At 35.0% G+C, this 57,256-nt stretch overlaps 5 protein-coding genes across 7 annotated transcripts; 3 read left to right on the top strand and 2 right to left on the bottom strand.

Moving 5' to 3' along the window:
* Positions 1 to 1,762: 1,762 nt before the first annotated feature.
* On the top strand, positions 1,763 to 4,193 carry LOC132276533 (pentatricopeptide repeat-containing protein At2g45350, chloroplastic). The gene has a single exon (XM_059777993.1). The coding sequence runs from the start codon at positions 1,876 to 1,878 to the stop codon at positions 3,775 to 3,777; it is 1,902 nt and encodes a 633-aa protein (XP_059633976.1). The 5' UTR covers positions 1,763 to 1,875; the 3' UTR covers positions 3,778 to 4,193.
* A 1,343-nt stretch (positions 4,194 to 5,536) lies between these two features.
* On the bottom strand, positions 5,537 to 9,145 carry LOC132276532 (leucine-rich repeat receptor-like serine/threonine-protein kinase At1g17230). Its single transcript, XM_059777992.1, has 4 exons — positions 8,567 to 9,145; positions 7,656 to 7,916; positions 6,659 to 7,531; positions 5,537 to 6,360 (listed from the first exon to the last, which is right to left on the bottom strand). Exons 1-4 carry the CDS (start codon positions 9,078 to 9,080, stop codon positions 5,879 to 5,881), a joined length of 2,130 nt encoding a protein of 709 aa, XP_059633975.1. The 5' UTR covers positions 9,081 to 9,145; the 3' UTR covers positions 5,537 to 5,878.
* Positions 9,146 to 19,449: 10,304 nt separating this feature from the next.
* LOC132276531 (uncharacterized) lies at positions 19,450 to 25,064 on the bottom strand. 2 transcript variants are annotated; one of them, XM_059777991.1, is made up of 9 exons: positions 24,927 to 25,064; positions 23,986 to 24,410; positions 23,560 to 23,629; positions 23,038 to 23,424; positions 22,642 to 22,742; positions 22,431 to 22,495; positions 22,176 to 22,237; positions 21,538 to 21,842; positions 19,450 to 19,633 (listed from the first exon to the last, which is right to left on the bottom strand). In XM_059777991.1, exons 1-5 carry the CDS (start codon positions 24,972 to 24,974, stop codon positions 22,680 to 22,682), a joined length of 993 nt encoding a protein of 330 aa, XP_059633974.1. In that variant the 5' UTR covers positions 24,975 to 25,064; the 3' UTR covers positions 19,450 to 19,633; positions 21,538 to 21,842; positions 22,176 to 22,237; positions 22,431 to 22,495; positions 22,642 to 22,679. The 2 variants fall into 2 exon arrangements, with proteins under 2 accessions (XP_059633974.1, XP_059633973.1); XM_059777990.1 differs by having other exon boundaries at positions 22,431 to 22,742.
* A 6,044-nt stretch (positions 25,065 to 31,108) lies between these two features.
* Positions 31,109 to 36,852, top strand: LOC132276530 (small ribosomal subunit protein uS15-like). Its single transcript, XM_059777989.1, has 5 exons — positions 31,109 to 31,258; positions 31,391 to 31,463; positions 33,852 to 33,990; positions 34,086 to 34,272; positions 36,527 to 36,852. The coding sequence occupies exons 1-5, from the start codon at positions 31,236 to 31,238 to the stop codon at positions 36,558 to 36,560; spliced, it is 456 nt and encodes a 151-aa protein (XP_059633972.1). The 5' UTR covers positions 31,109 to 31,235; the 3' UTR covers positions 36,561 to 36,852.
* A 1,766-nt stretch (positions 36,853 to 38,618) lies between these two features.
* Positions 38,619 to 48,811, top strand: LOC132276529 (uncharacterized). Of its 2 annotated transcripts, none has more exons than XM_059777987.1 (8): positions 38,619 to 38,811; positions 42,664 to 42,761; positions 42,896 to 43,018; positions 45,593 to 45,810; positions 46,669 to 46,812; positions 47,190 to 47,407; positions 47,989 to 48,227; positions 48,403 to 48,811. In XM_059777987.1, exons 2-8 carry the CDS (start codon positions 42,686 to 42,688, stop codon positions 48,441 to 48,443), a joined length of 1,059 nt encoding a protein of 352 aa, XP_059633970.1. In that variant the 5' UTR covers positions 38,619 to 38,811; positions 42,664 to 42,685; the 3' UTR covers positions 48,444 to 48,811. The 2 variants fall into 2 exon arrangements, with proteins under 2 accessions (XP_059633970.1, XP_059633969.1); XM_059777986.1 differs by having other exon boundaries at positions 38,620 to 38,811; positions 47,989 to 48,247.
* Positions 48,812 to 57,256: the final 8,445 nt, after the last annotated feature.

Genomic DNA, 57,256 nt, shown 5'->3' with positions numbered 1-57,256 from the left:
TCGCCGGCACAAAAATCGGCACCTTTGGGGTACTCTGCAATTTCTATCCCCTCGGGAATCTCAAATTCTTCCATTACGGATTCAATGGAGAACGAGATGCGATGAATAGATAGAATTGCACTCCTCTCTTCCTTAGTGAGGATATTGTCTTACCCAGAAGTGGATGTTTCAGCCTGGATTGGAGAAGCACTTGGCTTATTAGCCGAGTCACTTATGGGTTTAGGAAAGTTCGAAACCTTAGGTGGGGGAACCCTAATGAGATTAGGGGAAGACGAGGGAGTGGACTCAGAATCTATGATATCTATACGTTCAGGAGTAGTCGAAGTACTCATAATGCAAGATCGAAGAGAAAAAGATGGAGAACTAACCTGATAAGACGACGGAACGAAGAATGCAAGAAACGTAGTGAGAGCAAAAGTAACCCTTATAGAATCTCTTAAGGCAGAATGACAATGGGCAATCTTCGAAACGTCTTTTGGTAAAAAAGACAACCGTGCAACTTCAATTCCCTTTTTAATAGGAGCCGCAATCCAATTAAAGAAGGAATTGGGGGCAAAGTGTGGAGGGAAAAATCTGCCTCCAATAAGAGCAATCCACGTCATCATAAATATAACTTTATCTTCAATAAAGGTCAAAGCCCATTTCTTCAGAAGCCCAAGTTGAGTTGGTCATTAGCCCAAAACTACCGCTATCTAACTACGGGCTTTACTAAAGCTCGAATCAAGACGCCAGCAGTCATGTGTACCAAGTTAGATGCGGCCCAAATCCATTTAAAAAAGGAACCGGTCCTGCAAGGAAAATGATTCATTAAAGGAAGTAAGTTCTGTGTAAGGAAAATCCGGAAAGGGAAGAATTATAAAGAGGAAAGAATTTTATTTGTAAAGAAATTGATATATGGAAAGAATTAGAGGGCAAGTAACGCGAATCCTACTATAATTCTTCTAACTTTTGTATATAAATAGAGGTCCAGACCTCCAATAAAGGGATTCAAGCAATTCTATGCTTCTCTAGATACTGTTCTTATTGATTCTTACTGTTCTTGAGTGTGTTGTATTATTTTTCTCAATTGTTCTTGGCTGAGTAGAATTTTGCACTTACACTAACAATCCCGCCCGGCGAGATCAATTGCTTCGGCTTTTTCAAATCGCTGGTTCTCGACTTCGTCTTCTTCGCTAAATTACCACCTTTTTTGTTTTGTTCTTGATGATAATTATCAAAAGCTTTAATACATATATATTTATACATATATATAATGAAAAAGGACTTTACAAAAAGAAAGGAGGAGGAGAGAGAGAGGTGTCAGAGAGATAAGACTTGTGCGGAAATTTGGGTTTTTTCTGGGATAATTGTGTCCTTTTAATATGTTTGATGTTCTATAATAAATCTGATTTTAATATTAAGGATAATTTCATCTTTTCAGATGATTTAAGGCCTTGTTTGATTGGAGTTTTGTACGAGGGGGTGTCTTTGTTCAAAAAACAGATAAGTTTCATCCATGTGTCTTTTAGCAAATCTTAGGTGTGTCTTTGTTTCTATTGCATTCTATCTCATCGTATCACATTCTGTTTTGTGATATTTGAGAATCGCGGATGTATACTTTACCCAAAATATATATATATATATATATATATATATATATATATAATGATAATTAAAAATAATAATAATAATACAAAAATAATTAAAAAAATAATTAATTCAGTTCAGAGTCAGAATAGCCACTTCCTCAATTCTGGAAACATTTGGAAATTGTGATTTAAATCCACGTGTCACATTGATTCCTTTTCTTAACCGTGAAAAAATGAATTTCCTATGCTCATTTTCAGTTTCAGAAGTTGAACTCTTGGAGTGTAAACCTCAAAATCATTCAAGTTAATGCTTTTCTGTGCAAATTCGAACCAACCATGGAACTCCACACACCCCACACTTGTTCTCCTCCCAAAATGCAGGACTCCAATGGACGTGAGCCAAATTCACGCGCGAATTATAACGACTGGTTTCATCAAAAACACTTCTTTAACCACCAAGCTCATACTCAGCTTCTGCTCTTCACCGTGTCGACCCCTCGTTCGATTTGCTCGATTCCTTTTCTTGTCGGAACACGCTCGCCGAAATCGAAAAACCCAAGTAGGCCCTTTCCTTTGGAATGCGATTATCAAGACTTTCTCTCATGGGGATGACCCAAAACAAGCTGTTGTAATCTTTTCTTTGATGCTTGAAAATGGGGTTCGTGTTGATGAGTTCTCGTTTTCTTTGGCTTTGAAAGCATGTTCTAGAATGGGTTTGATCAAGGAAGGAATGCAGATTCATGGGCTGATGAGGAAGCTCGAGGTTGAGGTTGGTGTGTATTTGCAAAATTGTTTGCTTTGTTTTTATTTGCGATGTGGCCATCTTGAATGTGCTCGTCAACTGTTTGATAGAATGCCGGAGAGGGATTCAGTTTCGTTCAACTCGATGATAGATGGGTATATGAAGTGTGGGATGGTAAATTTTGCACGTGAGTTGTTTGATTGTATGCCGGAAGAGATGAAGAATTTGATTTCTTGGAATTCGATGATTAATGGGTATGCGCAATCGGAAGATCATTTTGCAGTTGCTTGGGAGATATTTATGCGAATGCCTGAAAGAGACTTGGTTTCTTGGAATTTGATGATTGATGGCTGTGTAAAGTGTGGGAAGATGGAGGTTGCTCATGCTTTGTTCAACCAGATGCCAGAAAGGGATGTGGTCAGTTGGGCCATTGTGATTGATGGTTATGCAAAATTGGGCAGTGTTGACATTGCTACGGTTTTGTTTAATGAGATGCCTGAAAAGGATGTAATTTCTTGCAACACAATGATGGCTGGATACGTTGAAAACGGGCATTTCATGGAAGCATTGAAAATCTTCCAGGATATGTTAAGCCAAAGCAAGCTGTATCCTGATACTACCACTTTGTTGATTGCTCTCTCTGCAATTGCCCAATTAGGAAACTTTGATGAAGGGGTCACATTACACCGCTTTATAGAGGAAAATGGGTTTATTTTGAGTGGAAAACTGGGCGTTGCCCTCATAGACATGTATTCAAAGTGTGGCAGCATAGAAAATGCTCTGTTGGTATTTGAGAATATAGAGGAGAAAAGTGTTGGTCATTGGAATGCTATGATTGGGGGGTTGGGCATTCATGGCTTGGGCGAATTGGCATTTGAATTGTTCATCGAGATGGAGAGGCTTTCTCTAAAACCAGATGATATCACATTTATTGGCGTCTTAAATGCTTGTGGCCATGCCGGCTTGGTGAAGGAAGGCCTGATGTGTTTCGATCGTATGAGAAGTGTTCACAAGGTGGAGCCCAAAATCCAACATTATGGATGCGTGGTTGACATTCTTGGTCGGGCAGGACATATTAAAACAGCCAGGAATTTTATAAAGGAAATGCCCATTGAGCCAAATGATGCCATTTGGAGGAGTTTGCTTAGTGCTTGTAATAATTATGAAAATTTTGATATTGGAGAGCCGGTAGCTAAGCATCTAATTGGGCTGGATTCTGGTAGTTCAAGTTCCTATGTGCTTCTGTCTAACATGTATGCTGGTTTCCATATGTGGGAGGACGTAAGGAGGGTTAGGACAATGATGAAAGAAAGGAATCTAACGAAAAGTCCAGGTTGCAGTTGGATTGAACTTGAGGGAATTGTTCATGAATTTTTTGTGGGGGATGAAACCAATCCTCAAGTAAGAGAGATTTATTCAACGCTAGACAGAAGGCGTGCACTCAATTCAGATGTCACGTCTTGTTGACCCTGAGGTTGAGTTGAGACATTCTGAATTTGAAGCTGGCAAGCGACTGTTAATCGACAAGTAAATGATTAGATGTGGCCTTCGACAAAAGCGCACCCATGATCTTTTAACGTTGCAAGCTGCCATTTATATTGATATACAATGATATAACTGTGGCGTTAAGATTTATCTTAGCTGTCTTCTCTTTAGTGATATGACTAATGATTTCCATGCTTATCACCCTGTACACTATGTGAACTTTGTACCACAACTTGTAAATTTAGCATGGAAGCAAATTTAGTAAGCAATTCAATATGATTTCATTGAACAGTCACTATTTCATCTATTACAATTCTTCCTAAATTTATTGAAGTAAAACAGTTAGTGTGCATTTGGAAACAGAATTACTTCAATATAACATGTCATATTATGTGCATAAAAACTTTAAGAGACAACTTTAAAAAACTTTGGAGACAGAAAAAAGTAGAGGGATAAACTTGTAAGAACGGGAAATAAAGAGGTTGAAGGAAGGAGAGGAGTTTTAGCTTGCTACTCTCTCTTCTGTGATCAGAACCCAGATACCACTTAAAATCAAAAGCCTTTAGAACTTATTTGTTTTGTAGGTAGATTTACACACATGTGCCACCACAACTGTGACTTGAACCCTCAACCTCTCATTCGAGGATGCGGAGGATATGCCATTCAAGCCCAGACTCGGGCATTGAAGCGGTAATAATTGTTTTTACAGGAAAGTGAAAATGGTGCGAACTTGCAACTTGAAAGGAAATTAAAAATGAAATCATGGTACAACAGCTAAACAGGGATTATTAATCATTGTTGGACCCATTAACTAGTGTACTATCATGTAAAAGGCTATGACTCACTTTCAATACAGGAGTTATTGTCAAACTATATACAGGAGAGAAAAAGATGCATACAAGTTAAGTAGGCACGTAGTTGTATCCCACAATGTAAAAGCAAGGTAGGACTATCACCAGCTATGTTGCAATATCACTCTGAAAGTAGTCAAGAAAATGGAATGAAACAAAAACAAGTGCCAGGAGTACTGGACTGAAAGACGAAAAGGACAAGAAATGTTCACAAGCACCAAAGAGCAAGGTCATGATTCATGAAGCTTTGGTTTCTTCATGTGTGAGTCCTGTTTGCTTCCATGAAAAGTATGGCAAGTCCATTTCTATTGTCTGCATGCATTTTTATAAGGAAAGATTCCCTATCCAGACACTAAGAGTCGATTGCATACAGCTTTACACTATTGATTTTATAGGGCCTATGTCTCAAGGCACCTTTTTTCTATATAAACTGTTTGGCCACTATTGATTTTTGAATAGTATACTTTTTTATCATCACATGTTGGGGTTGAAACATTAGGGTTGTGGACTTGTTTCCTAGAACTAATTTCTCAATTCTCTCTCTACCAATTCTTGAACTCCTAACCTAAGGGTTGACCACACAAGCAAACTCCTAAGCCATTCCTGGAACCAATTTCTGTATCACCAATCTACCTTTGTATTCATTAATAGGATTTTCAAATGCAATGAAATAGATGCAATTAGCCAATTAAGATGGAAAGAGGAAAAATAAAATAAAAAATATATCCAATTCTCAGAAGATGTGCAAATAAACCCTTGTAGCTAAAAAGTGAATATATATGAAAGCTCAAGACACCTTACCTGCACTAGTAGGATGTTAATCACTCTAAAACTTTAAGGTACTAGATAGTGTTTACCTAAAGTATTTTATATTCCCAAAAAGTGACATTGCATTTTTATTTCTTTTCTAGCCATGTTCTCAACAAGAATAGAGTCTAGAGAGAGGAATTTTTTTAACTTTGGATCTACTACAAATAGAAATTACAAACTACAACTTCGTCCAGTGAGTTGGAGTTAAAACTATCTTGCTACATTGCCATATTTCGCTAATACAAATAATCAAAGGCAAAGTTTCCCCCAAGGGGGCATTAACATTAAGAACTTCAGTCCTTGAGAAAGGACAAGGCATATAACGACGTTAGTAACCTAGAGAAAGCTTTAACATCAGTAGGAAGTTAGTAACGGCAGCTTATCATTAGAAAATTTGAGGCAAGAACTCCTCCGAATAGAAATCAAGAATTGCTACGTAAATCACTTAGTTCTTGCATCAGCATTTCAATGGCCGGCCTCTGGTTAGGAGATTCATGAGTGCAAAGTAGAGCAATTTTCCCCAGCTTGGCTGCCTCGGATTCTGAAAAGTTTGCCTCAAGTTTTGGATCAATAAAATCTTCAAATCTGCCTGACTCGGCTCCTTGGCGAGTCAACGGTGAGATTCTGCGTTTTCCACAGAGGATTTGAAATATGATCATACCGAATGCAAATATATCGCTCTTTTCAGTGAACCGGCCAGTGGTGGTGTACTCAGGTGCCAGGTATCCCATTGCGGCACTAGTTTTTACCGTGGAGAAGACAATGTCATTCACAAGAAGTTTTTGAAGTCCTGAATCGGAGAGCAATGGGTTGTACCGTTGGTCAATGAGCACTTTCTCTGCTGATATATTTTGGTGAACTAGAGCAGGTTTGTTTCCTTTGTTTCCATGCAGATACTCAATACCTGGTTAGAAAGCAACATCAAGTTTCAGTATGCACAAAATAATTATGAAAGGATTGAGGTTATTCCTGCTCAAAGTTAAAGAACAAATTATTATTATTATTATTATTTTTCCTGAATGCTCCACAAAATTCTACCATCCCTTCAAATTCAAGTACTCGGGAACACATAAAACATTATTAGTTTGCAATTACAAAGATTTAACAGGTTTGTTACTAGCCCATATCAACCCAACAATGGAAAAGAAGAAAAAAAATTACATCAAAAAGACTAATGAGCTAAAAGAATTAGAAATACTAACCTTTGGCAATGCCTTTGATTATAGAAGTTCTCGTAGACCACTCAAGACCTTTCCCTTTGCCATCTTTAACATCAAGATATTGCAACAAGTTTCCATTTGGGACAAAATCATAGATGAGAAAACACTCTCCCCTGCCTTTTGAACAACAAAAGCCTCTCAACCTAACAAGATTTTCATGTTTCAATGAGATCAACACCTTCAATCCCTTCAAGAAGTCGGCCTCATCAGACTTACAGCTAGTCTTGGCAATGCATTTAACAGCAACAACAGACCCGTCCCTCAATATCCCTTTGTAGATAGCTGAGAAACTACTCTTGCCCAACAAGTTCACTTCCGAGAAGTATTGAGTTGCAGACTCTACATCTTCCACATTGAACATAAAGCTCTCGAAAACTTCCTGAGAAAACCCATCTCCGCTCCGACCTTTAGCCATCGGATCCCAACCATTGGAATACTCCAGATTGATGAGGGGAGAGGCACTCTTTTTGTAAACCTCCTTGAGTTGGTCAGTACTCAGTCGACCATTAGAAGTATCAAAAGCACTCCCAATTTTCTGCTTCCGGCGACGGTACCATGAAAATGTGAGAAGTCCAGTTACTGTCAACGCAACAATTACCCCAACTGCTACACAAATTAAAGCAATTTGTGGGGGTTTTGACCGATTTGAACAGTTTGTTTGGGTGCAATTTGGTTGGAAATTTGCCGACTCTGGAATATTTTTTGTAGTCCGACCATTCAAGCCAGGCCCAAATGGTTCTGGTTTGTCTGGGTTTGTATTATCATCATCAGTGCAAACTTCCAAGGAAGAAAAATCAACTCCACATAAACCCTTGTTGTTTGCATATTGGAATCTTTCATTCAATCTCTTCAGAGCTTCATTTTTTGTCAATAACAAAACCAAAATCAGACCGAGTTTTACACCATAATAATAAATTGATTAAAATATGTCAAATTGGAAGACATAAAAATGCATGTGAAAGTGGAAAAATCATATTACCTGGAGGGACATTGCCGGAAAGTGTATTGTTTCTGATGTCTAGAATTTCTAGCATCGGTGGGTCAGCTAACTTTACTGGAATCGAACCAAAAAGACGATTAAAGCTCAAATCCAACCTTTTTAACATCTCCAAATCCCCCAAACTTGCAGGAATTGCACCAGTTAATTGATTATATTGCAAAGCAAGAACACCAAGTTTTTTCAAAGACCCCAGCTGTGTAGGTATGCTTCCAGTAAACTTGTTGTAACATAGCTGTAGAACTGCAAGCAAAGGAACTCAGACTTGAGGTTTCATCATTCAGTTCTACTTATAACCTCAAAATAAGAAAATGTAGTTTAAGCTAAATCAACTAAGTTGATGAAACCCAAAGATCTGTGAACAAAACTGAAACTTTCTAAATTCCATTGAGCTCTACATTTAACCAGGGACACTACTAAAGTTGCAGAAGCAAAGAAACCCAATCTACCCAGTTGAAGAAAAGGTCTTTGATCGAGCTCGATCTCTGAGTGTGTTGAGATTCTAAAACTCTTGCCTCATTTTCCAAATTGAAGTACAAGCCCTACATCCTCTGATACACTTGCAGGGAATTAAATTGGCAGCCAATATGATTTGGCTTCAATTCCCTGCAAGTGTATAAGAGGATGTACAAGCCTTTCAAATCCAGAACAACCCAAAACCTGCAAGTAGCTCCCAAAATCTTCCCTTCGTCATTTAGCTATCTGAGTAACCCTGAAGGTACCCATTTACAAAATGAACAGAAACCTAGATGCATATTTATGTGTCTATTTATATATGTGTGTGTGTGTGTGTGTGTGTGTGTGTGTGTGTGTGTGTATTCAAGATAGAAACATAGAATAGATTCAACAAGCAAAGATTACAACTTTCCTACAAAAAAGCCCCAAAAACTGACCTTGAAGATTAGACATATTTGCAATCTCAGGAGGAACCTCCCCAGACAGATTATTCACATTAAGATACAAATCAGACAGTTCACGCAGATTCGCTATCTCTTTAGGTACCACTCCGTAGAGCAGATTGAAATGCAGGTACAACCCCGACAAGCTCTCTAGCCGACCGATTTCCTGCGGTATTTTCCCGGAGAGACCCTTGCCCTGAAGTGAAATGTTGACCACGTGGCCGAGCTCGTTGCAGGCAACGCCTTCGAACGAGCCGTCGCATGGGTCGACGGAGGCGTTGGGTGACCAAGAGGAGAGGTAGAGGTTGTGTGGGTCGAGAGAGGCTTTGATGGTCATGAGGAGTGAGTGCTCTGAGGCTGTGGGTTCAGAGAGAGCTGGTGATGGGTGTGTGAGTACGAAGAAGAAGAGAGAGAGCAGGTAGAGAGAGAAAATACCCATGTTTGGTTTGAGGGAAAATGTTGGGGGAATTTTCCTGGTTCTATCTTCCGGGTTGTGCTGAAAGTTCATCCGTCTCTTGTTCAAATAGAGAGAGAGTGGGGTGTGTGTGTGTGTGTGTGTGTGTGTGTGTGTTGGGGCTCTGCAACAACGTGTGTGTGAACGCGCAGAGTGAAGGGTAACTTGGGGGAGTGAGAACATGTAGTTTCGAGAAACTCCAGAATTCGAATCTCAGCAACTGGTAGTGCCGGTAACCGGTGACACGTCAAAAGGATGTACCTCTAGTACATTTCCTTATTCAGTATTCTGAATGTGACACACAAATTCTTCTGAGAAAGACATGACTACTCCGTAGTAAATAAGATTAACCAGTTAATCTCTATTATCTTATCATAAATCACACTAATATCACAATTTTTTTATAATACAAAAAAAAAATTTAGTTGGGTAATTAATTTCAGATGTGATGGTTCACTTTCATTTCCAAAATAATGAAGCAATTTTCATTTTTGATGATGTAAGGGGCTTTGGAAAAACTTGCCCCACAATAATGGGATTTCAAAAGTTTACACAGCTACATAATTCTTATGTTTTGACAATCCAAATAAAAATAAATAAATAAAACCCGTTTATATAATCCTCTGCATTTTAAAGCATATTGAGAAATTTAAATAATGAAAATGTATTTATGTTTGAATTTTTTTTATTCTTTTGTTTTATTCTTTGGGAAAATGAATTACAAATATTTTTGCATGACAATGTAAATTTTAGAATTACTGAACTACAATTGACAATGTAATGAAATTGTCATAATTAAAAGGGCAAATTACACAAATCACCCACAAGGTTTCTATATTGTGCATATAGATAAAAGTTATAGCAATATTACAGAAAAGTCCATGTTTGCCGTTTGACCACAAATAATCAATAAAAATTTACACTTTCGACCTTAAAATTAAAGTATTTATTTTTAATATACACTTTTGACCTTAAAATCAAAGTATTTATTTTTTATAAAATAAAAAACAAAAGATATTATATAGTAAGAAGTTTCATTTTTGTCCCTGGGTACACCCCATCCCTTCCCTACCACATCACTATTTTCTCTCTCTAAACATGCACCGAAAAATCATCCATCAGCGCCGAACCCCCTCTTGCTCACCCGCCGGAATCCTATTTGGTCCGAGGATCAGACCTTACTCGCCGTCCCTTAATGCTGCCAGAATCGCGACTGCGAACCGCCATCACCAACGCTTCAACCATGTTGTGCCTCGCCATTCCGTGTACTTACCGATTCGAAGTACATCTCCCTCGAACAGTCCCAAACTCCCAACGGCATCCACCATCATCGTTGTGCACTGCCACCTCTTCCATCGTCGCAGTGCCGTCTGAGCCCTTTCTGGCCAATTCAATCTCGCCGGAGGTGTCCGTGAATGACTCGTGGCGGTGCTCGGAAAGATCGATGGCAGAGGGCTTGGATGGTGAAGAGATAAGGACGGCAAGGACGACAGATAACTTTGTGACCATAGCCTTATAGTTAAGGTCCATTGTGAGGACTTCACAGAAGTAGCATTTGTAATTCGTTTTTCGCTCTAATCCTGAATGTTATACCGGAAGGGTCTGTGCAGAAAGAGAGATTGGAGAGAGAGAAGATGGAGTCGAACTCGGCTTTGATGGGCTCGGCCGATGTCGGCTGTAATGGAAGCGGCGGCAAGCTCGGATGGGAAGAGCTTAGCTGTGGCGGATGTCAGCTGTGATGGAGGAGGCGGCGAGCTCGGACAGTGGAGAGTTATGTGGTGATGGCGGTGACGGACTGACGAGCATGGAACAGAGGACTCAGGCCACTCGACTATGATGAGGTCGGAATAATTTGTGGCTCTGTGGTTGGATTTGGGTCTGTGATTGGTTTTGTGGCTCTGTGGTTGGATTTGGGTCTGTAATTGGTTTTATGACTTTGTGGTTGGATTTGGGTCTGTAATTGGTTTTGTTGCAGATAATTTTATAGTTTTTGTAATTTGGTCTGTGTTGGCTCAGGCTACTCGACTATGATGAGGTCGGAATGATTTGAGGCTTCGTGGTTGGATTTAGGTCTGTGATTGTTTTTGTGGCTCTGTGGTTGAATTTGGGTCTGTAATTGGTTTTGTTGCAAATAATTTTATGGTTTTTGTAATTTGGTTTGTGTTGGCTGTGATAAAGTCTTGGGGGCAAAATCATAACTTTAACAATGCACAAAAAAAAAATAATAATAAATAGATTTTTTCATTAAACAAATAGTTTAACTTTAAGGACAAAAATGTAAATTCATATCAATCTACTAACCACAAACAATTAATTTAGGTCTTTCTGTTATATTGTGGCCATTTTCTATTTACATGTACAAGTTGAAAACCTGAGGGGTCCTTTGTGTAATTTGCCCTAATTAAAATGTATACGGGTTTGAAGTTTTTTTATTTTTTTATTTTTATTTTTTGAAAAATGAATTACTAATGTTTTAGCATGAGAAATGTAATTATATTGTGAAAAGTAATTTTAGAATTACTGAACTAGGATTGAGTCATGCTCATGTAGGACAGAATTTTGAACAATTCAACAATTAGTTCGGCAAATTCATTTTCGATAAATCAATAGTATTTTTTTTTTTTTTTTTTTTTTGTGGAAATGACGCATTGAGAAAAACTCACTAACTTTAGCTCATAGGTCATGTTGGTTTTTGGCTGAAAACTTTTATTTAGGGCCCCAAAATCGCGTTTTATTGTGTTATAAGAGGTCTACAGATTATTTCGGAATTTTAGATCTAGTATTTTTTATTTATTAGGTTTTTTATTCTATTTTTTCTGAGTTTTTAAAGAAACTTTAATTTTAGGCTTATTTTCCTTTTGCTATTAGATTTCTTTATGTTTTAGTTTTCTTATAGAGTTAAGTTTTCTATTATATAAATACATGTACTGTATAATTAATTTTTATTTATTCAATTATCAAATAATATATCATATTTCAAATTTATCATTTTCAGTTACATTATATGCACGGATGTGAAAAAAATAAATAAATAAAATAAAATAAATCAGTATTATTATGGTGCATGCTATAAAAGTAGAAACAGTACTCAACATCCAAATATTCTTGTCTTGAGGAGAATCAAGCATTAATTTCAAAATGGTAGCTCAATATATATAAATGAACATGACAATAACTAAACTATAGTCAGTGGTTGGATGATACCATCATTATTTGAAAATTTTGGAATAAAACAAAGTTAGGAGATAGTCCTTCTCATCGGATGGAACATGACGATCTTTCTTGAAACGAGATGATTTTCCTTTCCATACCAAACTTTTTAATGAAAAAGCATGAGAGAAAAGGTAAGACTGGCCCATGGTTAGGACTTAGACGAAACTGCATTCACAAGTGTCTCAATCAACTGAAAAATTTAATCTATCGTGTATGAAAACTGAAAAAGTTCAGCTCGTGTGTGATAGTATGTTGAATATTGCTCTTGGACCATGTTACCATTGGAGTGAGGATTTGGTCCAGTATGTTGGGGAACAATTAATTCGCCGTTGTTGAGAGTTACATTATTCATTTGTCACATACAATCATCACAAGGGATAGCAGTTCGTTGATTTTGAAAAACTATTTAGCTTATTTGAATTGGAATAATTTTTACTAATAAAAATTTACGTGGACTCAGAGCGGGGGCAAGGAAGGTTGCCCCGTCCTGTTTAAGTAAACAAATTATTATATTATTCTTATTTTATTAATATATATATATATATATATATATATATATAATATTAAATATTGCTATATATATATATATATAGCAATATTGAATTTTATATTAAAGTACTGATGGCCCTTTTTTTTTATGAATTTTTAATAGTTATATAATTGCATTTGAGGGGCTTAAAAAGGAGGAAAAATTTTTGGACTAACCGGGCAGGGCGAGTGCCCATGGGATAAAAAAGTAAAACAGGGACGGGATGAGGTTTTCTAAACAGGGCAGGGAAGGGTACACTCGCCTAAAACTACTTCTATTGCCATTCCTAATCACATCACATCAACAGAAGCATATATAGAGATAACAATAATATACATCCACACATAACACAATATTTTATATGGTTCACCCAATTCTATGGTTACAACCATGAAGAGAGAGATTTCACTATTATAAATCAAGAAAGAGAATATACAATCACATGTCAAAACCCTACTTACTCATTCATCATCTTTTTTAAGGCTACATGTATACACTCGAAAATTACATATTTTTTCCTCGCTCCACACAACAGTCACCCTTAAACCCCTTACATCTTTTCTCCCTTTTCTCTCTCATAAATCTCTCACACCCATCTATATTTATAGAATCTTTAAAGCCCAATTCCTTATTGAACAAGTATTTAACTTGTCTTCAATTCTAAAATAGCAGGTACAACTTCTTTTCAAAAATTTTAGTCTTTTCCCCAATCTTCTATCTTTCAAAACTGATTAGGGAACTAATTCTCACACATATCAGGCAAACGCAACTGGTCCCATTTCTTCAAACAACCATTATGCCCAAGTGTAATCAGTTGCGTTTTTTCATAATAAAATTCTCTGCCGTGAATTTTGAACCACAACTCTAACAATATCCACTTTGACTCAAAAATATATCTTCATGTGCTATTTCATAGCTCCACCTTGAACAATGATCTCTTTATAGCTTCACCTCAAACTCTTCATAACTCCACTTCAATTAAAAAAAATTTCACATCAAATAAAATATTATGATAAAATTGAGAAACACTGTAATACTATATATAAAGCGCGAAGATTATTTCAGGTAGGATGTGGTCTTCACATACCGTGATGTCCATTATCCCTTTGGAATGTGCCTTGCACATAAGAGGATCTGAGATATTGTGTCATCAAAAATGAGTATTTTACAAGGATAAAAGTTTGGACAAATAATGTAATAATTTTGAAAGTAATAACAGTGTAAATTACATGTTAGTTTTCAAAACGAACGATAAATTTTCTTACTAAAAGTAAAATTGTGTACATCTTACTCCCAATCCCTTAACAACGCAAACTTGTACCCGGCTGACCATTTATTACTTGAAGGTACAGAGTGGCCTTTATGTCTGAGACTCTTTAGTGTAACTCACTGGCAGTGAGTAATGGGAGACACCTTCATTTAAGATAGTGGGTGGTCGGTCAGGTCAGTTTGCAATTCAAATTTGAAGTTATAAATGGGAAAAGTATTCACACACTGTATTGAAGGATGGTACGGACAGAGATGTGATTGCATGAAATCATAAATGGTACGTAGTAGTATTTAAGTTAGCTAATAATGTATAGGGGCTTGATCTCCTGGACTCAAACTCATGATAATAAACCAGGTTATAAGTTACAGTATAACACTGAATTCTTATAAATCTATTATTTAGAATTCTTGTGAGGCAGAGTATGTGGGATTATTATTACTCTTGATAAATAAATAAAAATTAATAAGGCCATTTTTTGTTGGGACTGGTTTAGCATTAGATTTCAATTGGTAAACTCTAGAGTCTAAAGATAGAGAGAGATTTTTAACTTATTTTCATCTTGTTATTTTCAATCCATTCACTCTTCTTCTTTTTTTCTTTTTTTTTTTAACTTAAATTCCTAAATCTGTATAACGTTCACAATAAAGTTTACTTACAAGTTAATAAATTATCATATGTAATTGGAGTTGCACTTCTGAAATAATTGAATTTCTGTTTGTTTCAATTGTTCAAATCCTAAGGCAACCAGTTTTTTCATATGAAATTCCAAAAGCTAGTCATTAAATATGAGTACAGTAAATAGGCATCAACTTTACGACATAAATTTGACTTTTAGTCCATTATTAACTTTGAATTATATGCAACTTACATGTAAAACAAAATATGAACACATTTGGATCTCAAGTTTGTTCGTGAATCCCAAATGTGAATGAACTTTGAAGTTAACCACACAATCTGTGCGCGCGCATGTCTATATAATATATATACTATATTATACACACAAACAGACACAATTGGATCTAAAGTTTGTATGTAAAATTTAAATTTTTTTATCTGAAACTTCTCGATAAAATCTAAAAATGAATTAATTTTGTAGTTAATTTCAAATTCAGTGTGTGTGTGCATGTGTATTTTTTTCGATTAAGTAAATACTCACACACATTAATAATTTTTGTTATAGTTTTCAAAAACTCTCCCTTTAAAAAAAAAAGAAATTTGTACCATAGGACTAATTACCATACATGTTTGGCTATATTTCAAATGACTTCATTCAAACTTTAAAATAGAAGAAATAATAATAATAATACTTAAATGGGTACGTAGTTAGGTACTTCAATCACCAACCACAAGAAAACAACTTGTGATTGTCAATAATGATTGAACTATTGAATAAAATGGGTGGAAATCATATTTTGTTATACTTAGGGTTTATGATTACTCATCTTTGTCATCTCTCAATAACCATGCACGCTGATAATGACAGGAGTATCTATTTAGTCTTTTGTTTGAAGGAACTGATCAGCTACAGTCTCACATCCTTGCTGGCCTGCTCATAAAAAGCTAGGGTTTCTCTCTCCACCCTTTTCACTCCTCTTTATATATCCTCCCTTTCACCTACAGTACTATCATGTGACATTACTATATATTATATATATGTGTGTGTGTATATATAAAAATATTATAAAATGTGAGGGGTTTGATAATTTGATTCTCTACCAAAAAGAAGCCATTTGAGTGAGACAGAGTGTTTTTTAGGATGTACTTACCTAATTAGAGTAAGTGTTTGTTTAGTATATGTTTGTTGGGGACTTTACACCCACCTAGATAATAGGTAATAATATTTGGTAAGACCGATGATGCATACATACACATTTAAACCTTATTTTTTCATGAGCCAACGACCTTCCTCTAGGCACCACTGCCTACCACATCTAGGAAAAGATGCTCCAACAATAGCCTCCAACATGTGAGATACACTTTTCACACTAGAAATGGAACTAAAAGATATATTTCCATATTGCAGAATATATCGGTGATTTTTTTTTTGGCTTGGTGATTTGGGAAAGAAATTTTCGATAAGACCATAGTTGTTCCATACAAAATTAAGACCTGTATGATTTAGCTCTGTATTGAAATTAATATAGATATTTTTTTTTTATATTGATGCAAATAATATGATTTAGCTCTGTATTGAAATTAAAATTGGTAATGAAAGAAATTTTGATATTTAAGCATTAGGGGAAAATAAAAGGAATAAAGTTCGTGACAAAAATGAATGTAAGAAGTATGAACAAACTGCTTTTTTTTTTTTATCTACTTTTTCAATGATCTATTTTGAATGTTAATTTATTTGGATAAGGTTAAAAGGAATATAGAGAAAATGAACATAAGAACAGGTGATTCTTTATAAACCTTTTTTTCTCTTATGGAGGTTCTTAACTTATCATACTAATGTGCATTATGTGTAATTAACAGCCAAGACGATGAGTTTGACAAGATTTGATACTTATGGATTAGTTCAAAGACCCATATAAACCCATTATGATTAAAACACATCCATTTGATATATTCTAAGATGCTTCAATATTTCAGCAAGAATGTAGAAAGCCAAAAATATATACATATAAACCGTGAGTGAAATCCATTTTATCTATGGAAATAATCTGTGTATAGTGTTTGCAATTAACAGTTTCGTTCACCATGCGATTTATCTTCAATTTTAAATTCAGATTTTTTTTTTTTTTTTTTTTCCTGCCTATCAAATTAACATTCTCTTTTTATAAGTTTTTGGACTTAGCAAAAGAAACAAAATTCATAGTTGGACCTTTTCGTTTTGCAGCAGACGATAAACCATAGGAAAAATGGCCCATTTCACTTTGGGCTAATGAGCTTAAAATTTGGGCCTGTTTCAGATACAATGGGCCTGTTATACCTAGGATACGACCTCTCTCTCATAAAACTCTCTAGTCTTTTAACTCAAACACATTCAAGAGAAACACAAAATTTACGACTCGCTAATTTTATCAACAGTTAATGCTCTACTTTTGTTTTCACATCTTTAATAATTTGTTTTTTCTGCTCTAGGATTTTGCTCCAAGGGACAATATAGGAATTTGATTGTCTTTAATAGTGAGATTATTGTTGCTCTTGATAATAAATAAGGCCATTTTTTTTATGACTAGTTTAGTATTTGATTTCAATTGGTAAACTCTAAAGCTAGAGATATATTTTTAACTACTTATTAATTTCAATCCATCCATCCTCGTAAAATCTAAATCTTGGAGTTGCACTTCTGAAATAATTGAATTTTGTTTGTTTCAATTGTTCAAATCATTTATAAAAGCTAGTCATTACATAGTGCTACACTAAATAGCCTTCAACTTTATTGAGATAATTTCGACTTTCTTTAATATTGAGTTATATGTAACTCGCATGTAAAAGAACACACTTGGATCTGAAGTTTGTTGATAAAACCCAATTTTTTTTATTGTTTGTTGGCAAATTCCAAATATGAATGAACTGTGTGGGTGTGTTTTTTTTCATTTTCCTTTTTGCGAAGAAGTTATAGTTACTGGACTAATGACCAATATGACTTTCTTCAAATTCAAAAATTGAAATAAAAAATAAAAGAACAAAACATTTAAATGGGTAGTTGGGTACTTCTATCACTACCACAGAAAAACAACTTATGATTCGCCAATAATGATCCAACCATTGACTCTGTTAGATTATATTGTCTATTGTGTATATTAGGGTTAGGATCTATTTAATCCTAACCATAATATATAGCTAAACCTAACCTTAATATATAATAGACAATATAATCTAGTATTTAACCCTAACCCTAATATACAATAAACAATATAATTTAGGGTGAATTACATTAAATCCTCTTTTTCTATCTGTGTTTTTCATTAAACCCCCTTTTTCTATTTTTTTTTCTCCAAAAAACCCCCTCAACTATTCAAAAGGGGTGATTTAACTAACAGAAGTTAGTTGAAAGAGAACTGAAATATAAATTGACTTAAATACACATTAAGCTTATTTGAAAATCTACTTTGCTTTCAATTTTTTTATTTATTAAATAACCTAAACGACATCATTCACAGAAATTAACACTTCTATTGTTTTTTTTTTTTTTTTTAACATTTTACTACACTGACAAGTTCACATTAGTCACATGGAAGGAATTTTTTTATTTTTTTATAGAAAAAAATGATATTGAATATAAAAAATAAAAAGAATAAGAATAAGAAAACATGTAGGCATAAATATTAATACAAAAAAAAAAAAAAAATTAGGCATTATTTCTCGTAGTGTGACTAGTGTCCCTTTAATAAATCTATATAAAATGAAAATCAATAAAAACCAAATAAATGAATGCACAATATAATTCTCAAATATATATATATATAGAAGATAAATTTCAAGAAAAAAACTTAAAATTATATTGGTCTGAAGGCTGGATGGAAACAAAAATATAGTATAAATAATATTTAATAGTACATATTATATATATACCATTATATTATGATACAAATTATATATAATATTATAATAATGGAAGAGTACATATTATTGCAATGGTAAAAGATATACGGCTAAGAGTGATAATGGAGTAGATATATATATGAGGGTATATTAAAATAGGTACAAGGACATTTTTGTCTAAAAAAATATATGAGAAACTAAATGTTCAAATAACTCCCTTTCGGCTAACTTTCATTAGTTAAATCACCCTTCTCGAATAGTTGAGAAAGATTTATTGACAAAAAAAAAAGAAAATGAAGGTTTAGTAAAAAATATAAATAGAAAAAGGGAATTTATACATTAGACAACATAATCTAACACAGTGAAAGAACTACATTCCCCCGCGCACATTTTGGAAATCCATCCTTTCTTGAAGGTGAAACATCACGTCTTGTCTTTTGAATTTGACTTTATATTATGTTTGGAAGCTCCAAAAGCATCCATTCAGTGTTCCAATGCATTGATTCAGTATTCCAATGCATTACTTAATACGGAGTATATAATTTTCCCAATTCTCTTTAACAATGGTAATCCCAGAGGAGTTTATATATACACAAATTGGACCAAATTTGTATATCCTCTTAATCCCACTTTAGTTGGGGAATCCCAACCTCAGCCACAAAAAGTGTACGCGACCTTGGTAGTGATGTTAGGGATCATTCCAATCTAGTGACCTCTGGGTACATAAGATTGTAAAGTAAATCCAAATATGTAATCATTTGCTAACCATTCCCAAATCCATTGTTGATAATCAATTATGTACAACTACAAAAATACAACCATCTCAATAACAAAAAAAAAAAAAAAAAGTATCCATTTCAATTCCAAAATTACATAGCTTTCAATCTCGATATTGAACAACCACCAAACTGTTTAGAGACTTCGTTTTTTTTTTTTTCCCCATAATTAAACTGTTTAGAGACTTTCACATAGCTATCAAACTCAGCCTCAAGATCACTACTTTAGGGCTAAATAAAATTGAGCTCGGCCAGCTTGTTCGACCAACTCGAGCTTGGATTTTCATATGGTTCCTATTATTCTTGAGGAAGCTTGCAAGTCAAGTACCTGAAATTATTGAATTGAGGAATTTAGTTAAAAAAAAAAAAAAATACACATGGGAAAAGAGAGGAACAAAAGAAGAAAAAAATATAGAAATTCTTTTTAAAATGTCATAAATTAATGAAACAAAAATTGATAAAAAATTTCCTCAGTCACTTCATATTTTGTTCTCCTTATTTCTTACAGTAACAAACGAGAATGATTTCCTTATTATTGTCTTTGTGTTTTTCTCTATATAATATGCAAAACAATTATTTACCCAATAAAAAGAATAACTAGAAGAGAGAGAGAAGCAAACAAACCTAATCAATGCATTAAAAAGTGATCATGTATAATTTATTTAAGATCCACGTCATCTAATCATTTTTTGTTGTTCATCTTCCAATTTGCATTTTTTATTTTAACCTTGGAAAGAAACTCATGTGTTTGGCCCTAAATGGGACTTAAACCCTCGACCTCCCACTTTAGGACTTTAGGAGGTAGAGCCTTTGGTAATTGGCATTGTTAATTGGCCTACTTTCTTCATTTTGAAAATAATGCGTAGACCATATAATCTAGAATCACTAATAACCTAAACCATAGATATTATTGTTCACAATTATGGATGGTAACGGGTCAGGAGACCCGCCCCCGTTTAGCAACCCTCATCCCCACCTCCCACACCCAAAACAGTTTATTAAATGAAGCAGGGCCGGGTTAGGAGATCCTTTTGTAATTGTAATAGTAGTAATGCAAAAGGATATCTAGTCATTGGAATAGGACACAACCTAAGATTTGCCTCATATTATTTAAGTGTGTAAATATCAAATTTCTGTCTATGTATTCACATGTTATACTATACACACACACAAACACACTAATTTATCTGAATGAAACAGTATCATTTGAACAATAGAACATAAAGGTAGTAGCCCTTCTGTTTGCACACATAAACTTGCACTCTTACAAATTCAAACTTGTCCAGATTACCATGAAGTTGCTGGTTTTGAACCCCTGCTTTTCTGGCTTTATAATATCCCTCCAAGCAATAAAATTTCCCTCACATGGTTACACTACTTCAGGAGATTGAGATAAGGATTCAAAATGTTTCTTAAATAAATTTTGCATTCTACCTTAATCAAAAAGTGGAAAGGCTTCAATACAACACTTATCTTGAAGAATCGTAGAAAACCATTATCACTTGAACCAGATGACTCCTCACTATCCTATCAAGGGAAGTGGAGAAAGCAACAACCATAGAGAATAATCACACAAGAACATATCGCATTTCATCGATTCAACTTCATAAAACAAGCTTGAAAAGTTTAAAACTCAAAAGGAATCCCAGGCGTCAATATCTTGCTAATGGTTGTAAGTTCATAATATGTGACCGGTACAAAACTATGAGCATCATAGTAACATCAGAAGTGGTATTTTTCTCTAGCACATGAAGCAACAATCAGGTCATAATTACTTGGAAAAAAAACAATCAGGTCATAATTTTCCAAATTAGAAAAATGAGCATGAAGGACAAAGTTTAAGAAATTATAAATAATTTTTCGCAAATCTCTACAATCACCATCCACCCAATACACGACATGTCCCTAATTATCACTAATTTGGTATTACTGATACAACTTGTCCATGTCCACACACTCCTACAAATCCCATCTCTAGTACTACACAAGTATGGACAACTATCAACTAGATATCCAACAACTACATCACCACAGAGCAGATGAAACTTTGCTCGTAAGCAACAAAATTAACAGTTAATCTAACAGAACTGCCAAAAACAAACGAAAAAGAGATGGTACAAAAAGCTTGAAGTTAAGAAATCACCGTCCTTTACCAAACAGAAATAACAGAACTTCTCACATAAAATCAATTCATTGCAGAATATTAAGACAAGAATGAAGTCAGAATCATACCTTAGAAAGGCAAGAATGATCATTTATACCCGCAAAAATCTCATTTGAGAGTGTCACACACATCTTAGGCCTCTCTTGACTGCTAATACAAACTTGTTTGGAGAAAATTTCTGCACACATTGGCCTTCTCCTTTAAATCTTTCCTTCATTTGACTTCCCACAGTTCTAGGAAACCCTGAACAGAAGTTGGGTTTCCCATTCCACAATACATGCAATGGTCGGATAGAAGAAGATAAAGCTAAGGGCCCATTCGAGAAGCGTGCAAGAAGTAACCTCCAATTGTCATTTGGCAGACCACATGTTGGCTAGAAATAGAGGAAAGTAGTTACTCTGGTTGAACATGACAAGAATTTTAAAAAAAAAAAAAAAAAAGGGAAGAGGTGACAACTAATTGCTTAGTCACCACTGAAGGTGTGTGTTGCTATTGTTCTTTTTTTAGAAAAAAAAAAGAGAAAAAAAGCCAAAGTATGTATTTCCATATAATATGGTGATATTAGTCTAGAAAAAACCACAAGAATCGTCAACATATATATTGCAAGGAGACAACTGTAACAATACTCCAAAGGATAAATCAAGAAAAGGACAACATATAGGGGAACTAAAAGAAACAAACACAGATGATTTATTTAAATTCTTACATTTGGTCGTGAAAACATTGCACGGACATCGCTCTGATTAGATCCACATTGTACAGGCTCTTCTGTGGAAGGAAACATTATAACCAAGACAATATTAATTTGGTATTTTCTATTCTAATTTTCTTTTCTTCTTTTTTTTCTAGAAAAACAATGAAATTGAGGTAAGATTAACAGTATTTATCTTCTTCTTCTTCTTTTTTTCTTTTTTTGCCGTGTAACATTAAGAGTTTGAAGAAGAAAAAATCAACTAATGACCTGATTGTCCTTTTTCTTCCTTAGAGGTGTCACTCGAGTGTTCCAAGACCAGCTTGGCCGGGCAACTGTTGCAATCAAAGTAGCATCATTAGTATGCTTAAGTTTTGAGGGTTTACCTTTTGTCTTCATTTTTTTTTTTCTTTTTTCTTTGAAGTGATCAGCAGGTCAGAAAAACAAAAACAAAAATAAATAGAATGCAAAAGTAAAAAACCAGTCAACTATCTTGCTCAAATTATAGAATCGGGGGGTTCAAATTGAGCCCAATTTTTTAAGCAGCCCACTAACTTCCAGGACAATCTGTTCTTTTGGCGCCTGCAAGGAAACAAACATCCACTATAATAAAGTTCTAACTTCTATCAAATGAATGCACAAAAATCATAGAAGAGAAGAAATTATCATATTACTAGTAACTTCTTTTGCTGCAAAACGAATGTGCAATGAAAATTAAAGGACCAGAAAGGAAGAAAAAAACATGGTCCCATCTACTCGTAAATCTGCAAGGGATCAAAGCACTGTATAGGATTATATGCATCACCAAACATATCGTAGATCTTCCCCCACATGAACCAACACAAAAGTATGAGAAACAATCACCATGACAACTTACATTAGTTCGCTCTGACTGAAGATATGTCTCTATAGCATCACCAGCCGTCTCAAAAATTTCAAGTAACTGTATTATGGATATCATTGCCGCCTTAAATTTCTTACATATTTGAAACAACATTTTTTCTTCATTTCTGCCCATTAATTTGTACTCATAACAAATAAGTATCGCGAGTTCATGTTTGACGCATTCACGTAATGTCATGTGTCCGGTTGAAGTGAAAAGATGAATGCCCTGAAATGTAATTTGATCCATAACCTTTTCCCGAGCTACCATTAGTAAAACAGTCAGCTCAATGAGTTTGCCGTCTTTGGCATAACACCGAACTACATCCTTGATCTTTTTTGTATTCAACGCAAGCAACCTACTAGTCTCCAATGCTTCTTTCTGGCAAACGTGCAAGTAAACCATACAGGAATGAGTAATCTTTGAAGTACTGATTTATGATTCAACTCACACATTTAAAAAATAAAATAATGCACACAATACGACCCACATATGATATTTTCGTCAAAGATGAACCATTTTAGGAAGGCAAAGTATGATGATCAGCTTGAAGATGGAATTCACAGGAGTCCATTCAGTGAAAGAGCTACATAGGGATTGAAAAGAAAAGATGAGAAGTGAAACATAATGAAACAATGAAAGAATATATATTGGGCTTGCTTGGTTTGTCACTCAAAAAACAATTCTCAAAATTTTCGAAAATTAAAAACTATTTTTAGAGAACTATAAAAGAGAACAAGCCTTTATTTTTAACTGAGTTCTCAAAAATAAAAATAAAAATCAGAAACCACAACCAAGCAGATTTTTGTACAATTTTCTATTTTCAATTCTCATAAAACATAAAACTATTTGCAGAACACTAAACCAATCAGACGATTTTATCAATTCACTACACAAAAGAACCAAGAAAATACAATACAATGTACAATAATTAAGTCATACCTAACTCTTTCAAGTGCTATATGAAGAGGGAGCAGCCCATTGTGCTCCGAGTCGCCAGCATTACATCGGACATCAGCCAGAGCTCCGTGGTGAAGGAATAACTCAATCAAGGCGGGAGATAATGTAGAAGCTGCTACATGCAGCGGGAAAGCTCCACCGTTGATAGGAATGTTAAGATCCACTTCCAGGCCCATCTTTCCCGCCTTCACCAATTCAGTGGCACATAGTATTGCACGGTGATGGCATATCCATGCCAAAAGCTTGTAAGGAGATGATTCAAATTTACCAAACTTAAGTATAACCGAGTCACCTGAATTTATCACCACAGACTCATTCAAAAAGCTAAAGAATTCGTCCCTATCATCTCTGGCAATAATTTTTTTGATATGATCTTCATCTTTGGAGATACGAGAAGAATTCCAATCCTATCATTGTTAGAACAATATCACCATCAAGAAACAGCACAAAATGACAGGAACAAACATTTTCAAAAATAAAAGTAATCAATTAACGAAAACACAACCAATTAGAAAAGAGGATAAAAACATGAGCATGGAAATATATATATATATATATATATATATATATATAGGTTACAACAAGATACCTATGAAATAAAATTCATTACACATACACAGTTTTGAATAACTCGTAAAACAAAAAACCTCTTCCATAGTTCTATGAAAAGGGGCTTTTTTAAAAACGATTTTGGGTAATCAAACAGACTTTTTGTTTATTTGTTTTTTTTTTTTTTTAATTCTTTAAAGACAAAAAAATTATTTTCAGAGTGAAAAACCAAGCAAATCCTAAATTTTGTCTCTGTCATTTTCTCTATATTGTTATTTAAACAACTTTATTACCTTTAGAAAAAGAATAATAATAATAATAATAATAATAATAACAATAACAACAACTAGAATAAGTGAAGTTTAAATGCAAACCTCAACTTTCTTGAACAAACTTCCTACGGCACTGAGAGCAGACGCCATTTTTATCCGAAATCAGCAAGAATAAAAAAGCGCGAATATTTATATAATTGACCACTGTGGAAAAGAGTCGCACGCATAAATGAGAGAGAGAGAGAGGACTGTGTACGTGAGTTGCAGGGCGATTAAGGGCATTGTAGCCGCCAGCGTGATGCGTCACTGGGCTTGCAGTTTTTGTGGCCTATATGACAGTTGGGCTTGTAAACGGGCTTGGGCTGCTTTCATTTAAAAGGAATGTAATGGATCGATTGTTTTAGGCTTTATATTTAGGATTAATTACAATGACACCTCCTGAGATTTATCATAATGACAGTCATATACAAGTTGGGTTTTTTTTGAACAATGACATCCACTGTTAGAAATTGAATCCAAACAAGCCCTTAAAAGATGTGAAAAATTAAGATTGCCTTTCAATATTTTATTAATTTAAATTAAAAAATAATCAAAACTCACAAATGACGTTTTTGCCCTTGGTTTGTCATCAGTATACGTCACTACTCCCTCTAACCTCTCACCTTCTCCATCAGAAACCCTAAATCCTAACCTAACAAACCCACCACCACAGCAGAAAAAACAGAGCAATGATCTCTCAAATCCTAACCTTAACAAACCCACCACCACCACAAAAAAAATAGAGAAACGAAGAACATGGCCTCTTAAATCTTAACCCTAACAAACCCACCACTACCACAACAGAAACAAACAGAGCAACAAATAACCAAAATCTCTCAAACCCTAACAAACCCAACCCACGCTCCCTTCCGTCATCGTTGAACCCTCGGATCCTGCCGCCGCCACCACCAAAAAATTCGTCATCGTTGAACCTTCGGATCCCCCCGCCGCCGCCGCCAAAAAATCCGTCGTTGTTGAACCCTCGGATCCCGCCACCGCCAAAAAATCTGCGTCGTTTAACACTTCCTCTCCCTGATACTTGACCAGAAACTGGTGCAGCTGATACACCAACATGTGGGACCCCTTATCGGTGTACTTCATGAACGCCGCTTTCACGTCCGGGGTGGCTCCACCTCGGTTATCTAAAATTTCCGGTTGAACCCAAACACCTTGAACCCCTCCATTTTCACCAATTCTTAAACTATTTCACCAATTATATATATATATATATATATATATATATATATATATATATATATATATATATATACACAGGGGTTCAACTAACTGTGTATACAAGGGTTTAACTAACTAGGATTCAAGGAAATGGGTGGGTTGATTGCTGAAATCATTGTGAAAATAGTTTGATTTAGGGTTTGAATTTAGACGCATCAAATTGGGCGTCGGCCACCGTCAAAGTCTAGGACCTTATATATATATATTGAAGATTTGGTGTTTGAAATTGATGGTATGTGTGTGTATATATGTATAAATATATGTGAGTGTATGTTGAAAATTTGGGTTTTGAATAGTGAAGTGGTGGTGATGGTGAGTGCGACATTCACTGCAACAGATATTGATTAGATGATAGAGGTGGTGTGGTAATGGATTGTATTGAAATTTTTGAGTTTGGTTTTTATTTTTTTATACAAGGTTAGAAGGGTAATTTTATTATTTAAATTGATAATTCAAAAGGGCAACAATGTAAATTCCTTAAGTGGCAGAGGTGGCAGGTGATAGTTGGAAGGCCTTTGTTAACTTTATTAGACTTTAGGGGGTGTCATTGTTCAAAAAAAGCCCAATTTATATATAACTGTCATTAAAACAAACCTCAAGGGTGTCATTGTAATTAACCCTTATATTTAAAGCGCAAACTTATTTACATCAATTAGTATAAAATATCAGTTCAAAATGAGTAGATTATCTAGCTTTGTTTAGTACCGAATTTGTGAATTAAAAAGCACTACTATAGGTTGATTGAGCTCGGTTAGTTTAATACTAAAGTTTGAAAATTATGTTCTATCATCTCGGTTATTAAATAAATAAACACGAACCAACTTTTTATCAAATCTAACTTGTATTGTTAACGAACACTTATTTACAATCCTGACTTTGGCGCATAGCTTGGCTTATGCTTTTAAGCAACATAAGAAAATAGCAAAATTTATATTTTGTTATTTGAAAACTATATTTTAAAAGAATTTTTAATTTTTATTTATTTAATAGAACATGACATTTATTTATTAAGCTCCTGCAGTAACTATTTTACTATCAGGTATTACACACCATATTAAATAACCATTCAACAATATGAACTTACGAACCCTCATGGGCATAGCGGCTTTGGCAATTGTAATAAGGGTCATTTGTTCCACATTGAATCTGAATGGGAAAGTGATTGGGTATAAATGGGTGGGTATTACCCAATAATTTGAGCTTTTGGGTAAATGGGCAAGTATCCACCCATTATAGTTGGTATCAGAGTCAGACCCAGTCCTTAATTCGATGCCAAACCAAGTGCCCCACCCAGACACCTCCTTAATTCGATACCAAGCCAAGCGCCCCGCCCAAAAGGCGTTCGGATAACGAGGGCGTTGCGAGTTTGGGTGGGAGAAAATGTAATAAGGATTATTTGTCCTACATCGGATTCAGATGGAAATAGTTTGAACTTTTGAGTAAATGAGCAAATGTCTACCTGTTATAATAGGGATTTATGATGTATCTCCTTGAGGTCTCTTTCGAACAGCACTCCTAGCTTAAATAGTGTGTTTATTAAAAAGTCAATACACGGTGCACCATGTGTAAAAACAATATAATTTTGTCAAACCTAGGGACAAACTTAATTTAATTTGGCATGCAAAGTAGTAAATTAAAAGAAGAAGAAAAAAAATTTATTACACAACTTTTTTTCTAATTTAACTTTTCAGCCTTCAAAAACTCTAAATATTTGGTGCATTCACCATAGCATTAATTGTATATATTTTTTTTGCATTTTCTATATAATATGTTCCATTGCCATCAGTATCCTCGTTGTAATATTGGAGCATTATTAAAAACAAAACTTGCATATTCATAATGTATGATGTATATCATATACATGAAAATGATGAAATTAATAAAAAACTCATCCAGTAATTTAAATAAGTAGGTGATATTCGCACTCCACTTTTTTATAATTGATACTCAACTATTTTTTTTCTTCTTTAAAATACACGGACAAAACAACATTACTAATTTTGAATGTTATATGTATAATTTGAGATTAAGTTTAGGGTAAAGTGCAAAAACTCCCTCTCAACTATGTATAAATTTGCAAATAATCCCCCTTAACTATGTTTTATACATAAAATCCCCCTAAACTATCACATTTAGTTGCAAAATGCCCAATTGTCTTACCTTTTTCATTAGTACTATTTCTTATTGAATTACACTTGATATATTTTTCTTGTTGAAATAAATTATGAAAAAATTCATACTAATGTGATGAAATATTCTCTATTAAATTTGCATAAGTTTGCCTTTAATTTTTTTAATTAATTATTTAAATAAAAATCTTAAATAGAAAATTTTGAAACAATTTAAGTAATCTTTTAATTTTTATGAATATATTTCATTAAAAAGAAGATATTTTCTATTTACATTATTAATTTTTCATGAATATTGTTTGGAAAATAAGATATATTTTTATACTAATTTTTTTTTAAAGTGAGTATAATAAGTTTTATTATAATAAGTTAATCATTTTAGAAAATGATAGCTACAAATCTATTTTTTTTTTTCATTTTTATAATCAATTGATACTAATTATAAAATTAAGGTAAATGATATAATTAATATTTAAATAAGAAAAAATATTTAAAAAAATAATTTAATAATAAAGGGTAAAATAGTCTTTTGTGATGAATTTATTCTTAATTACAACAAATTAATAATTTAGAGGGGCAATCTTTAGTTTAAAGGACTAGTTGCAAAAAGCCAATAATTGACACCTTAGAGCATGCTAAAAGCTATTTTCGGATACCAAATATATATTTTGACAGGTGCTATAGTGTCAAAATGCCACATTTTAATAATTATGCTCTAATGGTGCATTTTATGCAAAATACTATTTTTTGACACAACTACCATTCTTTTTCAATTATCATTCCCACCATTCACGTTTGCATTAGTAATATTAATATTAGGCACATTCCAAGTCAAATTATAGACATTAGAAGGAAACTAAAATTAAGCTTAATTAAAAAGAAGCAAAAATCTAAAATATATAGTCAAAAAAAAAAAAAAAAACAAATTTTTTATAATTTTTTACCACTATTTGTGAATTAATTTTTTTATATAATTTTTTTTCTTTTTTGGAAATTTATATATTATATATATGTGTGTATATTATATATATTTGATTGTATTATTATTAAAAATATATATATTTTTATAGCAAATCATTTCAGCCTCCCCAATCGCCCCATCTCTATTCTCGTTCTCAACTCTGAGAACTTGCCCTCTCCCTCTCTCTCTCTCTCCAACTGCAAACTACAAAATCTACAAGAATCAGAAGTTCAAAATCCATATATTTCAGTTTATCTATCTGTGTGCAAAAATCCAAAATTCAAAACCTATTACCTATATCAAAATCCATATCGGCGTATCATTTTAGATTGTTTAAAAAATCAAAACCCATATCTTTCAGTTTCCATCGCCCGCTGTTCCAGTTCGAGTTCGCCGTTCGCAAGCTTCAGCCGCTGTCTTTCAACTCTCAAGCTTGCCTCCCTCTCTCTGTGTGCAACTGCTAATCAAAGTCTGTAGGGGAAGAGAAAATACAAAATTTGATAACAAAAGCAAGAGGCGGTGTTCGTCGCCTTTAAGTGCCGGTCGCCGTCGATAATGACCGGTCGTTGCAGATGAATGAGAGATAGAGACGATCGTTGCAGATGGATGAGAGAGAGACGGTTGTTGCAAATGGATAAGAGCAAGATAGAGATGGCAGGGCAACAAAATATAGAAATAGCTATTACTATTTATTTTGTTAAATTTGACACAAAAAAATAGCAAATGTAAATTTTGATAGCCTAACAGCCCATTGAAAAGCTTAATTTTAATTCACTTGTTATATTTTGAATTGCTAGCCAGCCCCATTGAAGATGCTCTAAGTTTATGGCACTTTCAAGCAATGTAAAACCTCTGGTTGGTCAGCTTTAAAGTGGTGTGATTCTCAGTTGTGCAACTTTTGTCGTGACTTATTAGGAGCATTTTAGACCCGATTAGGAGCTTTGATCCTAACATCTAAAATAATTTTTGAACAAAAAAATAAAAAATCTTAAAGAACCTCATGTGTGTGTGTATATATTTTAATATTATAAATTTTGTGGTATTAATAAATCAGATTTTTATCCAAATTTGAGCAAATAATTAAGATATTGATCCGACAATTTCATAATTCATTATTAATTCAAATATGATAATTAGTTAGATAAATAAATCAGATATGAATTATGATACATAATTCGATTCAAAATATGTTATAAATATATTACCTAATGTTATAATATCTAATATTAATACATTATTAAAATATTCTTTATCGTTATTTTTTTCTTCTCCTCCTATAGTTTTATTTTGTCTTTCTTTATTATGGAGTATTATTTTTTCATTTATAAAAAGTCAAATAATTAGTTTTCAACTATTTTTTGTTCATATTTTATTTTTCTTCATACACTTCAGTTTAAGTAATCAGCTTAATAATCATTTTTCTTTTCTTAATCAATTAGAAAGAAAAAGTAGACCAAGTTTTCGAATTGAATATATGATTAATAACAAATTGGATATAGATTCAATTCAAAAATATTGTCAAATTGAATATTTGATTTAAATCAAATCAAACATGATCTGTTTATACGTAATCAAATTAGACATGATCCGATTCGTTTAGACGAATTTAGATTGTTGACCTTCACTCTTTTTGCTCTATCATTTTTATTTATTTATTTTATATATGGAATTCACTCAATTCTCCGAAATATATATATATATACATACATATATAATGAATATATAAAAAAATTAATTTTTTCCACCTTTATTGTACTTTTACTACTATATAAAATGAAAATAATGACGAATTGTCTTGTACTTATCCAACTCAAACGTCCATATGCTAAAATGAAGGATATGATGGTCAATAATCTATCCGATTGGGTAAAAGTACCAAATAATTCCTCCAGTAAGGGCTAAAATACAAAATAAAATAAGAACAAAATTCCCAAATTAAATCAAGAGATATAAAACCCTAATATCCTCCTCCATTGGGCTTCTAGGGTTTCTGCTGGGATATAGGCGAAACAGGGCGGCAGCGAAACCATCCACAACGACGTCATCATGGGTCGGATGCATAGTCGAGGGTATGTTCTTTGACTAATGATTTATTGATTCCGTGCATGTACACACTCACATACATACACACATGCGGGTGTTTGATCCATCGTCAATCTTCTAAATTTATGTAAATTTTGTATGCGTTTTTTGGGTTACAGTAAGGGCATATCAGCTTCAGCTCTGCCATACAAGAGGACTCCGCCAAGTTGGCTGAAGATTTCATCTCAGGATGTATTACTCTCACTTTTTATTTATTTATTGAATAATACTCTTACGTACACTGTGTTTGTTTGGTGTTAATGCTATCTTTAGTTGATGAAAAACTTAATAATGGAATTTGATTTTAGTTATTTTCTATGCGGTGGTTTCTTAATTTTGGTAAAAGAGAAAAGATCTACAGTACGATCCATGTTGATTATGGATTCAGGAAAACAAAGGGATGTTTGGATTTCCAATAATTGTCCCATTGTGCATTATATAAAGTTTTGTGTACACATTTTTTGCCGTAAATGGTTCTATTTTTTAAAATGGGAACCATTGTTGATGCTGATGGGAAAGCTTTGGAATGGTGGCTTTGCATAAAATTTATGAAATGTACCCATGTAGCTGTGAATTTTTTTACAAGTTTCGTGCTGAGTAATGGAGATTTGCCTTCAGATGCTATATAAAATTTGATTGAAAGTTTATGGGACAAAGAACGAGTTCATAATCAACTTTGTTTACTATGTTTAGTTATTTGGCTGACCAACTTGAAATTTCTGTTCTCTTTAGAATGGAACTACGTAAATGCTTGGCTTTTGCTCAGCTTTATGCAATTTAATGCTTCCTCAGTGATTTTCTTTTTCAAGTGGAATTCTATTTGTGTTCGTTATGTTTAATTGTACATGTAGTATTGTTATGCATATTGATTGAGCCATACAATCTGAAGCTGTTCCTTTTGTTTGATTACCATTCTATGGGAGGTCCATGTAAAAAAAATGTGCATTATATAAAAGTATTTGTCAATGAGTCTGAGTTAAAGTTTTATGTTTTCCTATACAAGTATGTATATCTAGATGTGTGTATACTCAATAGCATCATTGTTACTTTGAATTAACTAGTGTTTTGACATTTAATAGCATATCAAGAGGTAAAATTTCAAACCATTCAGCTCAGGACAATGACTCACAGTGGAATTCACATCATGTAAAGGCCAAATGGGCCTAGAAAACATCTTTTTTAATATACAAGTCATTGAATCAAGCCATTTAATGAACACAACCCAAATTTTCTGAGAAACAGTAGGAATTTTACTTCTCAATCCATCCATTTTCCATTCCATCTCTATTTTCTTCTTCTCACCTCTTCCAATCTCCCTCTTCATCTCTCACTTCCTTATTCACCATTTTCCTGAAATACCCTCCTCAACACTTCAAATCACATTTTCCTTGAAATGCATGGAACGCCATCTCAATTCATATCATTCTTGATAATATATAAAATATCACCCATAACAAGTCAATCATTCCCTTACTGGAAAAAAACAAGTCAATAATTCTTGATGTCACCATGGTGGTGTTCAAGCGATGGTATTGATTTGTTGTAACCTATTTACAACTTCTTCCATGGAGGCCGTCCATACGGGTCAAGAATTAGTGCTGCAGATTGTGCTGGGACTGGTGGATGGTACTGATTATGCAAATTGGGGTCCATCATTTCCCTAGCCCTTTCTCAAATTGCGTGGGAAAGGCTTGGTCCAGTCCACCAAATTTTGCTCCCCAATATGCCGACTATCATTGAGCACTCTCTTGCCCGTCAATATTTCAAGCAACACGACTCCGAACCGTAGACAATCGCTTCTGTTATATAAGTGACCTAACCAATTCAAGGGCGTAATTAAGTATTGCCATATTCAATTTAACTTAACCATGTACCATTTATTAAAATAGCATCAAAATCTTTTCTAGTGCCCACGGGATGATTCTGTGCACTTTAAATCGAGAACATGCCACACTACATTAAAGGTGCAACGACGATGTAAGCATTCATGCAATATATTACTTTAAAGATCCAAAATGACAACAATGAATTCCAAAATGACAACAATGAATTACAACAACATTACATCATTGTTGCACCATCGACTTAACTTAATAATAATGGTTTCTCTGATATAATTGCATTGTAAAATGCAAATAAACCATGTATTCAAGACTGACCATAACAAAGAGATAGAGATCGAGAGAGGACAGATTGTGCAACTATTACCCTTGGCCATGTACTCGGGAGCAGCATAGCTGTTAGTGCCGTAAACCTCTGTTGTCAAATGTGAGGCGCTGTTTAGTAATTATTTAGCAAAATTACCCCATCAAGCAAAATGTTAGCCTCCTTGAAGTCCCGGTATATCACACAATTCTCAGTTGTGTGCAAAAAATGAAGTCCCCGCGCTGCTCCTATGGCTATTTTAAGCCTTCTTTTCCATGATAGAGGCTCTCTACCCTGTGCATGGCTATGTCACTTGATTCCCCAACTATTATTGTTTGAGACGATAACTTCATGAGTTTAATACTATTTATTTTGTGTGTTTTATTGTGATTTTCTGGTTTTATCCTTGGTTAATGATTTTCTTTTGTCTTTCAGGTTGACGAAAACATCTGCAAGTTTGCCAAGAAGGGTATGACGCCTTCTCAAATTGGTGTTATTCTTCGTGATTCTCATGGGATTGCTCAGGTGAAGAGTGTCACTGGAAGCAAGATTCTGCGGATACTCAAGGCCCATGGTAAACTATATATCATATGCTGTTGTTGTTAGTCCTCTATTGGTGTATTAAATAGATATAGTGAATTAGTTATTGGGTTTCTCATAACTGGACAGGGCTTGCTCCTGAAATACCTGAGGACCTATACCATCTCATTAAGAAAGCAGTTGCAATCCGGAAGCATCTGGAGAGAAACAGGAAGGACAAGGATTCAAAGTTTAGGTTGATCCTTGTGGAGAGCAGGATCCACAGACTTGCACGCTACTACAAGAAGACAAAGAAGCTTCCACCTGTCTGGAAATAGTAAGTTCTCAGACATTTTTGTTTGTTTTGTTCCAACTTTGAAATACTTTAAGATCTTAAAACACTAAATTTATCGATGGTGTGAATGATGAATGCAACTAACGGTCTGTCTATAACAGTTGCATAAATAAACTTCCAACTTAAGATTTACAGTACTGGTTGATACATAATGTATTTTGAAATATGTAATCATAATGTTGTTGATGTTTCTGATTAGAGAGTCTGTTTTGGTATGTCATATAAATTTAATCTTTTACTTGGACACTCGGGTTCATTTTTTATGCATCAATTAAGTTTGAAGAAAATCTGAACTAACAAATTCATTTTGCATGCACCTACTAGATTTGAAAGGAATATGAACTCACACATTTCCCATGGCTTGGCTCTATAAGAGACAAATTTGGTCATGTTTAAGAAATGGTAAATTTGTTGGGATTTGGTCCTCACTCTAAGCATGCTAGTGTTGTCTTTCCCTGTTGGGTTGGCATGCCTATCTGCCCTTAAATTTGGCGGTATTTTTATTAAGAGGATTGGTCGTCCTGCAAGGTAACTGCCATAATTGTCTCCGACTAATATAGGCATTTGATATGAATTCGAGTTGCCACTCAACATTTATAATTTTAAGCACTTAAATTGCATGTTACTGCAGTTGTTTGGGATTTGTATGTCCATGCAACATGAATTCATACTGTTTATCAAATATGATGTGTATAGATGTGCCACTTAGAAATTATGGTGTTTTGGGAATGTGATTCCATCTCCCTGTCATTAAGTTTTGGTGGGTTATCTTTCTGTTGGCTGATGGTTACATTGAGCTTAGGTTTTCTGGTATCCCTTCATTGGTGATTCAACTAGAGTTTTGTCTCTCTAACAAGGAATAGGTTCATCATATGATTAGACGACTAGTTATGCCTATCATTGAACCATGGTTTGGAGAAGTTGCTATTGACATGTACATGCCCTTGCTCCTGAGTACACTAGCCTTGTTTTGCCCCATTATGCCATTGAACCATGGTTTGGAGAAGTTGCTATTGATATGTGCATCCCCTTGCTCCTGAGTGTGCTAACCTTATTATGTCCCATGCTTGCACCTGCAACTAATTATTACTTCAGTGCACATGGAATAACATCATGTATACATTGGCAGAAAGATATATTTTTTTTCCATGTATAATGTGTGGCCTTCCCATTTAATTATCATAAGGATGGCTGCTTTGAGACAGTTTCCATGGTCTAAGCAGACGCAATAAAATGATGTTTGATGAGGTCTCTTATTATTGAGTCTGGTACATGTATCCTATGCTCCATTTTTCGAAAACACAGCTGTCAAATTTTGGTTTTGTGTACCATGCTCACTTTAATTTATTGCATTAGTTGAAATGTGGTATATAAGATTTGAAGGGAGATCATAAATTTTGAGTATTTTTTGATGCCTTCCTGTTATGATTCTGCAACTTGAAAGCAGCACATTATGTTGTCATTGCATTATTTCAAATTCCCAATGTTGCTCTATTTATTTGCATGCTCAGTATAAATTGCTTCTTATAATGTGTGGGTTTGTGTCATACCATGCTCGTGTCTTGCTCCTAGATTCAAACAGAATTTGGCATCTTAGTGCTGCTTGCGCCTTTAATAACTATGTTACTGTCTGATCCAATATTCAGATTAGCTATCCAAATTTAGTGAAGATCTGATGACCAAAGGGCATCAAGCCCAATGTTATAACCTTCCCATGTGTGAGTGGGTTTCTTGTCCATGTAAAAAGAAAAAGTGAATAGTGATATCAACTGCTGATACTACTAACTTCGCGTATATTGATGCCTTAAGAGTTATTTGTGTTGCTACATTTAAGAATCTGTTGCAACATATCACTGGATATTACTTTCTTTTCTATAGGTAGTCTTACTAGACAGACAGAGAGATGTGGAAGGGATTTGTGATGTATGGTATATGTGCATAGTGCACACCTACATCCACTAGTATTTTTGTATACCATAGCTTTGTAGCTGGATAGAGCATTTTTCATAGCTTTGTAGTTGGTAAGAGAATGTTGAAATTATGACCTGAATAAAAAATACCTATTGAGCAGTTGTAAAATTGCAAGTACAAAGCTTTCTCCATGGCGCCAACTTCTTTGGGTGCTGATTGTTCCCGCTCGGTTTGTTAAACAAAGACCATTAATTATTTATGTTAAAAAGGAAATTTTATTGTTTGTGTGTGCCTCCAATACTAACTTTATTATTTCTGCTTGCAGTGAATCTACCACAGCCAGCACTCTTGTGGCGTAAGAAAGAATCTACCTTTGGCAACTGAAGTCTTTTTTGTACTCCGAATATTTCTTGGTGAAGAGAATGACAGTTATCCACATCGTTGTTGCACTTTTGCTTTATTTTTAATTAAGTAGGATCTTTTGAAGACCAGAGTTGTTCTTGAAAGAAGACAATGAATGTTTGATGTTTGAAGAGAATGACAGTTATCCACATCGTTGTTGCACTTGTGCTTTATTTTTAATTAAGTAGGATCTTTTGAAGACCAGAGTTATGTTCTTGAAAGAAAACAATGAATGTTTGATGTTTTGAATTTTTTTTTTATTTTTATTTTTTTGTTGTGCAATGCATTTTGACATTCATGACAATAATTTTTCATTTCAGTTGCCTCAGGTTTGATCAAAAGGTACATTTTTTACTCTTTTCAAGTGTTCAAACACATTATTCGCGGGGAGGAATTTCAGCATGAGATTTTAGTCTATAATCACAAGGACAACTATTTCAGAAACCCTCGTTTGGGGGATTTTTTAATGGGTACTCTTTTCGGTACCTATCGTTAGAATTTTCTGAAAGGTTTTCTCAATATTGCTATTCACAGAAAAAGGAGCAGGATATCAATGACTTTGGTCGAGTGGGATGGTTGATTTTGAGACCACTTTAATCCATAGAGTTGGATGTTCTAAAAATGGAAGTGGAATTAATGGAGCGTGTGATATTATTATATATATTGGGAGATATGATTTTTATTATATATATTGGGAGATATGATTTAACTGTTTTGGAATTTGCGTTTGCAATTGGATTATATGATTAATGTGGATTGTGGTGGTTGTTTCGAATTACTTGCTTGCATGAAATTGGTTTCTTTTTGGTTCGTACATTACATGAGCAACTAAATTTTACTTGGGACTGAATTAAATGCGTTAATTTTTACTTTAGTTGATGATATATATATATATATATATATATTCCCCTTGAAGTCATTATATATATATATTTTGGGTGACAATTTATTTTTACCATTCTTCTTTCAGAATTTCTTTACAGCAGTATTATTTTCTTACGAGTGTTCGTGATTTCTTTTCTTGTGTTAGATAATTTGAGATTTCATTTCCTTAAGGTTCTTTCAATGTTTTTCTTACCTAAATTATTTATTTCTGTCATTTTTTTTTCAAAAAAAAATGGCCCTCAAGTTTCTTTAATTTTTTAAATCAAAAGGGACATCAAATTTAATTTTTGAAGAACGATAACTTTATGCAAGCACCTTTAGTCATGTTTGCTTATTTTAATTTATAACATATTATACACACCGATTGTTATTTATTTTTACAAGCAATGATAATGAATAATAAATAATAATAATAATCACAAATACATGTTTGTTCATGGAAGTTGTTAAATTACCCAATTTTCTGTAGATGTGTGGATAAGTTAGTGGGTCAGTACTTCCGATAAATTTTGGAATACCACATTTACTAATATAATTTTTAACCCTTCTTACCTTATAAAAAAAAAAAAAAACTATCCAATTTACTCATAAATTTTGAAATATCACATTTATTAATCTAATTTCTAACCCTTCTTACCTTATAAAAAAAAAAAAAAAACTATCCAATTTACTCATAAAAGTTGTTAAACTATCCAATTTTTGCCTATGGTGGACATAGTTTCGGTTTGTTCATTTAAGTTTTGAGATAAATTAGGGTAACCGAGTACTCAATTATTTTAGAAGTATTGAAATTGAATTAAATCCAATCAAATTGTAAATAATTGGTTCGGTGGTCCCTTTTTTATTATGACTGAAAACGGTATGTATGATAAATTTTACTCTGTATTATCTTTTTAGATCTCAAAGTAGAATCGAACTATTTTATTGTAAAATCGAAATAATTAGAGGGTTCAATTGAATCTGATTCAGTTTTTTAATCGAAATAATTTGACGGTTCAATTGAATCTGGTTCAGTTTGTTAGACCTCAAGATTTTTATTTATTTTATTTATTAATTTTTTTCACACCTATACTTGCAAACGTGAAAATACGAATGTGGAATTTACACATCACGCCCTTTTGCACCGACGGAAATCATTTGGATCAAACTTCAAACATAACCCGGTTTCTATTATGACTGAAAGAGGGCCAAACTCACGATCCAAATTCTCAATCTGGAATCGGCAGCAGCAGCAGCAGAATAACCCCAACACCAAATCGTCCACCGCCACCGGCGATTACTCTCCACCGGCGTCGGCGATAGCATCCGTGGGCGACTCTCCAGGTATGTTTCGTTTCTCTCTCCTCCTTCAACCAGTCATCTCTCAATTCATATTTCACCACCACCACCACCACCACCACCACCATCGCCTTAGCAACAGCCATCACAACACCACCACTGTGCACCTTACTCGCGGCTCTCACCGCCACATGCCACTGTTCACAGAATACCTCACCAGCACCACTATCTATATACACACAGTATACTACTATACTCGCTCAAAAAAACATTTAAGAGTTGGTGCATTGGTGGTGGATACCATCTATATGTTGTTGTTAGTGAACTTATGACTTGTATGCCATGAACATGATGGAAGTTTACTTTAACCTATTTGTCTATTTTTGTTATAAGTTGCTTGGGGGCTTGGTTGCTTAAATGATGATGATGATGATGAATTGAATTACTTGTCTAATGTAGTCATCTTGTTTTATTATATTTATGGATTGTAGATAACAAGAGCAAAAATTACTTTGTTTAATATATATATATATATATATATTTATGTATGTATGTTTTATTTGAATCATCATTTTCTCACCGTATCTGTCTTGTTTTTTGAGATTTCGTGTCACTATGTCTGTTTCGTGTCATACATATGTCTGCACCCAGGTTTCATAGCCCCTCTAGCCACATTAACTTGCATGAAAAAAGAAAAATAATTAAAAAAAGAGGTTAGTCCATCGCGCGAGGCTTCTGCCTTTGTGGGGTTTGGCGAGGGCCGGATGTCCACAGCTTTGCACTTGGAGAGCTTATTTCCTTGTTTGGAACCTGTGACCTCCAAGATGGAGCAACCTTACCCTTTTTTTAATAAGTAAAAATAATTTAATTAAATAGTTATTTACTTATTAACTGATGGAGCAACCTTGCCGTTGCGCCTAGATGCATCAAAATTCAATTTCAATTTTTCTTGCAATAGAGGAGACCACTTAATAATCGGTTGTTGAGACACAGAAGGTTGACAAGGGGTATTCTGAAGCATCTTGCCCCAATACCTCAGAAAATTCATTAAAATCTGCCACAGCCATTTCCACATTCATGGAGATCCCATCTCTTAGCTTGAAGCCTTGAACACACCACTCAGTTCTTGATTTCCATAATTGCCACATAACAGAAGTGTTCGAACTAATTAGGTCTTCCCCTCTATCAGAATCACCCCTTGGTTTTTTGGTCATTTTTTTTCTTCTTATTTTGTATATAAATAAGTAAGATAAGGGAAAATATGTCATTTGGTTATCCCTGTAAAGGTTACTTAACACACAGTCATGATTTGCTAACATATATAGTTTAGGCTATAATTTGCATTTCTAGTGGGGTAGTTGCAAAACCCTGATAGTTCAGGGGATTTTTGCAATTTGTCCTATACGCACACGCAAAAGGATAGATTCAGTTTGGGAATTCAGGAGTAACTTTAGATTCGACTAAGAGCAAGTGGTGTGGGCATACAAGTTTATCTATCTACTTTTTAAAAAGTAGAGTGTCATATAAGCTAAAAAGTGATGATGTGGTACTCTATTTTTTTTTTATCCATATGTTTCATGGTGTGGAACCCAATTATCTCATTCTCTATTTATTATTTTATTAATTTAATTTAAAAATAAAATATAAAATTTGATACAAGACAGCAGCCGCAGCCAATTAAACAAAGAAAAAAAATTATAGCGTATTCTCCAAAGCCCACTTCATCTGTAGACAACCCAATAGATAGTCATTATAGGGCCCACAAAAAAAACACTCCACTTGTTTCTGCATATCGCCCCTCTCTCTACATTGACACACCATCTCTCTAAAACTACTTGCGCTCCCCATGCTCTAAATATAGAAGTTTCTGTCCATTGTAGTTGGTACTTATACTTTGTAGTCACGTTTTTATTTATTTATTTATTTATTATATTTGACCCAACAATTCTTTTAGAGTGATGGTAAAGTACTGGAATCACGTGGAGTACTTCGGAATTATTAGTTTATGTCTAGTTCATGGAAGGATATTATTTATATGAATTATAAGGTTGCAGTTCATATCATGGATCTTGAGGGAGGCAAGCAAAACAAGCTTTTGAATAGTTTGAGACCTATTAAAGCAATTGATGGTTGAACGCCGCAATTATTAGTTTTCTTGTTCTTAATTAACATGGATAAGAATCACTGTTGGGTACTTTTGACTTCGTAAATGTTCTGTGGTTCACCCATGTGCTCAGTAAGTAGGGGCTGATAGAAAATAGGTCATTGAGAAATTGCATGGGAGAAATAGTGGAGTGGAGGTGATTGAATGCTTGTTTATAGAATGCGTTCAGGGTTGCTTAGAAATTTAGGGGTGCAAATGAACCGAACCGTTCATGAACAGTTCGGGCTCGACTCGTTAAAAATTTGATTCAGGCTCGTTCATTTAGTAAACAAGCCGAATTCGAGCTCAATTTTTAGGCTCGTTTAGTAAACGAGCCGAGCTTGAACAATGTTAAGCTCGGCTCGTGAGCTTCGTGAACAGGCTCGTTTACATAAATATATATTATAATATAAATTATTATATTTTAAAACTAGGCCATATATATAATTCTAGGCCCAAATTCATAAAAGTATATTTTCATTAGCCCATTTAGTATTTGGGCACTTAGAAGGCCATCTAACTAAGTATCCCACTAACTAATCATAGATTCATCCCAGTCATTTGATTGTAACTTATCATTCGGGTTAAGAAACCCTAAAAGTAGCCGCAAGATGTTGCAGCGGCTTCTCCAATCCAATTGGGGGCAATGAAAATCCAGTCAATGCAACATCCTTCTGCTCCTCAGGCGGTTGTCTTCTACTCCTCAGGCGACATCAGGCTCTCTCATTTAATATTATTCATAAATCTGATAAATTAAATATTGATTAACTTGAAGCTAGTGAAGGAGATTTTGAAGAGTGGAGAAGATGAGTGTTTAACATGTGAATTGATTGACATTTTTCTGTTTCAAAATGGTTCTCCTCGATCCATTTGACAGGTAAGTATATATATATATATACACACACACACAAACACACATCTCAACATATGAGCCCGAGCCGAGCTTTGCTCGGGCTTGTCAAAAATTTACCGAGCAGAGCTCGAGCCTTGCTAGGCTCAGCTCGGCCGAGCTCGAGCAGCACTCTGATTTAGGTGAGCCAAGCCCAAGCAGCCTAAAGCTCGGCTCGGCTCGGCTCGGCTCATTTGCATCCCTTAGTTAGAATGGTTATCATTTGTTAAGGAGGTGAAATTGAGGTGGCTTGGTACCCAGGTTAGTGGTTTATAAGACTGCTAGAGCTCTTAACAGATATGTCAATGTTCTTCATACATTACTTGCTTCCCGAGGATACGTGCAGCTTAGACTCCCACGCTCACTTGATATGCATTAATCTGTATTCACATTAGTATTCTGTGATTTTGCTGAAATCATCAAACAAATGAATAACACAATCAAAACAATTATCAATATAATTTTCTAGTTTTGCCTACCTTGTATGAGTGGATATTACACATGATGAGATGGAACCTATAAATATCTGTTGAAACTTGGGTAAATAGGAAATAGGGCTTCATTTAGATCTAAAAGAGAGTGAGGAAAGGGATATGTTGCAATGACGTCCCTTGACATTTTCATACTTTGAGCTCTTGTGCGTGGAAATTATATTGGAACATGATCAATTGCATGCTTTAAAATTTTTGAGGGCAACCCATGCCTGTGACATTTATGTGTTTTTATTAATATATGTATGATGTGTTATTTTTCCCGATATTTGCAGCCAATTCACAGCATAAAATTTATTGGTACTACTGTGTAATAGCCTATCTATACTGTGTTGCTATTCGCTTTGTCTAAATTATTGATTTCAATTTAGCAGATTCTAATAAGAATTCTTCGGAATGAGAGTATGCAGTGGATGGCGTCGATTCCTTTTATGTCTCCCTCTCATTTTCTTCCTTCCTCATATCTTCTCTGGTGATTGTTCCCTCCCTTGCTATAGTTACTCTTATCATAAATAAAAAAAATTAGTTTTTTCTTTCTTTCTTTTTTTTTTCTTTTTCTTTCGGTCTCTGATTGAAACCTAAGAGAGAGATTTTCTGCATTTTCAGTGTTAGAGTTGCACAAAAACTCAACTGTAAATGACCTGCACAAAAGTCATAATAAGAAATTTGATCACCTGGTTCTTGGACCTGCTGCTGGTGAAGGTTTGCATGACCGTCTGCAATGCCAAGGTTTTTGCCATCTCCTTCAGTCTAAATTACTATAATTTGGACATATCACTTCTAATCCTTTTATATCCAGCATCTACTTAGATAACTGTGGCTGTGAGATCATGCACGTGCACTTCAGTAATATAATTTTTCAAGTTTATGTATGCATTCTATTCAAATGCTGTCTATATTGTCTACATAGAAGGAAATCAACGCATATGTAGTAACTTTGATGGAAAATGAATTAAAAAATTTCTAGTGGGTAGGCATCCTTATTGTGGAATTGGCATTGACCTCCCTTTTGTCGAGTTTTCGGGTAAAGGGTGATTTTACGATTTTACCCCAATAATCAAATAACCAATTTAATTGAAAGATGAACCCATTCACATTAAGTGAAAAAAAATAGAGATAAAAAGAGAATCATCGTCGTGTCACTACCACTCAACGTATCCGTATTAAGTGAATAAAAAAGAGAGGGAAAAAAGGAGACGATCGACATGCCACAACCCCTCAACCTGACCACAACTACCATCACCACTCTGTGGGATGTGCGTTTTAGGCGCTCTTTCTAGGATTGGGAGATGACAGAAGTGTGCGCTCTTTTGGACTTGTTGTATAGACAGAAGGATGTTGGCAGAGGTTGTGATGATATTTTGTGGGTCCCTTCCTCTCATGGTCGATATGGAGTACGATCCATGTTCATGTGTTTGTCCAACTTTAATGGCCAAGAATTCCCTTGGAAGTCTTTTTCTCAAATTATCCAAAAGAGGTAACACCATTGTGAACTGTTGTTGTTTATGCAAAACAGATAGAGAGTCCGTGGACCACATTCTTATGCATTGTTCTATCGCGTATGATTGTTGGAATTTTATTTTCAGCATTTTTGGTGTTCAGTGGGTGATGCCTGAACACTCTTTTCAATTAATCAACGCATGGAGAAGATGCCCAGTTAAAGGTCTTGCGCGTGCTTTTTGGAGGATCGTCCCACATTGTGTTTGGTGGTGCACCTGGAGAGAGAGAAATAACAGAAATTTTGAAGGAAAAGAATCAACTATAGCTAATTTAAAGTCTCATATTCTCCATTCTCTTTTCTGTTATGTTAGAGGAAGTGCTTGCTCCTCGATTGCTGATTTTTTTGACCTTTTGGATTCTATTGGTCCTTAGGGTTTTTGTTCTTCTGTATTAGGGACGCGTTCCCCTTTTGAACGCTTTTCTAATATATTTTACTTGTCAAAAAAAAAAAAAAAAAAAACTAAAGCAAAACCCCAATAGAAGGCTTCACCACTACTTTCATCAATTGACCCTGTTAAATCATCTGGCTGCTATCAGTTCCATTCCCATAACCGCCACGACCACAATTCACGTCCTTTTTTTTCTTCTCTCTTATAATCTTCTCCCATCATCACCAATGTCTGAAGACTACTCAACTCACCAATGTTTATTTACCAGTAGACTATCATAATAACCCCCCCCCCCCCATCTCCTACTAAACCTAACTACCATCGCCATACCTCAAATTTACACAAACCACAATCAATATATAATCTTCAATCTGAACCCTTGGCTCCATCTATTTTCACCATCTATTAAAGTGTATCGTCCAAGAATTATGGCAAGCAGTTTCAATTAACTAAGTATAGTGGTGGAACAAAGATGACAATGATGATAGTGGTAGTGGTGCTTGGACGTGAAAATGAGATTATTGGTTGATGTGATGGCGTAAAGCACTGAAGAGAGAGAGTTAGTTAACTAAGTCTTACTGCCCCTTATATGATGTGGCTAGATCATATTGGTGCTTAATCTTGTTTTTCTTTTGGCTAGTATTGAGAGTATTATAGACATTTGTTCTATAGTTGACTTGAATAAAAGTGAAATGGGTATTTTTTTATAAATAGTAAAAAAAAAATTAGATGCTATTATCAGCAAAATCCATTTGATTCACTGATGGTTGAATGACTGAAGGGGGAATATGTTATAAAAAATTAAAAAATTGGAGAGGACAGTGTCATTCCCTGCACATCCCTCTGGTAAAGGAGATCCACCTGTAATTAAGATGAAGTCAGATCACTTACATTCTCCAATTGAATAATGCGTTTATGCTCATGCATGGTGATGAACATTGCTTAGTGCCTGTAAGCCTTAACGGTCCCCAGTCCCCCACCAATCACATGCACAAACAAGCACCTGCGCACAAGCACCTGCGCACATGCACCCAAAAAGAAAAGGATTATATATATATATATATAGATATATATTTATTTATTTATGCTCCCATTGAAACGTTAATAACCCCTCCTCCCGGGGCGGGGCAGTGCAGGCACAAGGTTCCTGGATAATTTTTAAGAGCCCCATAAAGAGGATTTTATATACTCTTGAATCCAAATCTCCTGTTTTGCTATCACATGATTAATTCACATATATGGTCTCTTGCGTGAAATAGATAAATCATGCTCGATAATTTCCGCAAGCACAAATTCCGCTGCGTCAGAAGAAGGACAGCTATACTGATTCGGTAGACTCTAAAGACGCCCTCGGGCGCAACCCAACTCTTCTTTTTTACCTTTTTTTTGAATCGAAATATTACATGCTTTGCAGGCACCAAAGCTCTTAACAAGACCCACCTTTCAACCTCCTCCGGCAATTTTAGTTTTGGAGAGAGTGTAGCCTTTGTCACCTTTTATGCCGCTTATGACTCCTCTGTTGATAGGCTGGTCAATGGTAGGTTAAAAGACTTGGTTACTGTTGGGAACATTTCATACAGTAAGGTGGAAAGATCAATGGCCATTTTGAATGTCTTTGTAAACTTCGTCCAGGTATTTTTTTATTTTTTTATTCTTATTTTTTGGTAATGAAGAATCTACCAACCTGCTAGCCACTTAGGACTTTTGGATGGCTTGCGAACTCCGGATGTTCGCATTCAACTTAGATTCCATATCAAATTTTATAAAAGATATCAGGTATAGCTTATATGCTTATATATACACTGGTTTGTTACAATGACATACACTTTAAAAGTTTACCAATCAATATTAGACTTTCTGCATTACTTTTTATACTAAGTTCTTGTAAATTATTCATGAATGTGTGTAGAATTGACAATGAATTGGTTTTGGTGGGTGGCTAGATGAATGATTGCCCAACTTGCAAAAGATGTAAATATATGGAAGGTGTGTAGAAAATTTGAAAAGACTGATGATCATCAGAAATACTTGAACAGACTTCAAATTGAGATTTGGGTTTCGGAAACCTACTCTGCATATGCTTCGAGTTTGGTCAGCATTTGTCAGTGCTATTAAGACCGAGTGTGTGGTTGAGTCAGCCACCGAATGCAGACTGATCATCCATACAAGTAATGCTGTCTTAGTTCTGCTGTCACCATGTAGTTTTTTGAGTCATGGTTGACATATAATGTTATAAATAGCGGGTTTATGATATTTAGCATGGGCTACAATTTCTTTTAGATGAGGCTTGTACTCCCTTTAATCATTTGTTGCCCATACTCTGCATAGAATTTCTGGTAGATAATCCATACAATCACTGTAATACAATTTGGTATTATATGCATTACGTTTGTTAACATTTGTTTAATGGGGGCCATGGAGCTATTTTAGTTGCAATCCTATGTGATTCGAGGGGCTCAAATGTTTACACTGAAAGTACAATATTTGCAGATGACAATGCCCCAGAGCAACATTATCATTCTTACCGATCCGGCATCTAAGCTTCCCCTACACAGAAATAGGGTCTCTATATATCCGATTCAAGGTGAATATTCGCGAGACAAGTTGATGCTTCAAAGAATCAGGTCCTACATTGTAAGAGAACACTGCATTGATTAATAAAGAAAATATATATGTTGGTAAATTGCTATTTTACTTTAGCTACAGTCCATTCTTGGTGTTTCTTTCATATCCCATAGTTACCAATCTTTGTCACATGTGCCTCTCTGATTGACGTATTTAACACGGGCACTCTTTAAATCACTTTCCTACTCAGATGGCTTCAATTCCTATATTTCTTCAAAGAATCCAGTTGCCACTTGCCAGTGATAATCTACATTTGAGTTTCATGCGTTTAATAATGCGAGGCTTGCTTGATATAAAAAAGCAATGCTAATGAGCATTACTTTATACAAGTGTTTTCCAGACGTGTACTTATTTTTGTGTGTGCAATTGATTTTCTGTCTATGTAGACCTTTCTAGAAGCAAGGCTTGAAGAGCATTCTCAGTCGCAGGGGCATATTAACCATTACATCTTCACCGACTCAGATGTATCAGTAGTTGACGACCTGGGACAAATATTCTATAACTACCCAAATATTCATTTGGCTCTCACCTTCAGGAACAACAAAGAACAACCTCTTAATTCAGGATTTATAGCAGTGAGGGGCACACCTGATGGAATGCTAAGGTGCATAAATTGTGTTTCTTCTCAGTGCTCTGGTTGCCTGCAAGGAAATGTTTAACAAGAACAGAATCATATGTTTTTGGTTACTCAAGTAATACTAAGCTTAGAAGTCGACTTAACGACCTTGTACAATTTACTGGGTGGCTGCACAAATTTTCTTTCTGGTGTTATGCTTTATAGAGGTGTGGGGAGAAAGCAAACTGAGGCAACTTTCACCAGCCTTCTAAGAAAAGGCAGAGAGGGAGAAAATGTTTTCACCTCCACGGTTGTCATTTCTACTGCCTCTCACCCTATTGCCACCAGTTTCACACCTTTGCACCCACCTTCTTCCATATATTTCGTCCGCCATCTTAGTCCTTACATATAATGACTCAATTGATATCTTTACTTCTCATGGGAAACAGAAACAGTGGAGTGGAATCAGATCACTGGCACTGTGATAGTTGGAAACTTGCTCCCCAACTTGAATGAACTTAAAATTGTTTAAATATTGTGTAAAGTTTGTGTTGTTTCCTTTGGAATCATCAGTACTTGCACATACTGATGTCTTTTCTGAGTTAATAATGATTTGAATCTGGCTACAGGGCAAAGGTTTTCTTACAAGAAGTGCTGAAAGTTTACGGTTCCAAATATATGAAAGCTTCCCGAATGCTTGGAGATCAATTAGCTCTTGCCTGGGTTGTAAGATCTCACCCTCACTTTGATGCAAAAAGGTTTGCTCGACCACAAGCCTTTGTAGAAGATATTAGTGGCGCTTCAGTGCTCTTTCTACCATGTGCTATTTACAATTGGACACCACCAGAAGGCGCAGGCCAATTTCACGGTATGCCCTTGGATGTTAAGGTACATTCTAATAACTAGATTTCTACTTCTTAAGACACACCTGATAAAAGGAATCTAATTTTGCTCTTGAATTTTATTTGGTTAGCCTTTTTTATATTTTAGAAGTTTGTCACGGATGATTGACTCCCCAATTCTGGCCTCATTCCTGGATACAGGTTGTTCATTTCAAGGGATCGAGGAAGCGCCTTATGCTTGAGTCTTGGAACTTCTTGGATTCCTCCTCTAACATTTCGGATATGCTATGCCTTATCTTAAAGAGTGGAAGGACAAAGTATGATTTTTAAGTTCCGAAGTATATGGTTTATGGCTCAATATAAGCATCATTTTCTGCAAATTCAGTGAAGGGATGACCCACTTCATTTGGAGGAGGTTTTTGTGGCAGTTCTCTCTTCATAATAGTATCTTATGGGTCTCAGTTTGATTCATTTAGTACCCCCAAAACAAGTGTTTGATTGATTTATTTTCTTTGATGAGAACTGTCTTCCTCTACAGATTTATTTATTGTTTTGATAAATTTTTATTGTCTAAACTTGAACGTCACGAGCTGGACTAATTTTGGTTCAAGTGCTTTTCCGGCCGAGGCCGGCTCCATTCAATCGGAGGCCGAAGGCAATTTCTTAAACAAGCCTTCAACACCACTACCTTCATTATCACTTTTGTTCCCATTTTTTTCTTCTTCTTTTATATTAGGTAATTTCACATTAGTTTTCTTTTTTCCCAAAAAGATACTACTCAAAATTACATACATATCACGTTGCAGACTGATAGTATACACACACATTTTCATCACTCCTTTCACATAATATCTCTTGCTCCGGTTGACACCATTTAAACATAAAAAATAATTATAAATCATTTGTATCATATATTACACTAGTATCAATTTTTTTTTTTTACATTTTTAAGGATAATGAAAAGTATTTGAAATTATTTCAATAATCAGTATGATCTAAGTCACATAAAGGTGGAGCGGAAGCGCGAGCGAATTTGAGAGTAGGAGCGTGAGAGTGGCATAATTAAGTCATAAACAGCGAGAATTTGAGCGAAAGCGCGCGCAGAGCGTGAGAGCGACACTTGTTGAGAAGGATCGTGTGAGGGAATTTATTTATTATTTATTATTTATTTTTCTAACCTTTTATTGGACAAAAGTTGTACAAGAAAAACAACTATATGTGTGTGTATATATATTTTATAATATTGGTAATTGCAACTTCATGTTTTTGTTGATTATAAATTTATAATAGTAATTTTATTTCATGTCTAGTAACAAAGTTAAATTCGGGAATTTATATATTTCAAATCAAATAAATTAAATAAATTCATAACTTTAGTCATCAAGTAAGAAAATTTTACATGAATAATAAATATGTCTGGGAGAAGTAGCAGAAGCCATACATGAAGAGAGAAAAAAATAAGAATGACAATGTTAAGAATTGACAGACTATTCTAGAAATTTTTTTAACTTGACATAGACTACTAAAATATAGATTTATATTTTTAGACATGTAAAAAATATTGTACAAATTTCTGAAGAAAACACAAAAAAAATTGGTTTTTTTGAAGAATAATCCAGAGAAATTTGAGAGGTACGAGTGTACTGTAAATAACATTATGAACTCCCAAAGAGCTCACACTTTTCATGTTCAATTGGAAAATGAAAACGTAATTGTTTGGCCTGTAAAAAAACGGCGTCGATTCTGATGGAACCGGATGGGCATGCCAGGAACTACAGTAGTTCCGAAGAGAGATCCAAACAATATTCTAGAAAGAAGACTGCGAGACCAGGTGATTGTGATGAGGTCTGGAATGAACACCTCAGTTCTTTTTGCCTTTGATAAAGGACTTCGGGATGGTTAACTGGTTAGGAAGAACTACGTTACTTGTGAAAGTAAATAAATTATCTAATGAAAAGTAAAGTGCATGACTATGATCAATCATATTAAAAGTGCATTGCAATGTAAAATAAAATTGTATTGAAATGCAGTGTTTGGCGTTGAACAGACTTTCTAAGTTACAATATCGTGTCCTATTTATAGAATTTAGTAATGGTAGCTTGCATGTAACCGTTTGTTTCCTAAGCTGACATGTGTCCCATGACTTTGTATGTAACCGCTTACTTCCTTGACTGCCATATGTCCCAAGATTTTCCATTGGAATGTCGTAGTACCTTTCTGTTGGAATCGACCAACTTCCTAGGCTGCTATGTGTCCCATGACCATGTAACCACTTACTTCCTAGGATGTGTCCCATGACTTTGCATGTAACCACTTGTAACCACTCACTTCCTAGGCTGCCATGTGTCCCATGACTTTGCATGTAACTGCTTGCTTCCTTGACTGCCATGTTTCCCAAGACTTTCCACTGGAATGTCGTAGTACCTTTCCATTGGAATCGACCAACTTCTTAGGCTGCCATGTGTTCCATGACTTTGCATGTAACCGCTCACTTCCTAGGCTGCCATGTGTCCCATGACTTTGCATATAACCACTCACTTCCTAGGCTGCCATGTGTTCTATAACTTTGCATGTAACCACTTGTAATCGCTTGCTTCTTTGGCTGTCATGTGTTTCAAGACTTTCCACTGGAATGTCGTAGTACCTTTCCATTGGAATTGACTAGAACAATCTTCTTCTGGAAAGTGGAAACTAAGGGTGTAAACATTGCCCCCCAAATTTGATGTGTCTGATATTCTTTGAAGAATTGTAAGGCATATCAAATTATAGATGTGAGTGAGAATTTGCCATGTGATATTTCTATTGTTAAGAAATTGAACAAGTAAAACTTATCAGCCAGAATGTACCATTGGGCCAAAAACTTTTAAGCAGCTTACTTATTTAAGGAAGACGAAGATTTGAAGCCTTACGTCCATTTTCGTTGCCTCCCGGTGTCTGGAGGTTTACGAGGAGGTCGAATTTGTACATCTTCTGACCAAATACATAGTTGATTGGCCATGTTTTGCCCCCCAAAAATCACAAGATGTGAATTTGGGACAAATAAAATAGTACCATTTTTTTTTTCCAAAATTGGAAGAAAAATATTATGACCGTTATATTCTTCATGTGGAAGAATATACAACGATTGAGAAGCTTGTGCTGTTTCCGAAGGAAAATCTGACTGTGGAAAATGTTCTTCCAATGGAAGAAATGATAACGGCTTCCTATGGAAAGGTTTGTTAACCTTCCTCATAGCCAAGCCACAGTCTTGCGAGGAGAAGTTAGTAAGTTGGCTTGTATTTTCTGGCTAACCTTTGGGTAGGTTGGCTATTAGATGCCCCCTAAACACCACTGGAATTGGGTTTGGGTCTGCCCAAGGAATATTCCTCCGGTGGATTGGATTTACTCTATGATCGGTAAGTTTCCTTGGAGGGTGTTCAATTTCGAATGCCATTGGAAAGGCCAATAGTGGCCTTGGTGGTGTGCTTGTAGGCTGCTGAATGTTCAAAAGTGGAACATTCTGTTGGACCTGAAATTGAACTTTCTGGATTGCTGTTGGTGGAGGGTTATGCACCTCAACTGGAACCTGCACCTGCGATGGAAGTGGTTGAGCTACTGCTGGTGGAATTGACTTCACTGTTGCTGAAGGATTCTGCACCTTAGGTGGAACCTGCATATGCGATGGAAGTGGTGGTGGAATCGACTTCATTACTGGTGGAATCGATACCATAGGTTGGGGTAATGAATTTATAGTTTCTGGCCAACCTTTGGGTAAGTTGGCCATTGGATGCCCCCCAAACACCACTGGAATTGGGTTTGGGTCTGGGTTATTCTTCCAGCTATCTCTATTACCTCCTTCTTCACGAAGTTCCTTGGTACGTTCTGCCCTTCAACTGCCACAGGAAAAACTTGAGATGGTCTTTGAGGAATGGTAAGAGGTGGCTGAACATTCTGCTGGCCAAAATTAGGTGGAAAATACGACTAATTTCCTAATTGACCTGCCTGAGCTGTACCCTAAGAAGACCCAAATTGTTAGAAAAAACCTCATGACAAACCTGTTGAGGCATAGTCACAGGAGCTGAATTCTGCACTTGCTGGGTCACTGGAATGGAAATCGATTGTACAGGTGGCACCTGCACTGTGCCTGTGGTATTGTACTCACAGGTTGATGAGACGGACTTCCCTCAACAAAAGTACTTGGCCTGTTCACTGGAACGACCGATTGCTGAGAATCTTCTGAATTGCTTGGCCTATTAGCCATGCTTTGAGAAATGCCGGCCATGCTTTGAGTAACACCGGCCATGTTTTTAGAAAGAATGGCTATGTTTTGAGAAAGAGTTGCAGAAGACCGTTCAAACATAGTTTCCAGTCTGCTGGTCATTTTTTCTTGTGGTCGAATGGCCTCATCGTGATTACAGCTCATCAAACGTGACATATCCATGATTGGTCCGTTCCTCATTGCTTTGACAATCTTTGCAATCATATTTTCTCCTTCTTCAAGAACGGCACGTGAATTTTTACCAAGAAGTCCAATAGCCTGTTCCTCTTCACTTTCGGCAGGATCTTGAATAGATTTGTCGTGTTTTTTTCCTCCCGCCATAGAAACACTCCATTTAAAATGTTCCGCTGGGCGTGCCACTATGTTTGGCCTGTAAAAAAGCGGCATTGGTTTCGATGGAACTGGATGGGCGTGCCAGGAACTGCAGTAGTTCCGAAGAGAAATCCAAATAATATTCTAGAAGGAAGACTGCAAGACTAGGCGATTGTGATGAGGTTTGGAATGAACACTTCAGGGTTCTTTTGCCTTTGATAAAGGACTTCGGGATGGTTAACTGGCTAGGAAGAACTTTGTTACTTATGAAAGTAAAAGAATTATCTAATGAAAAGTAAAGTGTAGGGCTAAGACTAATCATATTGAAAGTGCATTGCAATGAAAAGTAAAATTGTATTGAAATGCTATGTTTGGCGTTGAGCAGACTTTCTAAGTTACAATATCATGCCATATTTACAGAATTTAGTAATGGTAGCTTGCATGTAACTGTTTGCTTCCTAAGCTGATACGTGTCCCATGACTTTGCATGTAATCGCTTGCTTCCTTGACTAATATGTGTCCCAAGACTTTCCACTGGAATGTCATAGTACCTTTCCATTGGAATCGACCAACTTCCTAGGCTGCCATGTGTCCCATGACTTTGCATGTAACCACTTGTAACTGCTCACTTCCTAGAATGTGTCCCATGACTTTGCATGTAACCACTTGTAACCGCTTGCTTCTTTGGCTGCCATGTGTCCCATGACTTTGCATGTAACCGCTTATAACCTCTCACTTCCTAGGCTGCTATGTATCCCATGACTTTGCATGTAACTACCATGTGTCACATGACTTTGCATGTAATCACTTTTAACCACTTACTTCCTAGGCTGTCATGTGTCCCATGACTTTATATGTAACCACTTGTAATTGCTTGTTTCCTTGGCTGCCATGTGTCCCAAGACTTTCCACTGGAATGTCGTAGTACCTTTTCATTGGAATTGACCAGAGCAATCTTCTTCTGGAAAGTCGAAAATAAGGGTGGAAACAGTAACTAAAATTGGTTCTAGTTTAGTTTTGCTTCGAGACAGAAGAGAGAAGATTCTCGAATGACAAATTGATCCAAATTGGTCATAATTTTTTTTCATTAGACAGTGTGGAAATGATAAGATGAATTCAACAGAATTGTGAGAGTAGTATGAGGAAAAAATCTGATGGAGTAACACTAACTATTGACATGCACATTTAACTTCCTAAACTATTTTGTTTGTTGCCAAAAAAAAAAATCCCAAAATGTTAGTTGATCGTCAACTTCAATACAAAATGTTAAAAACACAAAACTAAGCCTAATGACTTATATATACCATACCATTTAAAATCTAAAACTCCATGCAAACCCTATCTATCTTTTTCATATCACAACTTTCTCTCCCTCTTCTTGCGTGTCTTTGTATTTATGTACAACACATGCATGCCATCCGAGTCCCAAAATACATGTATGAGGTGGGAATCAAGATCAATCATAAAGAACCTGGGGTGAATCCAAGTGCAGGCAAGCCAAAAAGGCGCAGAAACCGTGATAGATTTCTATCTCTTGCACAGTGAACCAAGACGGAAGAAGGTGGAGGTTTGAAGCCATGAAAGAACCCTTTCGAGCAAGTCTTGGTAAAGCTCATCCAAAGCTTGAAACTCCATTTTCGTCTTTTGGGTATTTCCTTTTTCTTGACTTCCCATTGAAATTGAACCCAAAGAGGCATACCTCTCCAACAAAACCCAAATACCCCCTCAAGATGTTCCAAGGAAAAATAAAACAGAGAAATTATTTCTTTCTTTATTACTACGTAGTATTTTTTTGGAACCAAAATGACATAAAATTGAGTATTTAAAAGAAAAAGAGATTGATTTTGTGACAAAAGACGTGTCTTTGGTGAATTGAGTTTTGATTATATGGATACATTAATTGAGTTTGTGGGGGAAAATTAATTGGGGTTTTGAGGGATTTTAACTTTCTTTCATGGGCAGGGCAGAAAAAGGAGTGGGAGTGAGACTCAAATTTTCTCAGCTGGGAACGATAGATATTATTAGGAGCTAGTGTCGGTTTGGCTCGAGATGTAATCAAATTACAGTGATAAGTTCTAATATGCTACCTGTCACGTACTTAACCCATTAATTATATGTTTAGAACAGACATTTTTCTTAAAAATTAAATTAAACTCGAGGAAAATAAATTTATCAGGATGAAGTTTCTGAGCCTTTGTGTTCTTAAAAGAAAAGAAAATTAAACAAACTACTAGAATATCGAAAAAATAAATAAACAAACAATTAGAAGAATATCATAAAAAGGGAAGAAGAGAGTTTGGAAAAAGAAAGGGTTTCAAACAAATGAGACAATTAAGAAATGAGAATCAGCAAACATAGCTTCTGTATACAAAGAATGAATGATTCTAGCCCCAAACCATAACTAAAGATGCAACAAACTGATAAAAATATTAATAAATGGCAATTTATTCGGGGGCATCATAAAGATTGCTGCAACTCTTCTCCTTATCACACAACAAATAGATAATTGCAAGAGCAGCATTCTCTCTGAGTCCACCAATCTTACTGCAACTTCAAACAATCTTGCTTAAGCTAATAACTCAATAGAACAAGATAACCTTGCCTTAAAACTCGTAAATCACAAACTAGAAGAAATAGTCTATGAAACCAAATTCTGATTCTGATTTATAAACAAAAATGATCTAGTTTATGTACAGTCTCCTACTACACACAAGGGACCTAATTTTAGGACTGAAATGGTAAAGGATGAGAAATACCAGAAGACCCAGAAATATCACTTGGAACCAGAATCAATAGCTCACCATCTTTGTCTTCAAATAATCTCAAAGCATCATCTGTTCCCCTGGAGTCCTGGACTATGTACTTATTAAAAATACCCAGAGAAATCAATATAAGTCTCAGTTCTACTTTTGTCTCAAACGAGGCTTCCATCATATAACTACTACATTCTATATATCTTCGCACTCTTCAATGACACAACGAGGAACAGATAGCAATAGTCCTAACCACCCAGAATAGACAATATAACGAGTATTACATTCCTTTCAGATCTAAAACCACCTCCCTATCAACCATATGCATCTTATAGAATATATAATATAATTCGACATTATGCCATTTTTGGATTTCACAAGTTTAAAAAAGTACGGAAGAGTGGTGCTTAAAAAAACACAAAGATAAGTAAGAGAAACTCATTTCAGTGGGTTCCATGTTGCAAGTATCAGCTTAGTTTCTATGACCTGTAAGATCATCTTTGTCACAAGTGTCGAACTAGAACCGCATTCAAATTGTTCGAAGCAGTTGCAACTTGTCCTGAATGATGAAGACTCAAATGACAATTGTACTGTAACAAATTAAAACTAAAAATATCTAGGTTCTAAAGAAAATTTTCCAACACAAATACAAGCAAAAATGAAAAAAGGAATAAGCTTTTCAGTTTTCAATTACCAAATCAAACAAATTATTATTTTTTGATAAGTACCAAATCAAACAAATTATAATTTAATAAAAAGTGCTTCAAGACTGAACACCATAAACTTTTCAATCACCAAATCAGAATTCTGTTTTATTATTTTAACCAAAGTCCATTAGATGTCTTGAAAGCCATAAACTAGGTGAAAGTAATAACAGTTGTAAACATGCATAGCACACTGCATCAGCCATCCCACTTGATAGCAAATCCTCCCAACTCAATTTTTCCAGTCGATGTGATAAGAACTTAGCCCTACCATTTTGGGTCATCTGGATTTGAACTTAGCCCTACCATTTTGTGTCAACTACACAAATCCAGTATGTTTTTTCACATCAAAGTAAATACAATTTATAACATTTAAAACACCAAGTAATCTTTTTTTGCATCATTCCCAAAACCATAGACACAATGACCTAATCAATGGAGTTGACAATATAATCCCCAGAAGGAGTTTTTCTGCTGATATATTTTTTAAAAGAATAAGGATTTAGAATACTTGAGATTCAGCCTATTAAAGTTGTTAAGGGATTGAAAGAAAAATATACTTTAAACCAAGCTCTGATCGACAATTGCATCAGTCAAGAGTGCTGCAAGCTTGTAAAAACATAAAATAGGATAACCTGAAGTAAACATACCTCTATGTTCAATGACTGCCAATCACAAGGTTGATTGAACCTCTAAATTACAACAGCTCCAATGATTTATTAGTAAAAAAAATTACTCCCTGGACAAAAATAAACATAAGAAATTTACAGGACAATATGTCTTCAGAACTAAAACATCATATTTATGAACAATAATATTGCAAGTTGATAGGATGTCATACAGGAATAATGAGTGATAAATCCAACTACCAAACCAACAGGCCTGTGGCCTAGCGGTACAAGGCTCCTACTTCCCAAAGGGAGGTCAGGAGTTCTAACCTCAGTGGAGGCAGTGTGTGTGAGTCCCAACTAGGGAAAAAAAAAAAATCCAACTGCCAAAATTTTGAAGTGTAGATATAGATGATGCTT

This window comes from Cornus florida, unplaced genomic scaffold, assembly GCF_030987335.1.
Source record: "Cornus florida cultivar Cherokee Brave unplaced genomic scaffold, ASM3098733v1 CherokeeBrave_3.0.0_Hap2_Chr10, whole genome shotgun sequence".
NCBI classification, from domain to species: Eukaryota; Viridiplantae; Streptophyta; class Magnoliopsida; order Cornales; family Cornaceae; genus Cornus; species Cornus florida.
This window is presented reverse-complemented; position numbering and strand designations above follow the sequence as displayed.

Coding starts and splice junctions, on each gene's coding strand:
- LOC132276530 (XM_059777989.1), top strand. CDS start 31,236: ATGGGTCGGATGCATAGTCGAGG. Junction 31,464..33,851: donor TGAAGATTTCATCTCAGGAT/GTATTACTCTCA, acceptor TTTGTCTTTCAG/GTTGACGAAAACATCTGCAA. Junction 33,991..34,085: donor GCGGATACTCAAGGCCCATG/GTAAACTATATA, acceptor ATAACTGGACAG/GGCTTGCTCCTGAAATACCT.
- LOC132276533 (XM_059777993.1), top strand. CDS start 1,876: ATGCTTTTCTGTGCAAATTCGAACCAACCATGGAACTCCACACACCCC.
- LOC132276531 (XM_059777990.1), bottom strand. CDS start 24,974: ATGGCGTCTGCTCTCAGTGCCGTAGGAAGTTTGTTCAAGAAAGTTGAG. Junction 23,630..23,985: donor ATAGCACTTGAAAGAGTTAG/GTATGACTTAAT, acceptor ATCCCTATGTAG/CTCTTTCACTGAATGGACTC. Junction 22,743..23,037: donor TTCAGTCAGAGCGAACTAAT/GTAAGTTGTCAT, acceptor GTTTCCTTGCAG/GCGCCAAAAGAACAGATTGT.
- LOC132276532 (XM_059777992.1), bottom strand. CDS start 9,080: ATGAACTTTCAGCACAACCCGGAAGATAGAACCAGGAAAATTCCCCCA. Junction 7,532..7,655: donor TTCCGGCAATGTCCCTCCAG/GTAATATGATTT, acceptor CAAAAAATGAAG/CTCTGAAGAGATTGAATGAA. Junction 6,361..6,658: donor AATCAAAGGCATTGCCAAAG/GTTAGTATTTCT, acceptor CTTTCTAACCAG/GTATTGAGTATCTGCATGGA.
- LOC132276529 (XM_059777986.1), top strand. CDS start 42,686: ATGAGAGTATGCAGTGGATGGCGTCGATTCCTTTTATGTCTCCCTCTC. Junction 45,811..46,668: donor TCTTTGTAAACTTCGTCCAG/GTATTTTTTTAT, acceptor CAATATTTGCAG/ATGACAATGCCCCAGAGCAA. Junction 46,813..47,189: donor AAAGAATCAGGTCCTACATT/GTAAGAGAACAC, acceptor CTGTCTATGTAG/ACCTTTCTAGAAGCAAGGCT.